General features: G+C 39.4%; 1 protein-coding gene across 2 annotated transcripts; it reads left to right on the top strand.

Moving 5' to 3' along the window:
• Window positions 1-41,459: 41,459 nt before the first annotated feature.
• Window positions 41,460-66,558, top strand: SLC35B3 (solute carrier family 35 member B3). 2 transcript variants are annotated; one of them, XM_086608441.1, is made up of 10 exons: window positions 41,460-41,621; window positions 46,091-46,369; window positions 47,762-47,883; window positions 49,780-49,934; window positions 51,500-51,607; window positions 56,163-56,260; window positions 59,210-59,302; window positions 59,712-59,823; window positions 64,123-64,192; window positions 65,297-66,558. In XM_086608441.1, exons 1-10 carry the CDS (start codon window positions 41,460-41,462, stop codon window positions 65,445-65,447), a joined length of 1,350 nt encoding a protein of 449 aa, XP_086464567.1. In that variant the 3' UTR covers window positions 65,448-66,558. The 2 variants fall into 2 exon arrangements, with proteins under 2 accessions (XP_086464567.1, XP_086464568.1); XM_086608442.1 differs by lacking the exons at window positions 41,460-41,621; window positions 59,210-59,302 and having other exon boundaries at window positions 46,133-46,369.
• The last annotated feature ends 5,531 nt before the right edge of the window (window positions 66,559-72,089 follow it).

Here is a 72,089-nt window from a genome sequence, read left to right as displayed (position 1 = left end):
AGACAGTGGGATCGAGTGCACCCTGCAAGTTTGCAGACAACACCAAGTTGTGTGGTGTTGTGGAAATGCTGGAGGGAAGGGATGCCATCCAGAGGGACCTTGACAGGCTGGAGAGGTGGGCCTGTGAGAACCTCATGAAGTTCAACAAGGCCAAGTGGAGGTCCTGCATGTGGGTCGGGGCAATCCCAAGCACAAGTACAGGCTGGGCAGAGAATGGATTGAGAGCAGCCCTGAGGAAAAGGACTTGGGAGTGCTGGTGGATGAGAAGCTCAACATGAGCTGCAATGTGCGCTGGCAGCACAGAAAGCCAACCATGTCCTGGGCTGCATCAAAAGCAGTGTGGCCAGCAGGTCAAGGGAGGTGATTCTGCCCCTCTACTCTGCTCTCGTGAGACCCCACCTGGAATACTGTTCAGCTCTGGAGTCCCCAACACGAAGCACATGGAGCTGCTGGAGCAGGTCCAGAGGAGGGCCACAAAGATGATCCAAGGGCTGGAACACCTCTGCTATGAAGATAGGCTGAGAGAGTTGGGGCTGTTCAGCCTGGAGAAGAGAAGGCTCCGGTGATCTTATAGCAGCCTTCCAGTACTTAAAGGGGGCCTACAGGAAAGCTGGAGAGGGACTTTTTACAAGGGTGTGTAGTGATAGGACAAGGGGCAATGGCTTTAAACTGAAAGAGGGGAGATTTCGATCAGATATAAGGAAGAAATTCTTCACTCAGAGGGTGGTGAGGCACTGGAAGGTTGCCCAGAGAAGATGTAGATGCCCCATCCCTGTAAGTGTTCAAGGCCAGGTTGGATGAGGCTTTGGGCAACCTGGTGTAGTGGAGGGTGTCTCTGCCCATGGCAGGGGGGTTGGAACTAGATGATCTTTGAGGTCCCTTCCAACTCTAACCACTCTATGATTCTATGATTTTTTTTGTATTACAGAAAAAGAGAGAATCTTTTGTTGATAATAGTTTTTTCTAAAATCACTACTGAAATGTTCAGCTGCTCATACATTTCTCCCTCATAAAAGCACTAGAACTCACCTCTCTATGAAACTTCTGTCACTCCTCCACTTCATTTCCCTTGTTTTAAAATAATCTTTGCTAGAAATAAGAAAAAATATTCCTTGCTCCACAAAACACTGACAAGTAATTTTTATCCACATCTTCCAGAAAAAAATAATCTTATTTTTAGTAGAAATTTAAACCCACTAAAAATTGCAATGTTTAATTTTCAAGCTTTTTCTTTTTCATATAGAACGTTTTTCATTAAAATCAAAACTCAGCGGAAAATCCAGTTTTCCACACAGCAATACTGTTCCACCCTGGTTAGTCCAGGTCTAGTAGAGGACTACTCACTCAGATAAAACCAACTACATTGCTTCCAAATCCAAGCTGTTTCCATAAGCTAGTGTAGTGCTTCTCCTCAGAACTGCTAGTGATGCAGTGTTAGTACATTTAAGCTGGTGCATAGCAAAACTATTAACTCCGTTTTTCTTCTATTCGGGATATTTCAGCTCCTTAGAGTTCCAGCCAGTGGAGAACTGAATATAATAATCTGTATGTCAGACAGGCACAGATCATCTTCAGTACGTTCAGTACAACACAGACTTTTTTAAAAAACAAATGATGTTAAAGTAATGAAAATTTAACGGCAGCAAACAAAACTCTGGAAACTTATGGCTGGGGAAGTATGATGATTTCACTGTTCAATTTCAGAACACCCTTCACAACGCCTCTTCCCAACCAGTGTGAATTTTCCTTTATAACTTCCTTGTTTGATCCACTCTTTCACATTCAGATAAGTCCTCGAACAGTGCCACCCACGCAGATATTACATGCTTTTTCTTATGAGTAAAGTCAATCCCACTCAAATGCACGTATGCAGATGACTTTTTTTCTCTCTCTCCTCACCACAACCACACACCTGCTGGGGAAAAGCAAAAAAGAAAGACCAATGTGCTCAGGAGAAACATTTAGAGGAGTCACACTTGACTTTTCCCAAATACTGTAAATGAAGACTCCTGCTTCCCAGATTAGGCAGACTGGATAAAATCTTGGAGCAAAGTCTTCTCTTTGTCACTCTTATTGCCTATTTAATCAGTAGAACGTAGAAGAGTTGCCCAGAGTTACCCAAGAGAAATCTGTACCAAATTTGCCCTACAATCTCCATCCTGTAGAAAGTTAATTCTGTACTGTATGTGTAGCTCCAGGACAAGCCGATAGTTCAGTTACGTCTGCTCCAGTGAACACCAAAAAACAGTTTCCCACGCTCTCTAAATCATCTGTCTTTTGAGGTAAAAGTTTCCATGGTCAGTCTTTGCCCAAAGTTGAAATATTTAAATATTAGACTCAATTCCCTTCAGATATTTATTATTTGTGGGAAAGTAAGATAATAAGCATTCCAAATAGGTAAGAGAAAATCTGTCAATGTTTTTGACCACAGCTAAAATGACTAAAGCTAAGAATGTTTAAACCAACTGCACGAAGGTGGAATTTACACATGCGTGAGTATTTCCAGCTCAATCACAACAATTTGCAAGGAACACAAAGAATTCCAAGCCATAAGGAAGACTGCAAAAGAAAACAAACAAACAAACCAACAAAATGTCAAAACTGTTGTAGTTCTCTAGTTAAATAACTACACACAATTTTTTCATGGACACAAAGTATAATAATGGGTTTTTATTCTATTCCTATTAAATTTTATGGCAAAATTTCCATTCACTTTAACATGAGATAGCGTTAAGGAAGAAATAGAAGATGGACCCATGAAAACAAAACAGAATTCAGTCTTTCTAAAAGCAGGTTCCACTCCTGGCTCTACAACAAATTATCTGTGCAATCTGTAAGTAAAGCACTCAGAGCTGGATTCATCCTGCTGGTGTACAATCTGGAGTTGAGGTTTGTAAGGGTTCCCCTTCTACGTACATACAAGGGTCAGGAGGAAGAAGCTGAATTGTGGAAGAAACAGAGATCCGTGTTTCTCTGCAAAGTGTGAAAGAACTGTAAGTGATTTCCCATGTTCCTCCCATCTCCATTCATTTGGAGATCCAACACAGCTGGGCTTCATTCCCTGTACAAAGTACTTCCTGGGGCTCTTCGGGTTATCCGAAAGAAGTAAAGGTAATCCCTGTGGCAGAATGGGCATGGACCACATAGCTTCTAACTTCCCTGTCCCTGTGTCCCATCTGTTAAGGAGGGGATACCAAATTACCTTGCAATTGTACTGCAATGGAGAATTCACAAAATTAAGCTTAACTACAGATAAATAAAGGAATGGTCAAATTTTGAAAACTTGACATAGGAAACATAATAGGCTCCAGAAGTAATTCAGCTGTTTTTGAACATCTTGCCCCAATATGCTTGGTTTTCCTCTGTAAAACATAAATCTACCTTATCATGTGATACAATGGCATAATATATGATACAGAGTTCTTTCCTTTTTTTTTTTCCCTTTCTTGACATTGTCATTTTTAACACAAGCATATTTACATTGCATTTCATAAATACATAACATATTGTATGAAAACAAAATCTCTTGAGAAGGTATTTTCAAGGTTTTTAATCAAAAGAATCCAAACCTGAAAAACCTCACATACCTATTTGAGTTCCCATCAGTGGAGTGTCTTGAATGAATACAATCAGGCTTGCACATGATTCTCTACAGTTTACTGGCCTAGAAGAATTGAGATGAAAGACAAGAGGAAACAAAAAGTTGGAGCATTTAAAAAAGTACAAATAAAGCAGAAAAAACAACAGATGACAATAGAGGGAACATCAGAAATGGTAAACATCCACTCCACTGCAGCGAAGGAGCTTTCCAGCAAAATCTGACCAAAGACCTTTTTTCTAAGTTTTTGCTTTTATTTTTAGACCCTGTTAAAACGTTTCTAAAATATGCAGCAATGACTTTGAAAAGCAGTAATTGTGATATTAAATTTTATTGAAATTTCCTGGGCACTGATTTGTGTACAGGCTCTTATACCAAGTTCCCACGAAGCCGTAAAACGTTTAAAATACTGTCTGTGCAAATGCAAAATTTATGAATTCACACATCTCTGGTTGATTTATGTGAAATAATAATGCACTATTTAATGCTTAAACATGGCTAGGAGCAATGCTAGGCTATCAAGATGTACAATGAAATAATAGATTTATAAGACGGATAACCTTCCTGCCTAGAGAAGCTTGTTTAAAGGTGTTGTACAGATATATTAAACTATATGTAATTTTATACTAACTTCATGCTGTAGGCCTATACTGCAAGCAGTAAAAGATTACTGCCCAGTATTTGCAATAATAAAATGATCTGGCTATTCAACATAAGGTATCAGAGGAACGAAAAAAAAAATTCTTTATGATTTCAAACTTTTTACTCCTCTCTTTTGATTTAATTTAAACATTTAACCGCTACCTTTGCATTTCGCAGCTCACTGTCATCAACTCTCATCTGATTTATCAAAATTGCTTTTGTTTCGCCCTCCAAGGGCGAGATTCTCTCTTTCTCCCTGACACTAAATAACAACACGTTCAATGGTTTTCACATTGAAATAAAAGGGACTTTATGTGGAACATAGAGCTTCTTTTAGGAACAGATGCTGAGGTAGAAATTACCACTATGACCTTGTTGTGAGTGGCGGCTTCCATCAGCTATGTGTTCCTGGCAAGGCATGCAAAGGTAGCAGCATCTAGCCCTTACGTAGACAAGCAGCAAGCTGTATTGCGTAGGGACCCACTGGAGGTGTTCAAGGCCAGGTTGGATGAGGCTTTGGGCAAGCTGGTGTAGTGGAGGGTGTCCCTGCCCATGGCAGGGGGATTGGAACTAGATTTTCTTTAAGGTCCCTTCCAACCCAAACCGTTCTATGATTCTATATTAGTGATATCACATAAGGACTCACAATATTGACTGACAGTAGCTGGAGTACAGGTAAAGGGCAATGTGAAAAACATATTCACATGTTTATCACATATTTATCACATATTTAAGAACCTGTATTACTAATTCAGTGAAAGGTATCCTCTCACATATTCACATGCTGGAGCAGCACCCATGGACTATCCTCTCATGTTCACGTTTCTTTTTTTCAGAAGAGTACATAGTTTGTTAGTCTGTTTTTTTAAAAAAAAAATTAGTACTAAACAAAAGTATTGAGGTTTTTAAATAAAAGGCCCTTTTACACAACTTTAACAGCATAAGGGTATTTTCACAGAAATTTGGAATAGGACTCTCTCCTTGAAAAGAAACACATTGGAATCAAACAACAAACAAATCTTCCTATGGTTTGGTTTTGGTTTTTTTTTTCTTTCTTCAGTCTTAGTCCTGCTTATAAATTGTTCTTGACTAGATTCGTTTTTTCAACAGTCTGTATACTATCAAGATGTTGGGCTCACATTTTCTGAATTTTAGTGTGTGGATTTCTCATGAACCATTCACAAAAGCAACCAGAACTCAGGCCAGGTCATAGAGACCTTACTCATGCTACGGAGTTTTCAGTTATTCAAGTGAGTGGCTTTGCTTAAGTCACCCAATGAAGAAAGATTAAATGGAGTGCAAGCACACCTGATGGGCAATTTCATTTAGTAGACACAAAAATGACCGCATTTTTCTTAGTGTATGTCTTACCAAGATTACCACAGACTGAATCTTGCTCCTGTTTAATACTCTCGGGCCATGAGAGAGCTCAGAGCCCACGCTGAAAGCGTTCCAGTGACTATAGGTTTTGATATGCAACAACTGGCTAATAAACATTAAGGAAAAGTAAACTGGTTGTCATGGTTTAGCCCCAGGCAGCAACTAAGCACCACGCAGCTGCTCGCTCACTCCTCCCCGCCCAGTGGATGGAGAGGAGAAAAATATAACAAAAAGCTCCAGGGTGACACAAGGACAGGGAGGGATCACTCACCAACCACGTCCATGGGCAAAACGGACTCGACTTGGGGAAAAATCAATTTAACTTGTTACCAATCACATCAGAGAGGATAATGAAAACAAAGCAGATCTTGAAAACACCTTCCTCCAACCCTCCCTTCTTCCCGGCTCTACCTCCTCCCCTACAGCGGTGCCGGGTGACTTGGAATGGGGGTTGTGGTCATTTCGTCACACGTTGTTTCTGCCACTCCTTCCTCCTCAGGGGGAGGACTCCTCATGCTCCTCCCCTGCTCCAGCATGGGGTCCCTTCCCACGGAAGACAGTTCTCCACAACTTCTCAGACATGAGTCCTTCCCACAGGCTGCAGCTCTTCACAATCTGCTGCAGTGTGGGTCCCTCCCATGGGGTACAGTCCTTCACCAACAGACTGGTCCAGCACCGTCTTTTGCCACAGAGTAGCGGCCTTCTTTAGGCACAGCCACCTGTTCCAGCATGGGGTCCTCCACAGCTGCAGGTCTTCATAGGCTGCTCCACCATTAACCTCCACAGGCTGCAGCGGGGCAGCCTGTCGTCTCACCACCGGCTGCAGGGGAATCTCTGGTCTGGCGCGCTTCCTCCTCCTCCTTCTTCACTGGCCTTGGTGTCTGCAGAGTTGCTTCTCTCACATCTCACTCCTCTCTCTGCTGCAGCCATGCTGGGCTCCACCAGCCCAACGAATTCTGGCAGCCCCAGCGGGACAAACTCCGTCCAGTGGGCACTCTGGGAGCAGGGGAGCTTCAGAGTGCTCCAAACCACTCCAAGCTGCAGCCAACGTGCCCCCACCAGGCAAGGACAGAGGGGTGGACAGCCCTATGGACAGCCACTCATGCCTTCCCCCTCTCTCCACTGCAGGTGCCACGCGGCATAGGTTTCTTTGCCCCTACTTAAATATGTTATTCACAGAGGCACTGATTGGCTCAGCCCTGGCCAGAGATGGGTCCAACTTGGAGACGAGGAAGCTTCTAGCAGCTTCTCAGAGGAGCCATCCCTGAGCCTCTCACCTGCTGCCAAAACCCTGCCACGCAAAACCAACACACTGGTCCAAGTTCAGTATAAGATGTAAGCAGCTAGCACAAAACCTGGAGAGAATAAAGGAGCTCCAGTATAAAATTGAAATACCTTCCCACTCAACCCATTAATTAGCTAAACCCAGTAAAGCCATCCTGTTTGGCTTTGAAGTCCCCAGACAACCGTAGTTCTCCTTCTGCAGATAGATAAGTCAGTCTGAGGAAGACAACATTCATGTTATACCTGAGCCCAGCTGAGATGCATGAATCAGTAGTTCTCCAGTAATCAACTTCAGAGGATTTCCAGAAAGTAAGGACAGGATGAATCTTTTCTAATTTTAAACATTCACAATGCAGATGGCTTCTCATAAGACAACTAATGGTATTTCTAGGTTCGAGCTATCTCGTATTTAAGACAGCCAAAGTGAATCATATCCTAGAGATGCCCATTTCTTTACGTTGACTAAGGGCAGAAACTACAGAGTCAGGTTCAGAGTTCTGCACTGTAGTCTAAAGACAATGAATTCCACCCTGAGCTCATAAGAAAAACAATTTAGACTTTAGTCAATATTTTCATTCAGTCTTGATGTAAATTAATAAAGAATAAAGAAGCTATATGATAAGTTTGTCTCTGTTTCTCCAAGGAGAGAGGGAAGCAAACCAGAACCCATTGAAGAGATTTCCCCTGACTCAGTGGCTCTACTGGACACCTGAACTGAGGGACACTATTGCACACTCCCATTCTCCTCTGAGCTTGCAAACTGCTACCTCCCACATGAAAGAGGAAGAAAGCTTCTCTATTCTCTGGTGCCAGCAAGCAGGACACAATTGATTCTGGCTTATATTAAATTGTTCTTTGATGATGTTCCACATTTTCAAAGTATCCTAGAGACTTCCAACTAAACCTTTTAAACACCCTAATGAGACAGGGGAATTGCTGTTCTGCCTCCTTGTAAATGAAGGAACTGAAAGACGGATATCACAGTCTATGCATTTAAAACCATTTTCTAAATTGAGTAATTCAGTATCTGGATTCTCATTTTGGGACTCCCAAAGCATAACTTTGAAAGGTAATCAGTACCCACTGCTCCTGAGCTCAACAGGAGCTGAGATCATTCACCTCCTGTGAAAATCATACTGAAGACCTTTCAAGGCAGGCACATAAGAAGCAGACCACACGAAAAACTAGGCCCTTTTGAACATATTTTCCTGAATTAGTGGCTTATAAAATAAAAAATACAAAAATCTGCTAGCCACTCTAACATTAATTAACAGCACAGAAAGAGAAGCATATACTATGTTTGAGCATGTAAATCACATATCTGCATGTTGCATAACTACTTTGGCATGTTGGTTTCAGATTTCCATTGTTAATCACAGTTCCTTATTTTAAACAGAAAAGCAAAACTCACACAACCATAAATACTCTGGTTTACTTGCTCCCTTTTTTCTTCCGTATTTAATTCATTCTCAGCAGTGGCGGCATATAACAAACATTCTATGAGGGAAGAGGTTTGTTTGTGCTAATGACACTTTTAATAGCCATTTAAACTCAGGTGAAGTAGAGTGTAGACCGTTTTATATCATCTAGGTGTTGAGCCTTCTTTCTAACCAGTAAAACTGCTTTTGCAAAGTTTAGAAAGAAATTAAGTCCAAACTCTGTAATATTTTTACTTCCACAAACGTTAGCCACAGCTGGAGAATGTTTCCTGCATTTCCAGAACCTGAGTAAATATTATTTTAATCCAGTGTGGTACTGAGTATTACGGCTATACGTGCTGCAAAGGGCACAAACAAGACGGTGAAGGAAGGTGATGGTTACAGAGGCTTCACCAGTCATGGTGTCTCATCAGGTCAAAATTTATTCCACAGCTTTCCACTTGGGAAAAAAGCAACTTGAAAAAGAGAGGAAAAATAACACCCACTGTGAACATAGCTACTCTCACCATGTTTAATTTCTGTGCGAATCCAGCCACTTTCAGCTTCTCCAGTAAATACTGACAACTTAGACTCTCAATCCTCCATTACCTAAATTTGCTAAAAATGTCAGATAAAAGAGTTGCAACTAGAGTTCTATAACCAGCAAGGAGAAATACAAACTAACCATATATTAACATATGTGTATTTAACCAAATACAATTACAGGCATTTAGAGCAAATTCTCTCCTCCATTAACTAGAGATTTGCCACCAAGATTTGACGCAGGATACACAATGAAACTTGCCTTAGGTAACCACAGGAGGACCAAAAAAAATCCACTAGCTTCATCCAAGGTCATTTTTAACTAAGTTATAGCAAAATTACTGTGAAAACTTCAAAGTAGATAATAAAAATTATTCCATGTGGGCATACTCTCTGAGGAAGAGAAGAATTATATAATACCAAATAATAAACTCTCATACAATACACCACAAATAGAGGGACTTCTACATCCTATCATGCTCTCCACTTTCATAATATCCAGCTAATACAATAAAAGATTAGTTCACCATTAAAAGTACACAACTCATCTGCAAGTCTACTGTGGATGCTCTCAATGAACAACCAAACCCATTGTAAAATACCATAAATGTAATAGAAGAGTAAAATGTGAATTTAATATACCATTAGAAGATGAGAAGCATTTCAACTTACATGCTGAAAAATACCCTGAAAAATCCAATATAACATGGAAATAACTATACCTCAATTCAATCAGTTTTCTCCCAATCACTTATAAAATTGTAACACTTTTTAGGGAAAGACTGCCTAGTTCTGTGAGAAAGAAATACTAGAAAGGAATGTTTGTTAAATATGTAAATCTCCAGGAAAATAAATAACTACAAATAAGATTAATCATGAAATATCGCAACTTTAATTCCAATGTGATATGAGCTGAAATGCAACATATGTCAGTGAAGGGACAGACAGAGACCAACCCAAGGTCATCATTCTGGGTCTAAACAAATACCATCGTTGGAAGAGTCCAATGAGGTGTGCTGTTGTAGCCAGTACCTTTATTCAAGCAAAGCTCCCCAAGATTTTCTTAAAGAAAGGAACACTGAGCAAGTGTTACATGCTGACACTGTTAATATACAAATATTCTAAACATTTTAAGTTGTTCTAGGAGACACTATGTAAATATTTCAGCACACAGTTGAACATATGCCATATTAACACCATGAGAAGTAACTGTAGCTATACAGTATATATTGGATTTATTTAGACAAATATATTTATCACTTCTTGCTTTATCTTTTCCCCCAAATTGTATTCCTGCATCAGGACCACATCGCCACATCAAATGCTAAGAAAAATCAAAAACCCCAAAATACATCCACACTCAAAAACCTAATTCTGATCTCTACTAGTCTCATGTAAATCCAAAGTTTTATTGTCAGTTTGAGCCATTTTTAGTTAAGTCCCCTAAAACTGTTTTTATTCCCATACGCACGATGAAAAAAATTAGCTGAACTTTCTAAGAAAATGCTCCATTAGGCTATGACTAAGCATGTAAAGTTTCAGAGCCCAGGAGGGATTTTCTGCAAAATTACAAGCAATTGAACATTTCCACTACAATTAATCGTGTGCCCTAGGAAATGTACATCTCAGACAATTAAATTTCCTCCTGCTTATGCTCACTACAGCATTTTCAATTGGTCATAACCTTTCCTTGACTCCATTTTCTTCAAGTGGATGGTCCTCCTAAGAGTGTTTCTATGTCACTTCATAACGTTATGTCTATCAGTATGTTCAACATTTTTATAACTAGGTGCTTAAAGCACCTTCTACACCTTAAAGCACCTTCTACAGTCATGTTAAGAACCTAAGAGTAATTTATCCCCCTGAACGACAGACATTACAGCTCTAGTTGACTCCAGTAAACACACATTGGAGATCTAGTCAGTACAACTAAAAAAATAAACTTCTCTTAAGATAAATTTGATAGTATTGGTCCACTATGAACAATATCTGATGCCGAATGACAAAACCTCAGACAAAAGCCTAATTATGCATGGAATTTGGGATGTTTTGATGTAATGAATGCCATGGCAGAATTTTATCAGTCAACAACCTGCTCTATCTGCTTTTGGTTCAGAGCCATTGAACCTATGAAACAGTAGATCAGTCAAACTATACATTTGAGTGTTGATCACCTCTTATCATTACCTGCAGTTTTAACTTAGCTGAGGCAAACTACTAAACAGAAGCTTGAAAACAAAATTAAAAACAAAGACACCTTGACATAACACACTGATGCATTCCAGTGTCATTCCAAACCTAAAGCCTTGCTGTCCTGAGGGCACAACGTACAAGGGCTTCTGCAACTCATCTCAGACCGAAGTGGCATCCTGACAAGCGAATAATCTCAGGAACACAATGAAAACTCAACAAGTAAAGACCAGTTCAAGCTTTGTTTTTTTTTTTTTTTTTTAACAGCGTTACCTTGTATTTAGGCACTAGCATTACTTAAGCTGCTGATTTAAAGCTAGAAAGCTTGTAAATACTCCATCATGGCATGTTTCACTTCCCAGGGCCAGAACCACTTTGCAGGAAGTCTTGAGGTGCTGGGAAAAGAGTAAGGAAACAATACTGTATCCCTCTGCCTACCTGCATGTCACATCCTTCCCCAACATGGGAAAAATGGACCTGTGAATTAATTTTCCCTCCACCCATCTACTTGCACAGAAGGAGCTCCAGCAATCTCAGGCAGCTGATGGAAACCTGAGAATCATACCTAGTGGTGTCCTGCCTGCCAATCTCGTTACAACTGCAGGAACGGGATGGAGTTCCTGTGCCAAAAACTAAGCGAAGTAAATGAGATTCAGTATCTTTTAAAAACAATGTTGTGTGCTGAGGAGAAATATAAATCTAGCCCTTTCCAGTGATGAAACCCAGTATCTGCAATTATCTACAAGGAGGTTTCTATGCAGTGAAGAGGAATTACTCATTTCTGGCAGCAAGATTCCCATGCTTAAAGCCCCTAACCGCATCAGTCTTTCCCGACCACTTTCCATTCTCTGCAATTTGGAAATCCTCTGGATGTGTGGACTAGATGTGTAACAAAAAATGCATTAGTATGCACCCTGGATGAGTCAACCTATCATATTCACCTTTTTTTTCGTTCTCTGCGCTTATTAAAGACACTACTACTCAAAATGGTATTATTTAGTGGTGCATAACCAATGTAGATGTAAGCTCTTAACATGTAAAGTAATCAAGTTAACAAGCAATATCAAGCAACTTTTTTTACTTTTTTTTTTTCTGGTAGTAAATGCAGAACACAATAAGCTGAAGGTGATTTACAAGGTGTTAATAAACCCTAAGGTAAATAAATATCTTTATGATTCTGAAGAGGTCCTGAGATGGCCAGGCAGTCTTAGATCTGTAGCTAGTTGCAATGCAGGAATGAAAACAAAAGCAGAAAAGTTTTTAAGTGCGGTCAAAGTGGCTGATACAGTGAGATGGTTCCCTCTTCTGGCCAAGCTGGAAGAGACTAACTCTGATTTTACTTTTTTAATTGAAATCGGATAATCTGTAGAATTAAAAATAAAAACATCAGCCTAATTTTACCTTACAATAAATTCATCTAAACATTTTTACAATACGTTTTCAGAAATTAGTCCAGAGATGAGGTAATTTTCAGAAAATTCTTTAGCGAAGGTCATATATCTGGTCTGTGGAACTTAATATGAATATTACCTTACTGATAAGGAAATATTCACATAGGTCTCAGAAATATGTGTCCAACTGACTGTTCTTGTAATGAATATGCATTCTTCAAAGAAAGAAACAGCAAAAACCAGCTAAAGCGAAAGATTAATAGCATATTTCAAAAGAAAAAAGTCATTCCCTTGTTGACCTTGACTAATCTTGCAATTTCCAACAATGCTTCCACCCAAACACCTGCTGGTATCTATGGCAATGCAACTCAATAAAGATAATTTTAAGGGAAAAAAAAAAAGGCGCCAAACCAGAATATCTCCTTTCTACATACTGCACCTGAGAACTGAACTACACCACTAACAGTGCCAGTGCTCACTCAAGAACATATATTGTCTTTTCGCCACAAGGTAAATACAAAACTAATTTAATATATGAATCTGTACCAAGAAATCAGGAAATACCAAGCTGAACTAAAGAACAACTCCTAGGGCAATCAGTAAAAAATATTTAAATTAATAATATAATTTTATAGTTGAACACATAATTGTCTGGTTTTATATGGTCAGAGGCTATTTTGGACCTCATCCAAGGAAATAAGAGCAGCAAAATAAGCGATGTAGAAACCAGAGGAGATGCAGGAACTATTGATAGTCATTTGTTATAAATACCAAAGAAAGAAACTAATCTGAGAACAACTACGATGTCTGACAACAGGGTTAAAGCTGCTGAGAGACCATTCAGTGCACAACTGGTAACAACAGTTAACCACACAAATGCACAAGGACATCTACACGTATCTAGCAAAGAGTGGGCAAAAAACAACAAAGAAACAGCTGAAAAGTTGCAACAAAAACAATTCCGAGTTAACTCCCATCAAATGTAGGGGAAATGACGAGACTTCCACAGAACTCCAAGTTTTATTCTCATTCTAAAGCTCTAACAGATAATGTAGAATTTGAGGATGATGCTAACAGTCAGGTTTGTCTACTGACATGCACACAGAAGTAAGGATGGGCAGAAAACAGTGCATTTGGATGCTTCACGTCAGTTTGTTATAAGCAGACTAAGTTCAGCCATTTGCCTAGTTTGAACACCACCTACTTGTCTCTGGGCACCATTTCTCCCCACATTCATCCCTCTTTTTCAAACTGCACCCTGGAGAAATCCCCCAAAATCCAATTTTTTTTTTTTTTTTAATCCCAATTACTGTAATACATTCCTGACAAAAGCCAACATTAAATTCTGGAGCTGAAACAATGCGCTGTCCAAACTGATACTTTTCCGGACATCATATTGCCTCTCCTAGGAGACTTGCAGCTGCTCATTCACTGGAAGTCCTATCAGCCCTACCTACTACAATAAAAAAACAACCTGCTACAATAAAAAATAACACAGAACTGTGCAGCACACGTCACTCAAGCCAAAATTACCTGGTTAATGATGACGAATAGGGGAAGGACATGATAAAATATTTATTCTCTTGTGCTTTAGGACTTATGCTCTGTTAGATTTTGGTATGAACTCACAGCACCAAAGTTCTTCATAAAAGGACCCTTTCCCCCTCCCCCAAGTTGATGTGGCCAAATAATTCTGAATTCCTTTAACACCTTTCCTTTTCCTTCACTCGCCTTGCTTCATTATTATTCAGACATCAAGACTACTACCTCTGATTCACATCCTGGTTTTTTTAGCTCAGGAAAATCGTAGCGAGTCAATCAAAGCTAGTGTTAAAACAGTAGCAAACAACAGAGTTAAAAGCAAATAGAGCATACCATTTTGGCGCTGCAGCAGCCCACGGAGAACTGGGAAGCAAGCCATGGCTGGAGAAAATGAAAGTTTTGAACAAGCTGTAATCTTGTGTGCACACAGCAGGAAAAAATTAAGTTGCCACTTAAATAGTTCCATAAAAAACTGTGGTAAAAAAGAGCAAGTCTTGCTTAGAATAAAGACCCACATCCACAGTAGCAGATAAGAGCACGGCCAAGGCACAGGACTGAGTACTAACCTATGATCATCTATAACACAGAATCTTTAGAATCATACAATGGTTTGGGTTGGAAGGGACCTCAAAGATCATCTAGTTCCAACCCCCTGCCATGGGCAGGGACACCCTCCACTACACCAGGTTGCCCAAAGCCTCATCCAACCTGGCCTTGAACACTTCCAGGGATGGGGCATCTACAACTTCTCTGGGCAACCTGTTCCAGTGCCTCACCAACCTCTGAGTGAAGAATTTCTTCCTTATATCTAATCTAAATCTCCCCTCTTTCAGTTTAAAGCCATTGCCCCTTGTCCTGTCACTACATGTCCTTGTAAAAAGTCCCTCTCCAGCTTTCCTGTAGGCTCCCTTTAAGTTCTGAAGGCTGAAAAAAAAAACAAACAATGGCAGACTGCCCCATGCAGCGCCTCACTTGGATGTGTCTGCAGTCTTGGAAGCTTGACTACCCTACGTTCTCCTACAAATGGACCTTGAGCTTGTTTGGAGGTTCTAGCAGGGGAGCGCAGCTACCGTATACCCTTGACCGATGAACGGTACCGTCTCTATCGGGGAAGGTCGTCCTCTTCAACCGAGCGCGCAGCTTCAGGAGGGACGCACATGGAGCAGTGAGGGAGGAAGGGGACACCTGCCTAGCCAGCCAGATCAGCCAAATCACCCTGGCGATCAATGGGGTGACAGATGTCGCAGCCAGATCACCCTCACATCCAAAATCCCTCATATCCAGCTGCTGCATGCTGCCCACTATGGCTCATGCCACACCAAGTAGCACTCTGCCAGACGATGCCCAGGCTTGGTCTGAGAACCAACACAGGACGGGGTTGTTCTCAGTACAGGCCAGGAAGGGACAAGAATGAGCTTAGCTTTTTAGCTTTATGGACACAAACTATTAATTTGCCTTCGTAATTCTCCCTTCTCTGCTTACTTTGCTCAGGCAACTTTTACATGCAGCTCAGAAGTGTAAAACAAGTATTTAGTGGCTAACACACACCAAAGACTGCTAGGATAGATGAGCTACTACACTAGGCATTAATATGTTCACCATCCTTAATAATGTACCTCAAAAACAATGAGTATTTTCCAGCTAGGCAGGCATCAGCCAGGTGGGGAAAGGTGCTCTGTTGCTCCTTGTAATGGCTGGTCCTTGATGTTGTTGAGATACCATCTGCCAGCTCCATTATTTTCCTTCTATTTTCCCATATTAGTGGTTTTCCTCTTGAATCCCTGAGGACTTCTAACTAAAATCAGTTCACCTACCTTATCTCTCTCAGCAATTTTACCTTTCCCATCGTGTTCAGCTCTCATTTAGGCACTTTCTCACAACTCATTTTCTCTAGAGTCTGAGCTAAAGTTACACTGCCTTATCACGCTGAACCTTGGAGGAAGGTAATCCCTAAGAGGAGGGTTACACTTTCACGTCAAGAGAATGGGCCTTTTCTCAATTATTGGCAATACAAACACAGCAAATGAGCCCTGAATATTGTAATTTCAATATGGGACCAGGACACCTTGGTATGTGTGAAGGCCACAGGCACTGGCTCTTACAACATCACAGAGGGACAAGTTCAAATTTGCTTGTATAGAACAAACTTCCTTGCCTTGAATCTCTCCCCTCTAGCACAGGCTATGTCTGTCTACACAATAAATAAAATAAAATCAAAAAAAAAAAAAAGAAAATGCTTCCTACCACAGCGGGATGTACCCAATATCCAAGCATCTTGTTTTCCAAAATAAGTTCTCAGAAAAGAAACAATTTCACAAAGCACACTGATCTTAAAAGAGCTGAATTTTCTGACAAGTGTTCAGTTGTAGTTTTTCTAAACAGGTCTGCCAGAGCACTCACAGAGGTGCTAGGAGTGCTAATTTATTAATGTTTATATTAGCAAATTATTTAAAGATCCGTAGTTAGAACTAAGTTTCTTGAATATTATAGTACTGTCACTCTCAATATGAAAGTAGCTTATACATCACATTGTTTTTCCCTTGGAAAAAATCAAGTCAGGAGAAAAAAACCATTCCACTGGCTTCCCATAACCAATTTTGTCTGGAAGTTCAAGGCAATCAGTAATTTGATGAAAATACAATCATTTTCATTGAAAAGTTATGAAATATTCAGAAACATTAGAAAGAAAATATATTTTGCAGGTGAAATTTATGTTATGGGCCAAAATGAGACTTAAATGATGCTTATTTTTATCTTTCTCTTGCATTGAAATACAGTGAATTTTAATGGTTAGAATGATCTAACATTAAAAGGTTTTCCTTAAACATATCCTATTATACAGCACCAAGATTTTCTTACAATGGCAAGCTTTTCAAAATACAACTTTTGAATAAATCTGTAAATAAAATGCTACTTTAGTTTTTGTGCATGCTTGACTTCATCACTTGTTATATAAAAGAATGACAGATGAAATTTTTACAGAGCACAGAGAATTAGAATGTTTTGAATATTAAAACAAGCTTTTGTAAATTTCATTTGTCTCAGATGATTTGCTTACTGAATCTTAGAACTTTCCCAGTACATTAATAATGCTAACATTACTAGATCACATACAAACTTTCCCCACACTCAGTGTCTAGTTGAAGAAAGAGGAATTAAGAAAAAATTTCTGCCAACTTCAATGATGATAAGCAGTACATCAAACTAAGGCATTTACTTGACAAAAATAAAGGCAAGAAAGTGATGGTTAGCAAAATTAAGTATGAGCAAACTGAACCACAAATTTCTAAATCCCTAAATGTATAAGGAACATTATATAAATTCCTATCAGCTGTTTTATACCCTTCTGTACCTAGTTTCTGGGATTTTCTTGGTGCAGGAAAAATAGTCAACCAGAATATATTAATGTCAATATTGCCATTTCCCCAAATAAACAGAGAATTTTATTACCACAACTTAAATAAGAACAACAAATCCAAAAGATAAGATTTAACACTTGAGCAATCTGAAATTTTTACATGCTACCCTCAAAATTTTGCAAATTTTTAAACAAGTAACCGTTTTTACTGTGTGAGGATTTAGCATTGTTTGAAGCAGATTTCATGGGCAGAAGGCTGAAAACTTCAGTTACATGAGTAGAAAATTTCTGGGAAAGATAAAAACTTGGTATTTAGATCCACCTCTTTAACCTAAAAAAAGCATCTTCTTAAGAAAAGGCTCTATCAATCAATATTTACTCTGAAATATGTTACTAATAATTCTGTTAAATAGCCATGATGCTAGTTGTCCCTTATACATTTGTCAGTTTCTCATAGCTTTAAAGGAAAAAATTAAACCATACCTTCAAAAAAACACCAAAACAAACTAGACCCTCAGATAACATTAACAAGTTTGCCCCTGACTTTTAAATGACAGCAGTTCATCTTTCTGTCAAGTTCATGGATGTTATAGTTAGGTATAATTCAACTTCTAATTCCTGATGATATCAATGTAAACTATAATTTGATTCCATCAGTTTAATTTCTTTAGACACACATGTAAATTAAGTATTATGCATACTATTGCCTTTCAGTTTCGCTTTCTAAACTTAATGTAATATAACACATTCCTTATTAGTAGCAACCATGGAGAAAACATAATTAAAAAAAAAACAAACAAACTCGGAGTTGGGTAAGATACAGAGATCAACTACCACACATCTTAGTTTTTTTCCTTTTTCCAAAGGGAGTCTAACGTAACTCTACATAGCACCAACTCACAAGGTTGCATGTTGAACAAAGACCAGAAAAAGCAGTTCAGATGCACGCATCGAAACTTAGAAAATTAAAAGAGGTAAACCTAAGCAAGGTGAAGATCTGTTGAGATACCACCTATAGGCTCATAGAGGATTCACTACAATTTGCCCAGCTTTAAATCTATGCCTTTAGATGGTGGCTTAATAAAAGTCAACAGCAAATTACAGACCCACCTTGAGCGTCACTCAGTTTGCGGTCAACGGGCGTCCATGCCAGATGCACCGTTAGGTGGAAGGAAGGTGCAATGTTTAAGCTGTGACAGTGCTGCGCGGTGTTCCCTCACCTACTCTGCAACGACTGACAGATGTATTTCTACAGACAGCTTCTCAGACAGGCCTGCATTTACAAGGGATGATGCCAAGCACTTTTCTTTTGTATTTCTGAGGGTCTTTATGCTGAGAGGTGACTCCTGACATTTTGGCATATTGATGTGAAAAGCACGGATGTATTTTCCTGCAGTTTTGCATAAGACATATGGGAACCAGGACGCACCTGTCACAAGTTGCCAACCGTAATATGTAGCTTGTAAGAAAACATAACCTCTGGGAATATCCAAATGATATTAATATAGTGTGGCTAGACAGACAGAGGCCATAGTCAGGCCTGGCATGTAAGGGCACAACTGCCATTGACTTTGGATGGTGTAACACTTCTTTACACCATAGCTGTACAAGGTTCCAATGACTATCAATCTAAAAAAATTCATGTTTGAGTTAATCACAGGCATAACAGTAAAGACATATATATATAACCTTCATTTCTTTCAGGGTTATTATGAAAACATTTGAAGTAGAGTGAAGCAGAAATCACCTTTAAGCCATGAATGGCTTTTCCTGAATATCTTCACTCAGAACATATATGTTATTTCAGTGCCTAAATGATGGGTTCAACTACCCACAACAGTTCTTTCTACACTGTAATTTCTCTAAAAGTAAATAAAAATAAAAATGTCATATATAGAGACATATCTGGAAATAGAAGTAGTAAATTTTCTGCAAAAATAATTCGTTAGAAAATGATTCTTCAGCCACAAGTTGAAGAATAGATAGCAACTGCTGAAACACTAGAAGACATACAAACTTCTGAAGTTATAATGGATAATATTTTAAATCTGAAGAGAGATGACAATGAAAAAAGTTCCGCATAAAACCGGAGAAGTATTTCCAGAAATCGATGAAATTTAAATAATTGGTCTCTTCCTAGAAATCCTCATGAAACAGCAGTATATCTATCAGTACTTCCAACATGTTTTCCCACAACACTTGCATCTTATTCAACTTATGAGCATCTGCAACACACAGAGAGCTCAACAAGATGTCTTGTCTAACACACCTGACAAAAAAGGCTTAAGTTTCATTCGGATCATCAGTTCATTCACAGTAATTTCTTGCCTGCAATGTCCTAATAACGTTGAAAGAACTTACTTTTTAGTCATTCTAATAGCTATGATTCTGACCCAACAGCAAACCAAACACAAAGAGAGGCTAGAAGCATAAAGTAATTACTCCCTCATCTACACTAACAGCCTCAAATGACCAAATCTAAAACCTGCATAAATCCTTTGAAAATCTAAATTATCAATATGCTAATGGAAGACAACTTGCAGCATGTTTCTCACACTTATCCCTGAGACACTCCTGACTCCTCTCCTCTAGTCAAACCCTGGCACGTTCCTAACAGCCAACTCACGGAACTTCTGGCATAGGCAGTGCCTTGGAATAGTTCATTCCATTCATTTGTTAATCATTTGCATTGAAACAGCAGACAAGCAGCATGTTTTAATTCCTGTACAAACTCACAGGAAAAACCAAGTTCATACTGCTGAAAATCTTGTAAACCTCTGTCCCACAATACTTAACATAATATAAATACGTGATATCAGATCTGATCTTGCATTCCAAAAAGTGCTTCAATGAACCACAATTTCCACCATACTGCGCAGAAGCAGCAACATGTGTCATAAAACCCAAGTCTATCATATCCAACAAGCACAGGTAAGTGACATACAACTTAATTTCAGACTAAAAAGCACAGTTACTGAGTGATGTGCATCTTGCAATGCTGCAATCACTTTTATTATCAAACCCGTGTAATCACTAGACAGCCCTGGGAAACGCTATTGACTAAAGAAACTGACAACTTAATATTCAAAATGAGAGGTCTCACTAGATACCCTAGGACCATGCTGGCATTTTTGATATCACTAAAATCTCTGTCACTGAACTCTCTGTTCCTGACAACAGGGATCAAATAATTAAAAAAAAACAAAAACAAAAACAAACAAAAAAAACCACCAAAAACCACATTGTATATTTGTCACATTATACAATTGTAGGTTAACAGCCAGGTCCTGCTGTAAAGCAGCTTAATTCTGTGATCTTCCTAAAATAGGTGACTTCAGATCACTTGAAGCAACACAGCATAAAAGAATCATATTGAGTAGTTTGTATTTTAAACCCTTGAGTTTGATCTTAAGATACTTAACGTCACGAATTATGGAACAGAATATGCACTCCTGAAAATTGATATCAAATTAAAAATAGGTGAAATTTCATTAAAGAAAAAAGAATGTAACCAACAGGTTTAGAATTCCTTGGGATATTGTGCTATAGACAGAAATAGAGAAAAGAATGGTACTGGTTTTGTTTAGTTTTTAAAGGTTGGCTTTCTGTAGGTTTTGAGTCTTTTTCGATTTATGTACACAGGAAACTAACAGAAATTCATCATTCTCCTCCATTTTTGTCTTTTTTTTTTTTCTTGTGATGATCTATGGTACTGCCTAGATGATTATACTTTACCATCTGGTTAACCTTATCAGCAAGACACTAGAAAACAAATCCTGTGCACTACAATTTTATCTACACTTCAGTTATTCTGATCACAAGCAGTTACCCAAAACTATGAAAAATTGTTATGGAGACTTGAAATGTGCTGCATAAACCACTTGTGACTGAATTCAACTACAGACGCCTGCACTTTTCAAGGAAAAAAATTATCCCCCAAAACTCCACTCATGATCATGGTTTTCATGAGTGAGAATATGCTACATTAGATACTAGACAAATAGGTAATACTGGTTGGTACCAGGGTATGGGGAGAGCAGAGCTCAGAGCACCCAGAAGCAGGTGAAAGTTTTTCAAGCAAAAAACCCCAAATATTCCAGTCTTGGTAACTTATTTGGGATCTAGGAAAAATAACCATTTTGCATTTGAATCTTCAGGGTAAAATAGACATGTTTATCCTACAGAATAACAGTTACATTGAAAGTCTCACACAATGGTTATCCATATACCTATGAGAGAGAAAAACATATTTATACCACAAGAAATAAGGAAACCCAAATATCTCATACACTACATGACAGACTCATGCTGATAACCATAAGTAATCTCCTAATAAGAATGCTACTTCATTAGAGGGATGTATTTCTGAGTTAGTTTATGAAAATTGATCCTCCTCAGTTTTTGAGACACTAGGGTCTCCTAAATGGGCCACTGAAACTTTAAAACAAATATAGGCCATGCTAGAAAGCAAAGTGTAAGCCCTCAGCTATATTGACTGGTTCTTCTAATCTCTTAGGGAGAAAAATTTGCTAGAGCAGATTTTTTTTTTTTTGTTGGCTTTCTCAAAAAAAAGTTCAATGATTTGTTTTTCCTAAACAGCAGCCAGGAAATTCTCTTATCTAATTATTGCTCCACTGTCTGCAAAGGCAGAAGCCTTTATGAAGTAAGGGCAAAACTCCTACGTAGAGTTAGTAAAAGAATATCTCTCCAAGACGGATCAAAAAAAAACTTGCTCAGCTTTTGTCTTCCAACTTCCTCTGTCAGAAATACCACAGTCTTACTGTCTATTGCAAGGCTGCTTCTATCTCTCATCATTAGAAAGAAATGAAGAAAATGAGAGACAAAGTACAAAGAGGTGAACTGTGACTACCTACAAGGGTCATCCAATATTCAGCAGGTATTATTCCAAGTAGATTGTCCATCCCTAACTTTTTGATGCATCAGTATTTAAAAACAGAATTCAAATTGACCACGGTTTTAGTCCTATTGAGTCCCACGTATGATACGAGGTCATAAACAACAAAGAGGTTTGCTCTGTAAATGAATGCAAACTGTTCTACTTGTACATGGCATTTCAATAGTTAAGCAGAGCTGCTTTTGGGTTTCTGCCATGGCCTTTACCCACTACTAAAGTGATAAACAAGACAAATGAGTAAACCACAAGGAAGTAGGGAGAAATTATCACAGGAAGGCAGCATAGAATCAACAAAAACTGCCTTATGCTCCATGCCAGAGCATGGTTAGGTGTGTGGAAACCTTGGATCTCAGTGCTCTAGAAAACACGTGGTATACTGAATCCCACTGGCTAAAGAAAGGCTGCTATGAATTATAGTCCCCAGAAGTCCCCAGAAATTCTCTAATTTATGCCAGAAGCTGCCATAATCCCTCTCTTGATGGAGCTTTCCATATTTCACCTCTTAGGAGAGTAGCATCAAGTAGGAATACACATCTTTTACAGCAGGACTTCAATACAGTGGCCAGCCCACACTGTTATTTTTTGAAAGAATGAAGCCAGCATCTTCTGATAAACACCTCACTTTAAAAGAATTTAAACATTTTTGTTTAGAAAACAAAACAGTCAAAGGCCCCTGTATTTATCGTTACTCAAATGAGAGGGCAGTAACTCAACATAGCCTTACTCTTAATATACAGATTTTCGAGAATAACTATAACCCTGTTACAGTTTATACTCCACCAGTCTCAAAAATTACCTTAGAGGACGACCACATCCTGCTAACACTGAACTTAGTGTTCTGCATTCCGAAGGAATTCCATCACTCTTAACCACTGGTACAATCTCTCTCTTCCTCATACCTACAGAATGCCAAGAGCTTTGAAATGCATTACTATGCAAATATCTTGGGTGCCTTTACTACACATTTATATTGCAGAGTAATCAATAAATTATTATTTCAATATTTATTGGAATCTCAGAATAAGAAAGAAGACAGATTACACAAATCCATCTTAGTTGATTAATGGGTACTCCAGCAAAAGGCATACACTGATGGAGTGGGTCAGTATGCAGACTATATTACTGAATATTTCAGCTCGGTTGTAAATATAGTATCTGTTTCTCTTAGGGACTGTCACACTGAGTGCAGTATAAAAGGCAATAAATTTCAACAGATTAATTAACTCTTTGGTTACTGGGGCTGTGTGTCACCTATCCTGGCACCTAATAAAAAATCCTTTAATGCCAAGACATAAAGAAGGGCCTCTTTGGAAATGAGTTATTAACAGCATTTCGTGAATAGATGGAGAAATTGTAGCCCAGCCATTTAAGTGTCATAAAGTGCAGCAAAGGCTGCTGGAGGCCTCTGAGGGACGCCAGGCAATACCATAACAATCAAATCTGAGATGGAAGAGGGATTGAGCTGTCCACTCAGAATTTTTATATTGTCAAAGAGCAGCGAGGAAATAATGTGATCAAGAAGTGAATTAACCTTGTGTGTGAAAGAAAGGAGATGATCTGATGGAAAAGGCAGTAAAGTAAAAATCACTCCATAATGCCTACATTGCAGGCTGGTCATGAGGGGCCCCTAATGTCTGCAGGCTGTCAGGGAACAGATCCAGCCCTCTAAGTACCATAAACCCATTACCTACATTAGTCTATAATTGGAATACATTTATTCATACTTTTAAGTTCTTAGGGTCCTGGTGCTGGCTAACCGGACAGCATTAATTTCTATCAATGTCCTCTGTTTCCATCCTTGTGATAGAACATGGACAGTTTCTGGGGCAATTAATCCTCAAAAAGGGATGGAAGACTTATGTTCTACTTGTACATTTATACGTATGTCTATATCACACCATACTGTTTAATCTGGTTTTCTTGGTATCAATTCCCTATGAAGCTATGCTGGCATTTTAGTAAATAACAAGCTGCAGAAATTTGCACTGTTAGAATTGACACAACCAGATGGGAGGACTACACCAAGGAGGAAGTAATCCATACCAAGTCTAACAAGGTTGCTTTGACCTAATTGCCTTTAGTAACACGCTCGCCAAGCAGTGGAAGTCATACAGTATACTTCTGTCACGTGTAAGTAAGCAATTTTATTTTTTCTCCTTACACAAGGCAAAAATTTTCCTTGCACCACACTTTATGGAAGTGATAGGCACAGCCTAGGAGTAGATTGTCTACTGGGCACAAGCCTCTTACATATACAGCATTCACAATCAGATGTGGTGAGGCACTGGAACAGGTTGCCCAGAGAAGTTGTAGATGCCCCATCCCTGGAAGTGTTCAAGGCCAGGTTGGATGAGGCTTTGAGCAACCTGGTGTAGTGGAGGGTGTCCCTGCCCATGGCAGGGGGGTTGGAACTAGATGATCTTTGAGGTCCCTTCCAACCCAAACCGTTCTATGATTCTACGTGACACTAGTGAGGCCTAGTATAAAAAAAATCATGCATGGACACTTGATGTTTTGTATGTTTAATAGTATTTTCTATTATTAATTAAGTCTGCCTTCCTCATAAAAAAAAATGTCACTATTATCTCAAAGCAGAACATACAACAGTGCAATGAGAGCTAAAGACGATCTAAGCTAAAGACCATGGTTGCAGCATCACTGTATGAACCAAGCACAAAAAGGCGTCCTTTAAAGAGCATCTAACAAATCCTTATCCTGACTACTAGAAATAACTAGAATTACAAAACCAATATGCAATTTTAATAAAGATTTTAAAATGTACTATGGCAGTACAAATATTCTTACTTCAGTGAGGAAAATTTAGTTATCACCCATTCCAGTATACTTTAGTCCATCTAGCAATCAAAATCAGGTTAAGAAATGCAAGCATGCAAGTTCTCCTTGTTGCCAACAGAATTTGCCAAAAAGAGTATGTTACCTAGCCAGCCACTGCCCTGAGAGGACGGGCACAGGACTTCTGGTATGTCATCTCTCTTAACAGTCATGTTCAGCCCCCATCCTGGGGTACGATACCACTTGCTCTTGGCTTACAAATCTCCCCAATCCAGCTCCCAGCACATCTGACTCTCAGAATCTGAACCCAGTTTTAGTTTAACCAAGAAGGTTTGTTAAGAACTACTGTTGTATCTAATTATTAGAGGGCCTAGAGTAAGTACTATTGCAGCTCTTGCAGTTGACCCTTTCTGCTAACAGATACCGAGAAAAAAAAAAAATCACAACTGACATTTCTGTAAATGCTACTTCCTAGACCAACTTTTGTGAAACAGTGTCCTTGTATTTACACAGAGGATTTACTAACAGTAGAAAGGGATATAAAATTAATCAATTAATTTCATAAACAGAAAATATTTACTACTCGTGGTGAATGTATGCTCTTTCTCAAATTCTACTCCAGGTCAACAACAGCAGTTGAGTGAGTTTGGAAAGCTTTGGACGTGCTTATAACAAAGAGGTTGCATTATGAATATAACCATTGAGTTACCCTTCTCTGCTCCTTCAAGATTGTCCACACTCTCTTATATGTTCATGACAAACATACAGCAAAACATCTTGTGTCAGTCAATATTATATCCACTTTTAGTTACTACCAGAAAATATACAAAAGCTGCCTCTAGGAGCATCCCTAATATTTCTGTCCCTTTTGTTCAACCAGTGAAATATCCAAAGCACCTAAGTGAACAAGCAATGCTGGAGAATACATTCAAAACTGAAATTAGGTTAGTCACTTCCCAACTCTGAAGAACAACAAATAATGTATCTAAATGTATTACCCAAGAAAACATGGAATCAAACTGCGAAGCACTGAGCAGATTTAAAAAGCACTTTCACCTAAAAAAAAAGTATTTGCACAAAACAGTTGAATGAAAAAGTCTTTCTCCAGGCCTGCAGAGCAGGAGTGAGTGCCAAGCAAGGCTCAAGTACAGTAAAATTAAATCTAGCAGAAGTCCAGGTACAGACTGCCAAGCATTGTGTGCAGCAGGGACACAGAAACTATCCGTCCTGCTCCCAGACTTCCAGTTCAGTATCAGGTGAAAACACCTCATCATTTTTAGTAACCTCACGCTGATAATCCAATTGCTTGAAATGAAAAATAGTTTTGCCAAAGAATATTCAATTCAGGCAGTATTTGCTGAGCCTGATGGCGTTTGAGCACATGGCCACAAAAAAGAGCAAGATCAAAGATCAATTTTTCAGACTCTCTTTCAGATCGGTGAGAAACAGACACCTTGTTCCTCAACAAACATTATAAAAAATGACACCTATATGAAAAGCTTGTTTAGCAGTTTGGTTGCATTTTTGTCACTTAAAACTTACAATTTAATCCATAAGTTTCATCTGCTGTTTATGAAACTGGCACTTCAATCTACAAACTACTAGGAGGAAAATTTACTTAACCCATAGTACTGTTCAAATTCTTGATAAGAGAAGTTTTCCTAATCCTGATTAACTCTTAAATTTCATTCAACTCAAATCAGGTTGGATGAAACCTTTTCCATGACTATTCTACATGCCTAAAGATTTCTAAAAAATAATTTTCACAGAACAGAAACATACATATATGATTAAATTAAAAAGTGACGAATGCATTGAGCCAGCTAAATTTTGAGAACAAAGACAAATCTGCCCGTCTTCAACAAAAAAAAAAAAAAGGAATCAGCCTACATTTTAGATAGATTGCAAAACAAAGTCAAACTCTCCTCAAAGCTGAAGCATTCTGGGACAATGATCACTGGGCTGTGAAAGGAATTAATGAGCTCTAACAGTACAAGTACTACTGCCCACTGTGTTATAAATGCCTCGCTCACTTCTTCAGTTTTCTCACCTATAAACAGGAGCTAGAATAAAACCAGCATGATGTTGGAAGAGTACTTGTGAGAGCTTACGTCATCTTCAGAAATTATCAAACACTGTACTAGGTCAAGGTATTACAGACAAATTGCTGGACTAAAAGACTACATTTCCATGCAGATGACTTTTCACTTCAGGAAATAAGCAAACAGAATGGTTTTCATTCTTTCATAATGAATAATGTTATAACCAGACAGCGTAAGTCACAAAACATCACCATTCATTGCTTAAGGTCATGTCTACCACCACACTCAATCACTTTATACTCAGCTCCTACTCAGTTTAGTTTTGTAGTCATGGAATTTAAACATCTACATGGACATTCCAGCATGTAAAACACTGAACATGAAGAGACTGAAGAATCCCAGAGAAAATTACACAAAAGAACTTTGTTTCAATCTGAAAAAAAAAAATATATAATCTGTTGTTTTTGGAAGAGTCACTGAAATATGTCCAGATACCTCAGCCAAAAGCAATGATTCTGGTTAGTGAGTCCTGGAACAATTGTGCTGGTGAGCGGAACTACCAAAGAGCTCCTAATAGGGAGATCAAAACTAGCAGAGTTCCAGGTATTTCCCATAAGGAATGGCCTTTAAGATAGCTGAAGCATAATATCTTACAAGCAAAGGACCATGAAATGAATATTTTCATACAATCAGGTGCTCTTCTAATACAACTGTAGTGTAGCATGTTTTCAGAATGGCCGATTGTGATTAACGCTCACACAAACAAATACAACACTAACCATGCTCACCAGTCAAGGCGTTTGCCACAGTCAATATCCTAAGAAGAACTGTTATTCGTTTTAGTAAATCTACAAAATTTATTTTTCCCTTTAATTTCTTTTTCTCTCTTGCAGTACATATGAAAAAAAGAGTTGATTAATCTTTAAAATTAAATGCATTGGGCATACAGGAACTAAAGGCCACTAGTTTCTATCTAAACAAAAATTGTTCAACACTACCTTTAATCCGTCACAGTGAATCCTGCTGGTTCTTGCTCACAGAAGGATTTTCTGCCACCAGCTTTTGTGCCCCAAGTAATTTTCATCTTTCTTACACACCATTAATAATGCCACTGCTCTAGATATCACTAAACAATATAATTAATGGAGCCCAACTACACAGCAACCTAGCCATGTTGCAATGTGATTTGGGTCTATAAAGAACATGCTGAAGGCCTTGGCAGAATTGGCCAGATTACCCCAAATAATAACTCTGTGTAGGTTCAGAAAAAGGAAAAAAAAAACCACACTAAAAAAACCCACAAAACCACACCACCTTCAACATAACCAAGCAATTCGAGTACAACTATAATAAACTGAGAATAATGAGCATGTTATAGTACTACTTAACTGATTTGTAAATATCAGTTTAAACTGCTTAGCAAAGGAAAAAAGCTTGCAAGATGGACCATGGGGAAAAAAAAAAAAAAGACTTTAGATTATTGGCCCAAGTTCAGCAGCAGAGTTAGCAATTTATGGACTTGATTATACCTTCACAATGAACAATAACCCAGTAACTACTGCAGTAGAAAGGTACTAAATTTTTATGATATGGGGTAATCAGGTTGGCTACCAAAGACATAGTAGACATGCTGCAAAGAAGAAACAATTCACATTAAAATAGCCAAGTAACAAATTCCTTTCTTGAAAAGGAATTTTTCTTTACATGATGTCTTTAGCAGACTGTAGGCTGTTTCTTTAAATGAATGCATATGACACACTTAATTTTCAGGCACACTTGGGTATAGAAAAAGGCACTGCACTGTACATCATGTTCAGAAATAAATAGAGCTGTCATACCTGGATTCATATTGACATTTACATCAGATTCTTAATCTGTATAGATTTGACATATAGGAAAAAGTCAGTCACCCCACATATAAATGATGCTTACATATTCATAATCAAAATGTTCTTGGTTGTTTACTCAGTAAAGCAAAACTAGTTTCTTTATACATCTCTACTACGGTAGTAAATAGTCTGACATTTCAGCATATTTGGAGACAGTATGCTATTTTATTGCAATTACTATTTCCAGCGAAAAATTAAGGGGCAATAATTGTGGTGATTTAAAAAAAAAAAAAAAGGTATTCATTTTTATAGAAGGTGGAAAAAAATTGTATTCTTTGCTTCATGGTGTAATGGTTACTCACAGACTGTGGAATTAGCAATTTCATGCTAAATCAGTAAACTTTTCCCTTCTATTTAGTGCATGAGTTGTTAATAAAAATGAAATAAAAAATGAAGTACCTATGATGACTCAATAAGCACTCAAAGGAATGTAAAGCTTTTTTAATTACTTAATGCCTACAGGAGTAACTCAGGTGCTATAAAAATGATGCAAAAGAAATTATTAAATAGAACATTCAGAATTTAATATAAATAATATCTAAATGTTTTTATGACTCTACTATAGTTTTTCCAATTTCTTGCTATCTTCAAGAACTTAAAACAGCTTTTATACTGTCCTGTCCTGAATGCTTATGTAGTGAGTTGAGTTCAAAGTTGGGCACCATCCCTGTGTAGTGAGACGTTGCATGCATCCATAGGGATTTCCAGTGAGGCAATAAATCATGTATGACATGAGCCACTTTTTAGGACACTGAAGATAACTTTCCAGATATCAATTTATCTTCCTCAGTTGCATTAATTATGCCATAAATATTTTTCTGTTCAAGCATTTCAGATAGACTCTGGATATATGGTATCTTACACTATTTTAAAAAGCCAATACACAATGTTTTAGAAGGAGAAAAAAAAATTACCAATATACTTAATCCTAATAAAAAGAAATCAGCATAACACCAATAATGCTGATAAAGCTCAACCTTCAAAGAGACAACTGTGCTCTTTGCCTGAAGGTATACATACAAATTTTATCCTTCTAGTTATTTACCAAAATGTATGGAGAGGTTGATTTCTGTTTGGTTGGTTTTTAAAATCACATACTCATAAGCTAAGAGCTTTAATACGTTTGTCGGCACACTGAAGGATCTAACCATACTTCTTAACTGGGTATTTCCTGAAGCAGTAAAATTCCCAGTGTAAACCACACCCCAGAGGCTCAGATATCTGTAAGTCAAGGGCAGGTTTTAAGCAGCACACTAGGTAATGTTTGTTCAGGTTTACTAAGTTGTGAAACACTATGTAAGCTAATGCTATGCAGGAAAGCAAAAGAGAAAACACAAACTAAAGGGAAACTGCTGAAATAGTAATAACAACTCCAGAGCTCAAGTGAAAAATACCAACATGACACAGTACAAAAAGCCTAACAAAAAACCTGAAAAGTCAGGAGACACGCTTGACAGACTAAGAACCATCCTGTTCTGAGGAACAATGGAGACCGACACTTCCATACCTTCTGGAAAGCTCATCAGATGTCTGCACTGAAAGTGGTGAGATATTAATGCTTCACCTTGTGGCATGTTAGCCCTCGTTATTCACCACGCATGTCAGCAGTTGACAATTATACTGGAAAGTTCTACATGATATGCCTGCACTCTCTCTGTGCACAGTAGAAGATGCCTAAATAAAAAGTGACCTCACAGAAAGGGTATTATATCAAAGTGACTGTACATCAGAGGAATTCATAGAATCATAGAATGGTTTGGGTTGGAAGGGACCTCAAAGATCACCCAGTTCCAACCCCCCTGCCATGGGCAGGGAAACCCTCCACTACACCAGATTACTCAAAGCCTCATCCAGCCTGGCTTTGAACATTCCAGGGATGTGTTCCTTCCACAACTTCTCTGGGCAACCTGTTCCAGTGCTTCACCACCTTCAGAGTGAAAAATTTCTTCAATTTCTTCAATGGCTGCAGTAAGATCACCCTGGAGCCTTCTCTTCTCCAGGCTGAACAGCCCCAGCTCTCTCAGCCTGTCTTCATAGGAGCATAAGCTTTAAAAAAAAAAAAATTACAATGTTTCCCTAAGTTATTCCACATTATAAACTCCCCTGGTCAGAGAGGTTTATTTCCTGCAAGTTTATACAAACTTGAACACAATTCAAGCCCTATCTTGCTTGAAGAATCTAGATGCCAGAGTAGTAATAATAAAAAAGATTCAAGCACAATTAGAAGATTTTCTTACTAACAGGGAAAAGAAGATACTTATTATGCAAATATGCACAATTTTTTTAAAAAAATGGTATAAAAGGACAATATTATGGAAATAAAATACTTAGATGTCTTTTCTGACATACATTCTTCATATATTGAAATATCTATATAATGAACATTTTATACTTCTATCAGTATTACAGTTAAGCTCGTAAAATGGTGGGGTGGGTGGGTATTGGGCTTGGAGGATTGGTTTGTTTTAAATCAAAACCTGTGTCTTCAGTCACAATTTTCTCAAGGTAGCAATCTCCAATAGTACTGCTGATTATTTTTTCCAATGCACAGGGTTTCACCTAGTCATAAAACACAGGCAGCTGTTTGCTACTGGATGGGAAAGAGATGGTTCTTCAGGAGTCTATAGTCGTCAGCAGCTGCACAACGATCGTGTGCACATCTGAAAGCGTGCAGCACACTGCTACCTCACAAGAGTACCACCAACAGGCTTGGCCAGACCATTAGCACAAGAAATCAGAGGTCCTGCTCACTGTAGTGGAAAGTGGGCCATGCCAGTAAATGTGCACTGACAAGGCAACACTGAAAAGCATCAACTAACTCTGCTTACTGTCTCTGCACATCATAGTGACACTGAAATCATACAGACAAAATCAAAAGCCGATACAGCATTTGGGAGATTAAGTACAACTTTCTTGAAGTAAATCAAGATGTCTTTCTTGAGGGGTAAAATAAAAAAGACAACTGTCTCCTCTGCTGTTTTCGCCCCTCCTCTTCTGCACCACTCCAAAACTTGAACAATTCATGTTTCTAAAGGTATTTTACTCATTTTCATTGTCTTCATGCCATTTTAGTATAAAAAGAGCAGGTAAGATCTTGAATACTAGCGTCTCAGAGTAAGAAAAATACTTGGAAGCAAAGCAACCCTCTTGCAGGCCCAGCAGCACTTGTCCAGATCTCTGATTACATAATAACCATCAGCCCACACATATTTTCCTATGGCCTGTTAACATATGGCAAGCGATGGAGAGGTGGCATACAAGGAAAGATATGCTCAATACATCACTCTTATCTCATCAGTTCCACACTGTGGGAAACCAGAGAGGAGACATCTCCTGTAACAAAAAACAATACTGATGGCACCAAATGCTACAAACCGAACCAGAACGCAACTTTACAGCAAAGAAGATGCCAAAGGGGAAGCTGGTGGTTACAGAAGTCTCTGCCTTTGACAGCTCTGATCACCTGCCTGTTGCAGAAATTGAACTACACTTCTCACCAACAGGACCAGAGGAAGCTGAATCTTCTTCACATGTCAGTTCAATAGAGACTCCATCCAATGACAGGTAGAGAACATCTTTGACGATGACTCTCCAGCTACTCTAGCAAATTCTCTGTAGTTTCCAAAATATATTTTCATGCATGGAAGATATACCTTTATGTTGATTTGGGATAGGGAGAAATAGGCTTAGTCGTAGACACTTTCAGTGGATATTCTTTGCCATAGTGTGCCAGATGGATCCATTCTCAGGTAACTGCAAGGTAGAGACTAGGATAGCTTAATAGAACTTTTAGTAAAAATGGTTTGGCACACGGATGACAAGTTCTCAACCCTTCTAAAACAAGAGGAAAAGTTAACATCAGAGGAAGATCTGCATTCCCTTCTCACCTCAGCCACTGAAGTCCATATAAACCTGGATATATCATTGTATCTTGTAGCATAGCAGTTCTGATGCCCACAAAGCAGTGACAAAACTGCTTCACAGCAGTGCTGTTTTATGAATTCATGTTTGCAAGATATGTCTCATAAGACACTATAAAATATCATAAAAACACCCATGAGTACAAAACAAGTGATGTGAGAACTAATTTCAAAACCTTCCCATGCACAACATGTTAGTTTCTTCAGATGACATTATGTTAAGGAGATTTTCACAATCTTTCTTGCCTTCAGAAAATTTGGGAATACGTATAAAATCCATTATTTACCGTGCCAGGTCTTTAGTAATAAATACAGTATATTGCTTTTAACTGCAATTGTGGCTAATTCCCAGCTGACTTTATTTTTCTAGCACATCAGCAAAGTATATATCTTTGACTCCAGTTATTAACTAATATTATTAACTAATTCAGCAGAAGAAAACACTGAAATGTAAAAATTACTTCAACCCTCTTTTAAGACGAATTAAGATGTAATGATGAATGAACTTCAGAAACTCAGGAATTCTTATTCAAATCTATTTCAACACAATATAAAATATTTTGATGCTTATCTAAAACTACCATTTTCCAGTCGAGCTTGTCCAAACCTATTCTATCCCTAAAGCCACCGATCAGAAGATAAAATAGACCCTGTATTCTCCTTTCCTTCTTCTGACAGATATCACTCCTTCCTTTCCAGTACCCACCTGACACCAACAAAACTGCTTGTTTTGTCTTCCAGGAACATGCCTTGCTTGCCAAACACCTACCTTCCAAGTTCATGTATCTGAAAATACAATATAAGATCTCCACTTACCCGCTCCATGACTTTTACAGCACTCTTCAGTCCCATATATATCCAAGTTGAGAATCCGTTACAGCTCCCTACAGCAGCTCCTTAGCTGAACATTCCAGAGGCCAAGAACTTAGATGGCTTCAACGCAGGATAGACGAAGTGATGGAGGAGATGTTTACTAGTGGCCACTAAACAATCTAGACACAACCTCAACACAAGTTATTAGCACAAGCCAGGGGGCTATGCTAGGAGGAGGACTTCTTAATGTATCCCCAGCTTCCATGCTCCTCCCAAGAGTCCAGCAGAGACCCAGCTTCCATGCTCCTCCCAAGACTCCAGCAGAGACCCAGCTTCCATGCTCCTCCCAAGACTCCAGCAGAGAAAGTTACCAAACAGACCTTTTATCTGACCCACTATTTGTTCTTAGGTTAGCTCTCAAGCCCAGATGTCCCTCAACATTTCATCAAAGCACACATCGCGTATCTTGAGGATGTGTAAAAAGCCACATCCTTACTCAGAAAAACTCCCAAATCTTACAGAGATTTGAGAAAGAACATCCATCACATCTTCACTTCTCAGGAGCAGAGTCTGAATTGAAACTTTGCACAGCCATGACGCACCCTATTATTTACAGTCTAGAAGGCCCTAAACTATTACAAAAATCATGCAATAGGACAGTGAGCAATTTTTATGTAGAAAACATTCTATCAATCAACCTGCCTCACTAGCACTTACTTTGCCATTGTCTCCAGTGTAACAAAAGACCTGCAGGCACAAGTGAGACAGCTTTTACCACATGCTCTGGAGTGTCACCAGCGTAACGCTGACAATTGCGGGTCACACACCTCTTCAGAACTGCTTATGAATAAAAAGAAGTTACTCTAAAGAAGGCTGCTTGTAACCTAAACTGACTGGTAAAGTTACTTTAACCCCCTCAGATCACAAAGTACAAAATAATTTTAACGCATCCTGGCTTAAGCACAATTTTTCTGATATCCATCAGTTATGACTACAAAATTCCCAGTGATGTTATTCCAAATAAGTGGTAGAATACACATCGCACACCCACTGTCTCTGAAAAAACTACCTACTGTTTGCATTTCCAAGTACCAGCGTGTATATGCACCAGTGACAGGACAGAAATAATGAAGTTCTATCTAGACAGTTACCAACACTTGATAGATTATCTGTCTGGTCATATGCTCCATGTTTTAAGTGCAATTTAAAAATTTAAAAATCAGTATTACAGTACTTTGTAATGTCAGAGGCAGAACCTTAAATTAACTTTATGATTCTAGATACAACAGCTTTCCCTTGAATATGAAGTGATGCATCACACATTTCAAACTGGGTATTCTATAATCATAGAGCTTTTTGTTACTGTTAAAACAGCAATTTAGTTTCTGAGGCAGTAAAATGCAGTAGTACAAGGGATACATTAGAAAAGGTTTTAAAAATTAGGCTAAGAAAAATGATTGCAGCTGGAATTAAAGTACAGAAAATTGTAGGAAAAGATTCAGAAAATGTTTATTAGAGTAGCCTAAATAACATGTACATTTTCAGGTAAAATGCATGCTTTTTTTAACTCCACTGATATTGTGATACTTAACTAGCCATTCCCAGTTTGGATGGGCACTTAATTTAAAAAATAGACCTAGCAAAAAGCCAATCAAGTCTTTCTTCTACACGTGCCTTATTTATTTTGTTCTCATGCCACACCATCCCAGAGTAACAGCAATAAAAACCTGCACAAAGCTGGCAAGAAAATCTTACTTTGAAACACACAGTATTAAATTTTCAGCAACACCATTATATTTGTCAGCAGGAGAAGAGAACTATGGCTTTCCCCCCCTCTTCCCCACGCTACAAAGATAAACAGCCTCTCTTCTTTTTTTCAATCAAGTTTCTAGGTTCACCTAACTCCCACAAACTCAGTGGATGACAAGATACGACAGCCAAAACACACCTTCATCTAACCAAAATACTTTCTTTTGCATAATACTTAGTTGTCTTGAACGCAAACTCTAAAGTACAATCCCTAGGAAAAAAAGGAGGCTTTGCATGTAATTCCCCATCATTTTTTTGGTAAAGACATAAACCAGTAAATTACATTGGGTTTAGTTGTATCAAAACTCACAAACTGCATCCTCATTTGTTTATAGCATGTTTTAGTCAACACAGCAGATTCTAAAATTGTTTATACAAAGCTAAAAAACACACAGCTCCGAGAGGTGAGTTCAAGCTTTTGAAAGTGGTATTAATTTGCCTTTCAATGCTGAAACATAACAAACATCCCTCGTTGTTATGCTTCATTAACTTCATTTTATTTATCAGCCAGGTGAAAATGTTTGCGGATACTTGTGTCACTAATGGTATACCTATTTACATGTTTCATGGGGAAACATACCTGTATCAAGTAATTTTTGTACGCATAGGAAATATTTTTTACTCCCTTAAATTCTTAATAGGAACACACACTATGCCACAAATATGCTACTGTCCATAATCCACTAGCAAAAAGCAAGATGTGCATCTGTTAAAAATCACAGAATCACACAGAATCACAGAATGTTAGGGATTGGAAGGGACTTCAAAGGATCATCTAGTGCAATCCCCCTGCCTGAGCAGGACCACCTAGATCAGATCACACAAGAACGCGCCCAGGTGGGTTTTGAACATCTCCAGAGAAGGAGACTCCACAACCTCTCTGGGCAGCCTGTTCCAGTGTTCTGTTACCCTTACTGGGAAGTTCTTCCTCATGTTTAAGCAGAACCTCCTATGTTCCAGCTTATATCCATTTCCCCTTGTCCTATCATTGGATGCCAGTGAGAAGAGCCTGGCTCCATCCTCATGACAGTCACCCTTTCCATATTTATAAACATTAATGAGGTCCCCCCTCAATCTCCTCTTCTCCAAGCTAAAGAGACCCAGCTCCCTCAGCCTTTCCTCATAAGGGAGATGCTCCACTCCTTTATTCCATATCTGTGTTCCCTTCCACAAACAAGAAATACATAACACCTTTCTTATGGTTAATTCCCAACCTACTGTATAGGGCATGGATACAGGCGTACCAGTTTACAGGTGCAGAATTAAAAATGCTCATATTCAAAGAGCTGGAAAACAATCTAGGCTAGACAACAAAACCTAATAGGAAGCTGGCATTTCTAAGTTAGACTGTGTTGAACGAAAGTTCTTGTCAATAAAACTACAGCCAACAGCATTATTGTGTATCTTCACTTATGTATTCCAGAAGAAAGACATAGGATTAAGTTTGCGCACAGAGTAAACTTGTCTATTGGTACTTTGAGTTGGTCAAGAAGGACAAGTACAGACAGGTAGCATAAGAACTTTGAGATCTTTAATACTTCCACTGCCTCTGCTTGTGATGTACAATATCTGTTTTCTAGATAAAGAGAGAAGTTAAGTCCCCAGAGCCTGAATCCAGTACCTTTCATAAGCCCTAACTTCATTTTTAAAAACGATAAAAGAAAATGTAATTTGCTTTCAAGCTTTACCAGTAATCCATACGTGTTCATATTGCAGACTGCAAAAACATCTGTGAGATCAATAATAAACATCCTACTCATCGTTCATTCTTCTGCTTTATTTAAGGAGAACATTTCTCAGCATACACCCTGTTCCACACTTTCTCCACTTTGCGTGATGGAATATGGATAACAGAAATAGAAGAATGCATTGCAAATGGCAAAATGTATGTTCTTTACAAATAGGCAGAAGACCTTCTGAGACGAAATCAAGGAGTCTAACTTCTACATTTCTGAACAAAAAAAACATTACAATAAGACAGGAACAAGACTGCAAAGTCTCAGATATTAAGAAATATCAGAATCACATTTGCTAATGTCTCTCCTCAACGCTCTTCCTAGTCAAGAGCCTCATGCCCCCGGGGTTCCTTGTTCCAGTTCTAGGTTAATTAAGTCGATCCCATTTAGTGGTAGGGATTGATTTTTCCTCCTATCTGCCTGCTTCCACTGAGCCAGCCAGGCACGCTCTACTTCAAATCTTGCCTATGTATTTTAACTTGTGTTCAAACTTCACAAATCTAGGAGCTTTGCACTCCCTCTTCATACCTATTTCCCACCTAGCAGTAGCTGGAAAAAAAGTAACATTGTGGACAAGTAATCACTCCATTTATATCTGAAACAGTAAAGTTCATTACAGATGACATATCTAGAGAATTTACTTAAAGGAAGCCAGAAAATCCTATCTGACCACGTGCAAGCTTGAATTTATTTATTTGAGTTACTGAGGTAGTTACTTCTACCATGGAGATAGTGAAAAGCACCATCCTTTTTGTTGCAAAAAACCACAATTGTTCACTAAAAGTGAAATTCCTCAACCCAGATAGAGGAAACCTAAGCCAAAAAGCACTAGAACATCTCAAGAAGATGGCTGCAGTATTTTCCTCAACAATCACTAATCCGCTTTTTCAGAAACAGCTATTTGCCGAATCATAGCATGGCATAGGCTGGAAGGGACCTCAGAGATCATCTAATCCAACCTCCCTGTCATGGGCAGGGACGCCTCAACTAGATCAGGCTACTCAAGGCTCCATCCAACCTGGCCTTGAACACCTCCAGGGAGGGGGCATCCACAACTTCTCTGGGCAATCTATTCCAAAGTCTCACCACCCTCGTACTGAAAAATTTCTTCCTAAAATCTAATCTCAATCTGTTCTCCTTCAACTTAAAACCATTTCCCCGTTTGGAGGTTCAAAATATTATTTTTTTAAGTCAACCTCAAGCACACGCTTTCTTTTTGGCATTTGTCACTTCATAAATATTCTTAAAAATATGAATTAAAATGCTGATGCACTTTTGCTGCTATCCGTAACACATACTGATTTACTACGCTGGCATTGGAAAAGGTGTAAGAAAACTTTTAAAACACTAGAAACATAAAAGCTCAAATTTCCCAAACACTATAGGACAAGAGACGCATATTTATGTATAATTTCAAATACTTCTGCACATTGTTACTAGAACAGCACTTCCATTTTATAGCCTTATATGATTAATAACTAGCTTTTATGTATTTTCAAGTTACATCTCATTCATTGTGTTGGGTTTGTGCGGCAGGGTTTGGGTAGTGGGTGAGGGGTTACAGGGACGACTCCTCTGAGAAGCTGCTAGAAGCTTCCCCAGCTCCAAGTGACACCCATCTTTGGCCAGGGCCCAGCCAATCAGCACCTCTGTGAATAACACAGAATAACAAGAAAGAACAAAGAAACCTGGGTCGTGGGAGACCTGCAGCGGGCACAGGGGAAAGGTACGGGCGGCTGTCTGCACTGGGATGCCTCCCGCACCCGGCAGTGGGGTGGCAGTGGCCACATCTTGGAGCACTACGAAGCTCTTTGGTCAGGCCCAGCACAGCTGCAGCAGAGAGAGGAGCGAGATGTGAAAGAAATAACTCTGCAGACACCAGTGTCAGCAAAGGAGGAGGGGGAGGAGATGCATCGGAGCAGAGATTCCCCTGCAGCCTGTGGTGAGATGGCAGGCTGTCCTGCTGCAGCCCATGGAGGTTAATGGTGAAGCAATTTGTGAACACCTGCAGCTGTGGGGGACCCCACACCAGAGCAGGTGACTGTGACTCTGCAGGAAGCCCATGCTAGAGCAGTCTGTTGGTGAAGGACTGCACCCTGAGGGAGGGACCCACAAAGCAGCAGCTCACAAAGAACTGCAGCCCATGGGAAGGACTCATGTTGTGGAGAACTGTCTCCTGTGGAAAGGGACCCCACAGTGGAGCAGCGAACGAGCATGAGGAGTCCTTCTCCTGAGGACGAAGGAGCAGCAGAAACAACATGTGACAAAGTGACCGTAACACCCATTCCCTGCACTGCTGAGAGGGAGGAGATAGAGAAACAGGGAGCAAAGCCGAGCCCAGGAAGAAGGGAAGGGTTGGAGGAGGGTGTTTTTAAGATCCGGCTTTGTTTCTCGTTATCCTCGCTGATGTGACTGGTAGCAAATTAAATTGATTTTTCCCCAAGTCAAGTCTGTTTTGCCCATGACCATAACTGGAGAGTGATCCCTCCCTGTCCTTGTCTCAAGCCTTTTTTGTATTTTCTCCTCCCCATCCCATCGCAGCCGGGGAGCAAGCGGCTGCATGGTGCTTAGTCACCAGCTGGGCTAAACCCCAACATTCATACATTTTTCCCAAAAATGCTGTTAGATACCTTTCTTCTAAGCTTTTTACCTGATTCTTTTGGCCATTATGCTCTCCATGCATTTCGCTTGTTATTGCTCTCGTCTGCCTTTTTTCTTGTCATTAGTAAATATTGTTTTCTTCCTGCAGCCTTAAAGGAGAAGATCGCAAGGCGGCCTCCTCGTGGAGTAAAACGCATTTTTGCCGTTTTTACGAAGGCTCCACGTGCGTGACTCACTCCTCGCATTAGAACCGCAGAGTATCAGCCAAACCTTGGAACAAAACTTCAAGGATCCCGAACTATTTCGATCCCACCGTGATGTGAAACGCAATCGCCTTTTCACGAGGCTTTTCCAGCCTGTCCCGCTCGCTGAGACCGCACCACGACTACGGCCGCCCGGGCTGGGAGGTCACATCCCCAACCCCGCCCTCGCCATGCGGCCGCTTCCCGCTCCCTCCGAAGGGAAGCGGGCAGGAGAGGAGCCCCTCAGCGGCGCATCCCGAGCGGAGGGACCCTCGCTCCTGCTGCCCGGGAGTGCTTCCCCACACCGGGGAGACTCGCGCCCAGATTGATTTCCGGTGGGGGCGAGCGCGGAGCGGAATTAACCCCTATGCGCCACCCGCCTCGAGGGACGGGACGGGACGGGACGGGAGGGGGCGGGACGGGGCGGGGCGGGACGCGGCGCGGCGCGTCCTATCCCATCCCGTCCTGTCCCGTCCCGTCGCGTCCTGTCCCGCCAAGCCCCGCCCCGTCCCATACCGTCCCGTCGCGTCCCATCGCGTCCCGTCCCGTCCTGTCCCGCCAAACCCCGCCCCGTCCCATCCCGTCCCGTCGCGTCCCATCGCGTCCCGTCCCGTCCCGTCCCGCCAAGCCCCGCCCCGTCCCATCCCGTCCCGTCGCGTCCCGTCCCGCCAAGCCCCGCCCCGTCCCATCCCGTCGCGTCCCGTCCCGCCAAGCCCCGCCCCGTCCCGTCCCATCCCGTCACGTCCCGTCCCGCCAAGCCCCGCCCCGCCCCGTCCCATCCCGTCCCGCCAAGCCCCGTCCCGTCCTGTCCCGTCCCGTCGCGTCCTGTCCCGCCAAGCCCCGCCCCGTCCCGTCGCGTCCCATCGCGTCCCGTCCCGTCCTGTCCCGCCAAACCCCGCCCCGTCCCATCCCGTCCCGTCGCGTCCCATCGCGTCCCGTCCCGTCCTGTCCCGCCAAGCCCCGCCCCGTCCCATCCCGTCCCGTCGCGTCCCGTCCCGCCAAGACCCGCCCCGCCCCGTCCCATCCCGTCCCGCCAAGCCCCGTCCCGTCCCGTCCCGTCGCGTCGCGTCGCATCGCATCCCGTCCCGTCCCGCCAAGCCCCGCCCCGCCCCGCCCCGTCCCATCCCGTCCCGTCCCGTCGCGTCGCATCCCGTCCCGTCCCGTCCCGTCCCGCCAAGCCCCGCCCCGCCCCGCCCACTCCCGCTCACTCCCCGCCCCTCCACCACTCCGGCGCCGCGGTGGGCGGTTCTTAATGAGGAGGCCCCGCCCCCAGGGCGCTGAGGCGGGAGCTGAAGGGCGCCCACACCCGCCTCAGGCAGAGCAGCGGAACGCCGAGCGAGCGGCTCTCTCTCGATGCGCTCGATACTCGCGCCTACCCCTGGCGTCCCCGCCGCCACTTCCGGCGGCGCGGCTGGCCGGAGCGAGTCAGCCACGGGAGCGGGGCGGGCGCAGGGGCGCTCGGTGGAGGAGGGCGGTCGGCCGCGGCCGCCGAGCCCCTCCTCCCCCACCAAGCAGGTACGGGGGCGGGGCTGTTCCTCCCCCGCTCACCGGGGGCGAGCGGGGAGGAGGCGGGGTCGCTTCCTGGGGGGCGTCAATCGGCGACGGGGGGCTATGGTCGCCACGGTGAGGAGCGCGGCGGGCCGGGGCCCGGCGGGGGCTGGTTCTGGCGGGCGGGCGGGTTTCGGCTGGCCGGAGGAGGCGATGTCCCGCGGCGCTGGGCCCTCGGGAGAGACGCTCCCTTCCTCGGCGGGAGGGGTGGGGAATGGCGGCCTGTCGCGGCTCGGGAGCCTCAGTACCGGCCCCGCCCGGGGCAGCGGACAGGTGCTCGGGCAGAGCCACGTCTCTCCTGGCCGCGGGGTGTGGTGCGCGCCAGCTCCCGGCAGAGGGCTAGGCGCAGGGAGCGGGCGGGAAGGAAGCTTCAGGGGTTACGCTGGTCCCTGTCCCGCTTCCCTCTTCCTCCGGAGCAGTAGCCAGGAACCGCCGAGCAAAGGATCTGCTCGGGTGTCTGACAGATGTGCCTCTGCGTCCCCGTAACCCCCAGTATCCCTGTTACCGTGCCAGCTGCCAATTCCAGGCGTTTGGGGAATTGGCTCCAAATGAAATGGATCTTGGCCAGGGCCAGCGTGGAACTTGCCTTGTATGGCTCATAAAAGCGATTTTTCCGAGGGTGCCGAGGTGCTATTTCCTGCCGTACTGATGTCTTTACGGGATGTTCTTCAGGGTTAAATAAAAAAGTTCCAGCACTTTCGTAATGTTTCTTCCATGGCTGATACAAGTCATAAACTTTTTGGAGGTGAAGGAAATTTTGCTTTTCTAGTTACTTATTCATTCGCTTCTTTTTCATGTAATAGTCACTCTATTTTGCTTGTGTGCTAGGTTAAAATCTTGCTCTGCATGGGACTTTTTTTCAAAGGGGAAGGAACAAAAATTCTTTGATCTAAAGAATGTGCTGTTTATGTTTTTACACACAGGAAAAAAAGGGAATATGCTGTTTTACACACGTCAGGACAGCTTTTAAGCCACTTGACTTTTCATAAAACAGATTTTTGCTGCGTGTTTGTTCAAGAGGTAAATCAGTTGCTTGAGGGATTTTGATGAGAGGAGGATCAATGGCGTTTTTGGTAGAAAAATACGGTTTGAGAAGTCACAGTGGACTTCAGAAGGGTTCTGTCACTGTTAATGAAATTACGTGGTGGAGAGTGTTGTGAATGGATACATGCATTTACAGTTTCTTCAGTTATTAAATAATGTCCTCGAAGTGTTTCTTGAACATGGTGATTTTTTTGTTTCCTGTAGAATGTAATAGAGAAAAAAACTTAGCATGCGTTATCTTACAGATGGCCTTGGATGTGACTAGAGCATCAGAGTTGTCTCTTGCTACTTTAGTGGTAGGTTCAGTAATCTGCAAGAAATTAAACAGACAGATTGTAAAAACTGATGGCGTTCCTGAAGAAATATTTTGAATATAAATAGTTGAAAATTGGAAGAAATTGTGTTAATTGTGCTGTGTTTTAACGCTGTTAGGCAGCTAAGCACAACTCAGCCACACGCTCACTTTCCGCCTACCCCCAGAGGGTGGAGGAAAAGGAAAGGAAGAGTAAAGCAAGAAAAGTTACAGGTTGAGATAAAAATCGTTTAAGAAGTGGAGAAAATGTGGGGAAAGAGAGACAGAAAACAAAACAGGTGATGTGAAGGCAATCATTCTTCTGACAGGTAGACCGATGCTCAGGAAGTTCCTGAGCAAAAGATGGCTAACCTCCATAAACCCCCTCCTCTTGCTTTTTGTTGCTGAGCATGACATTTTATAGCATGGAGGATCTCAGGTTAGTTGGTGTCGTCTGGTTGTGCCCCCTGCCACCGTCTTGCACACCCTGCAGTCTGTTTACGAGGAGGGAGGGCAGAGGGAGAAACAGAAGAGGCCTTGATGCCATGCAAGCTTTGTTCAGCAACAGCTAAAACATTAGTGTGTTATCAGCACTGTTGTGGTCACAGATCTAAAACACAGCATCATACCAGCTGCTATGAAGAAAATTAACTGTCCCCGCCAGATCCGACACATAAATACACTGTTACTGTTTCTTCTTCCCTCCACTTCTACTTCTTCTGATCCTAACACAGGCATTACACAAATAATGTCTAAATTAACAGACAGAGTCAAAAATGTTGGTACAAAATGATGCACTGTACAGTTCACTCCAGTTTTGGATTCTTGAAGCATGCATGACACTACATGGCCATGTCTTCTGCTGGGCATCTGTGTTTCGACACGAGCGAAAAATGAGGCTTAGATAACTTCTGCAGCCCTTGTTTCTGCTGAAAAAGCGTGACATGAACAAAGGCTGTGTGCCTGTCAAGAGGAAGTGTACACTGCACAGGAAAGACCTGAACAAGCACTAATGAAAATACAAGTTCAGCTAAGATGTCAGTGATGGATAAGTTTCTAAATATATTCTCTTTCCTTTGTGGTGATTTTCTTTTTGGGCTTGAATCTGGGAGTCCTAACCTTGCATGCAGTTCTTCTGGGGAGAAGTGTAAGTCATATACTGGTTTAGTGACCAAGTAAGGATCGCTGAGTATCTTCTACAGCCACCCTTACTCTGCTTTCCACAGTGGTGGAAAGCTGTAAACACAGGACTGAAGGGGCCTGCTCAGTCATCACGTCCAGTCTTAACAGCTCTACATACTGCTTTTGTAAACTTCACCCTAAAACCAGTTCCATTGTTCCTTCTTTCAGTTTCAGGCTGCTCTAGAACACACAAAGTCTAGGGATGAGAAAGTAGTTTCTAGTAAAGTTTGTTCACGATCGTATTGTGCCCATTTGCTCTCCTGCTTCTGTCCTTAAAATTAGAATGACTTCTCCTCCTTAGTGGCAATCCCTGTGATGCTTTTATTGAGAGCGAGTCTGTTTTCTTCTCATCAGGGTTTTGCTGGGCTTCTCACCAGAGTTTTGCTGTTTTAACGCTTTCATCTTGGTTCAGCTCATGATGGGCAAGCTGTTCCTCCATCCTGACAACCTTTTTGCAGTTGTTCTGTGAGTCCATCTTGGAGGGCGATCAGAACTCTGCATGATATTAATGTACCTGAAGGCTCACTAGTGCCTCATTGCTGACATTACTGAAAAGAGTCTACTTAAGCTTCTTTTTCCATTTTTTCTGGCTACCTCAGTTTGGGATGAACTAACAATCCACAAGGGTGAACTTGCTATCTCTTGCTTTTGTTTTTCAGCTGAAGAGCTCTGAATTTAGACACAAATAGTTACTCTAGTCCCTGAACTACTGTTGTAGTCTCCAAGCTATTCTTTCAGATCTTCAATAAGAATCTTATTCCAGCCTGACAGTAGGTTGTATCATAAAAGGAAACCTAACCACAATGCAAGTTTTATACTAAACTTTAATTTTTCAGCTCAACTTGTAATTTCTTATATTGTAGAATAAATTACTGATGTCCACACAGATTACGTTTACTAAATTTATTGCATGATCTAGCTTTTATATACTAGCACGTTTTCCATTTGAAAACAGTGGGAAAAGCATTTTCCATACATGTGTGATAAGGAGAAGTATTTTTGAGCTGGGGAAAACAGACCACTAAATAGTTGAGACAAACAGAATTTAATTACTGACTGCTCACTGAACTAGATGCCGACCAAATCTTGGGACAACTGCCTGACCAGTGTGTTTATCTGGAGGCTGAAAAGAAAAAAGCCTCAAACATCATACTCTCAGCTGAGCTAGAGAAAAGAATTATTTTCCTGTCAATCTATTAAACTGCTAAATTCCTTCTCCAGGCTTCAGTTATCCAATTTTGTTTTCTTTTACATGTGGAAACGGTTGCATGTGGTTAATATTAAAAGAGATTGCCATACCATAGACCTCATCCAATAACAAATCTAATTTGTGGGACTGGCTTCTTAATCCTCTTGTTTCCATCTCCATGTTCTTTTCCTCAGAAGTGCGTGAGAAACAGTGACTAAATGTGAGAATGAGAGGATGACTTCTTCCCGTTAGTGCTTGTAACCAATCAAAGGCTAAAATCAGTAGTTTTTAGCAAGGTTTCCCGTGCAGTGGACTAGTCTGGTGTATTTTGCGCTGAACATGAAATACCAGTTCTTTCGTTGTGATTTGATCACTTCTCTCCCAGGCAGTCACTCCTAGGAATACTGGTATAAAAGGGTTAGTTTGACCTGTTGTGAAATTGAAGCTGGTTTTCTGTCGCTGGTGTTTTGGGCTGGGTCGATTTGTTTTATAGAGCATATGAATGCTACTTCCCACAGGATGCAAAAGTGCTTTCATAAAGTGTGGTTGACCTCTGATACTAACTGATGTTGACTTTGGACTTCAGAAAGGATCCATAAAATTTGTGAATAAAACCAACCCAGCAAAACTCTTAAACCTTCGTCTTTTCCATATAAACGTCACATTTGTTGACTGTGATTATTGGAAAGCTGTATGCTCTGTCTTATCTGACTTCAACATTTCCTTCAGCTTTCAGACAGAGGACACACAGAAAGAGAAGAGCAGAAAGAAGATAACAACAGCACCGAATGCAGCGAACTGGGAATCATGGATCTGAAGTTCGCTTCATCAAGAAAATACGTTTCCATCAGTGTGCCTTCCAAATCTCAAACTATGTCTCCTCATATCAAATCAGTAGATGATGTTGTAGTTCTTGGCATGAATCTCAGCAAATTTAACAAACCCACTCAATTTTTCATCTGTGTTTCTGGAGTTTTTATGTTTTATCTAATCTACGGATATTTACAGGTAAATACTATCAACTTGTGTCTTAGGCCAGTTCCTCCTACCCCTTTTCTTTTTCACTAGCAAAATAATATAGTATGTATTTTAATGTGTAGAGACGTTTAAAATAGATATTGATTGCAAAGTCAAGCTTTCAGAATTCAAGAGCAGTAGGTAATTGTATAATGTAAGATTCCATGATAGTTCATATACCTACAAGGTTTGGTTCAGCTGGACTTTCCTAACTTGATCTTTTACTTCCGTGTGCAGGAGATATATCTTTCAGTATTGTTTTGAATGTGTATTTTTCACAGAATCACAGAATGTTAGGGATTGTTAGGGATGTTAGGGATTTACAGCAGTATTTTTCACGTGTGATTTCAAAGTCTTCTGAGAACAAACAAATTGTAGAACTGCACAGACTGACATGTAAGTCCCAGGGGCGTTGAAACCTTTAGATCTCCGTAAGTGCCGTACAGTGGTAGTTGTTCCCTCTCCCCTCCCATCAGGACAAAGTTGAAACATATGCTGTGGTTGATTGTTAAGCAGAAGCATAATGTTTATGCCGTTTTAGTTAAACATTTCCCTTCCTGCTAACCTTTTCTCTTTTATCTTGAGCAGCGACATTTCTGTTCCTCGTTTTAATTTTTTTCAAGTTCAGTGAGCCTTCTCAGTAAAGCAGTGATTTAAAAAGCTGATAATTAAAAATCTTCATGTTTCCAATGCAGTTTTCAAAAACAGCTGAGAATTTTATTAAAATAAAGTTATGTCCAAAGAGTTAGACAAATTTAACAGTAATCGAAAGCAGAATCTCGACAAGGAAAATATTAGGTAGCCTTTTGTTTTGAAAACTGACACGTCTATATAATTCTTCATGCAGTGCATGTATTTTTCTGTAACAAATTGCTCGGGTTTTAAATGTTCCTACAACTTGCAAATTTCCAAGCTCATACATGCTATTTAATATAGGCACTCAAAATATTAGGTGCACATTCGTAGGAGATGAAAATTACCAGTAAATATGCCTGTTAGAGAAAGTTTATATTTAAGTTATTGTGAGCTAATTATAAATTCTAGATAAAAACATTTTACTGAAGTAAATGAACTGAAAAGCAGAAAGGAAACCATCTACAATTTGAGATAAATATTAATGGTTCAAATATATTCCCTTGATGAATTGATCCGTTAATTTCAGTGGATTTACACCAGCAGTAAATTTTCTAATCACATTTTGGAGACCATAAATTGTCTTTTTCAATACTTTGCAAGTTACATATGACAGGTAAATTCCAGTTAATAACCAGCAGCCACAAAGGCTAGATTTGTATGTACATGAAGAAGAAAACTCTGTTGGTTTTGTTTTGATTTAATATTTTGGTGTATGTATGTGACCTTGGTGGGTTTTTGTTTTTATAGGAATTGATATTTTCAGTGGAAGGTTTTAAACCTTTTGGTTGGTACCTCACTTTAGTGCAATTTGGATTTTATTCCATTTTTGGATTAATAGAATTGCAGTTGATTCAGGACAAAAGGAGAAGGTATGTGTTTTTCCAAGCATTTTACCCACTGTCCATCCAATTAGAAGAATTTGATATTTATGGTAAATTTAACTTCTGTTGTTTGAATGTGAATACTGTGAGGCATGGGTAGCAATTCCATAGTTAAAATAATGTGAATTTACTGGGTGATGTTAGAAAATGTTTTATAAGCACCCGCTTAGATATTTCAGACCTGCAAGTAGTCTTGTTTACTGTCACTTTGTCCCGTTTACCTTAAGGTACAGACTGACTCGTGTATGTACGTGTTGGTTGGGGTTGTCACATCTAGAATAAGGCCAGCTGCACTTCACAGCGTTTGACGCCATCTGTCACCGAATACCTTTTCCTCAAACCTTGGCACCTCCTCACAAAGAGGTTCCTCTAGCATGCTGTGCATCTTGGAGAGTGTCAGAGCTCTGCTCTCTGCTGTGTGGCCGTGCAGGTTTGCTTCAAAGGATGTGCTTATTTTTGCATTTGGCATTTAACATGGCACTCGCAACACCCTGCCACAAAATTATTCTGTGTTTTTGCCGCAGTTGACCGCGGAGATTCTTGCTGTCTTGAATCCTATGGATATGGGATAGATTGTTCTGACTCAGTGTAGCCATCCTATGGCTTCCTCTCCAACTACAGCCTCTGCAGGCTATATATGGAGACCCTTGGGTAGAGGCTGTCATGGTGTTCATCAATTGTAAAATTGCTTTAAGTCATTATATCCTGATTGAGCATAACTGGTTTTCCTTGCCTGTAGTCAACCTTGGCTGATTTTGTGTATACTGATTTTAGGTAATATATTCTTTTATAGCCAAACAACATAACTTTTATTTTTTTTTATTATTATTATTTTAAACACTGACAGCTTATACTTCAAGTTATCTGACTTTTTGAGATGCATCAGATATATTGTTATTGTAACTCGTATTTAGGTTTTGATTACCTAATAGTTGCTAATGCTTACAGAGCATGACCCTGTAAGTAAGTTATGTTGGAAATGCAGATCTTAAATGTATGTTATATTTTATTTTTATAACCTAACCGTCTTCCTGTAGGCATTAAAAAAACTATTTCCTAATTTTTATGCTGAATTCTCTGATTCTTAAATTTTAATTTTTTCTTGCCTGCCTCAGAGTATGCCTGCATCCCATAATGAGTTATGGATAAGACAGGGTTACAGCAAGACGTCTCCTTATGTTGCTTAATGTGGCTCTCGAGTTTGCATAAAAAATAGCTGAACATATGTATGACAATAACTGTAAAAAATCACTTCACAAATTGAGCACAGTGATTGCTAAACATTGCTGTTGGATCATCTGTTGTCAGGTGATAATTTCATCAAATTGCAAACAATACATCTGAAAATGTTCGACAAGCTCCTCTGTTCATGATATCTGAATCACTTCTCTCTTAGTTCTGTTGAGTTTTATAAAACAGCGGTACTTTTTTAAACCTTCTTCATGTGAAAATGTCAATGTTCATGTGAAAACTTCACAAAAAAAATTGATGCAGTGGCCATGATAGGACTAGATGTCTTAGAATCAGGATGTCTTGGTATACCAGCCTTCTGTGTTTCCTTTGATAACCTGAAGCCTTTGTCTGGATTCTTCTGTAAATAATACACTTTCTCAGAGGAGGTTTGAGAATTACTGCTTGAATACTTCATGAGCCATGAAGTTTTTATTGTCTTGTATTTGAATGCTGTTTATTGGCAGTAATTGAAAGAAAGGAAATTTGAAATCAGTCATTTATGTGCATTATTAAATTTCTGTTATGGAACGAAATTCAAGGAGAAAGATGGTCAAGTTGTGTTACAAACATGTTCCTTTATCTAAATTTTCTGAGCTAAATCTCCTCTAGATGAGTCTGTAATACCAAGATTCATATGTTTATATTTTGTAGAATTCCTGGCAAAACCTACATGATAATAGCCTTTTTAACAGTGGGAACTATGGGTTTGTCAAATACCTCTTTAGGATATCTGAATTACCCTACTCAAGTCATCTTCAAGTGCTGTAAGCTGATTCCAGTTATGATAGGTGGAGTTTTTATACAAGGTAAGTGCTAGTCTTGCTATTAGATTATTTTTTATTGTTGTTTCTTTGAGAGGCAGTCATGTACGGAATTCTGTACTCTGTTAAATCCCAGTGAGGTTCCTGGATAGAGAGGAACAGGTAACATTTTTCCTATAGGAGGAAAAATCCGAATTTCTGAAGCATATTCTCAGAGTATGTACAAATACAATTAGATGAGCAGAAAAGGCGGGAAAAAAGAAGTAGTACAACGTCATTTTTGGAAAACGTCATTTTTATGCAGGCTTTCCTAATTTTATGTAACGTAACTTTGTTTTCTAAACCAAATCACTTCATGCATTAAACATTTTCAATAATGAAGTAGAAAACTTTAAATGGAAAAAAAAAAAAAATATCCAGCCATGACTTGTGAGGAAATCCCTTACTCTTGTTTGAAAAGCTTGATTCCTAAATTGCTAGTTAAAATTCTTAAATTTTGATGAAACATTTAATCAGAAATACACTGACTTTACATGTCTTTGGCTAGTCCTAAAGTTGTCATATTCCAAGAACAGAAAAAGGAATCTGGAGAACAACAGATGAAGGCTATAGTTATGTGAAAAAACATAACTTCAATATTTCTGGATTTAGAAGGCTTAAGTATATTATAAAAGTTTCTGTTTGTTCAGTACACAAGGGTTCTTTAGGTCAGTAAAGCTCTGTGTGGGCAAGGGTTAGGGAACAGAATCTGAAATTATTTTTTTCTATTTCTGGGGCTAATTGTGGCCTTCTAGTTGCCATCGAAAGCTGGGCTTTCAGAGAAGGTTACAAGTTTGCACATGCACGCACAGTGTTTGCCTTTTATTAGGAGTTGTTTTACTGCAGAGACTGGTCTTCCCTTAAAGCTTTGTGAAACTGTATTGTGTTGTAGTAGCAGCGTATTCTCAGAAGCTGTGATTTTATTTTTTTTTTTTAATTACTATTGTAAAAACATTTTCAGTTCAAAAAAGTTCCCTTGGAAGATTACATTGAAAGTACAGCTTCTGGGAAAAGCATATGTTATTTCAAACAAAATACACTAACTCCTGCCTTTGATTTCCCTGCTCTGTTTCTTTCTCCACTCCCCTCCACATCCCATTTCTCCCAACCCAAGGGACAATGTAGGCTTCTAAAAGTACCCAAATTATCTGTTACAGTTTGGGAATGACTTCTCTCTAATCGATAAAGACAACCAAAATGTCTTACATCAGGGAAGAATCGGGGAAAAATCTTAAGAAAGCGTCTAAGCTGTGCAGAAGTTGCTGAGATGGTGCTTTGTCAGGGAGGATGCACTTTATCCATAGAGAATGTGCTTTGTCAAATTGGGAGTAAAACTAAAGCTAACCACAAGAATCAGATGGTACCTGTTAAGGTCTTTCTCCATGATAGGAACTGCTGTTGTAGAAGAAACTAATTCCAGTCATGAAAGGCCCAAGCATTAAGTCTTCTGCCTAAGTGAAAGAATGACATTGGAACAGTTTTTCCTTTGCCTTCTAGTCTGCTATACAGGATAAACATGAAATTCTGGAACTGTTAACAGTCCATTCATGTTGTTTGTGTTGCTTTTGTAGGAAAACGTTATAATATTGCAGACGTGTCTGCTGCCCTGTGTATGAGTCTTGGATTAATATGGTTTACTTTAGCTGACAGCACAGTTGCACCAAACTTCAACTTGACAGGTAAAGATATATTGTATTTTAGAGTTTAACAAAATGCCCTTTTTTTTCCTACAGTAAGCATTCCGTAGAAGTTCTGAGAGTTCTTGGTGGAGTGCCTTCAGGTATCACACAGACAATGCAGGTTTCGTAGTCGCTTTACATTAGCAGAACTTGATCTGTGGCAGAAGAGGCCTCTATTCTGTTAGTTTTTAGATTCTTAAAATTTCTGGCAATTTCGCCCTTTAGGTTGAAATGTCTTGTGCTTGTTCTCAAGAAATACTTAGTTCCCGGTAGATCCGTTAAAATAAATATGATACAATTCAGTTTGACCATTTTAAAACTTCAAAAGATTAGTTGTCTTTTCTAGTTAAACCTTTAAGACTTTTTCCATTTCATAACCATTTACTTTATATTAATTGACAGTCTCACTCAGATTTGCTGCAGTTTTTAGTTGGTGTGCCCACGTTCTAACTTTTCTGTGCTGTCTAAAATCAGAACCAAAGAAAAGATTTTAATCTGTTAGAGTTCAAAGACTTGTTACTTGAAAACTTTTGAATATTCAACTTTTAGTGTATTCTTCTTTTGAAATTCCGAGATGAGTTACGACAGGCGTTCAGTGTGAAACCTTAATTTCTTAATAGTGGAGGCACTGATTTAGAAGTTTTGTTCTAAAAGTAATAAATTCTCAGTTTTAAAGAAAAGACTTTTTGTCCTCACAAAATATCGTTTCATTTAGTGTTAGTGATCAATTTGTGATGTTGTCTAAGCTATATGTATCTTTTGCCTTGCTCATAAATTAATTCTCATGCCTTTTAATGTAATTTTAGTGCTACTGGTAGTGGAAGAAGTTACAAAATCTGTGAATTATATAACCTGCTGTGCATTTAATGTTTTTATGTGTTGTGTAACTGGGTGTCTACTTGAAAAAAAAATATTTTGAGTACAGTATGACGTTGGTATACATGTAATTATATTTTGGTGTTTCTGATGTATAGATATGTTACTATTACAGCTATTTTTGGCTATAGCCTCTAAGTGCATTCACATGTTAATGTATTCCTTTTGTAAAATTTGAATTGTTTTAAATTTGTGCTGTGACTTAATTCTGGCAAGATTTGAAAAGTTCATTCTTCAACTGATAGTACAGGGTAAAGTGCAGCAAATGTAGCAAAGCCCTGACACCCTCAAAGATGTGCAAAACACAGCACAAAACCTTTAAATGTCTTCGGAGAATAAACAGGGTTGTCTTTCATTATTAATTTATTTTGAACACTTCAAACAAGTCCGTGTATATATAAGCTTAGAGCACTACCATTTGGAGGAGGTTAGTTCTGTGAAAACAGAGTATAGAACTAGATTCAAAAGCCTGGATCTCTCCTTAGGAAAGTGATTCGAAATTCTCCTGCTTACCTTCTGAGAAGGTTCTTTCTGTATTTCTCTGTTCACTCTTACCTGTTTTATTTTATTCCCATGTCACTTAATTTAGCTGGAGGAAGCTTTTTCATGACAGGAAAGGTGGAGTTTTTCCTTTTCTTGGATGAATTATGGAGATAGATGATCCCTTCCATCAAGAAATGTACTGATTTTTGGTGTCGCAGAAATAAGTAGCTGCCAAAGTGTAAAACCAGTGATAAGAGTCACTGAAAACTTTGCACGCTCTGCAAAATCTCATATTCTTTTGAATAATTACACTTTTCTTGATGTAAATCACAGAATAAGAACTGAAAGCAGAGGCACAATTTAATTTTGAATCTTCACAGAGTATCTTCAAAGAAATAACAAAGTATTTAAGGATACTAAAACTTTGAAAAACATAAACAGCAGATTAAATTACTGTTTTCTAAATTTGCAGTTTTATGTTACTGCCAGCTTACTGCCCCCTGAATTCCCAAGTTAGTTCCAGTGATTTATGCACGTTTATGTAGAACTATTTCCATGCAGGCTAGTATGATTCCAGCATGATTTCACAGAACTTCTACTGACTTGTTAAGAATAAGCTGTCTGCGTTTCACAGTGCTAAGAGAGCAAAACTATGCCGTGAAATAAAACAAAACACATAATCTTTGTTGTCTGATGCAAATACTAAAAATGGAGCATGCGCAGACGTAAAATATTATCTGGATGAACAATTTTACAAGTCCTTTTTTTTTTGTCCTTTTTTCTTTTTTTTTTTTTCTTTTTTCTTTTTTTTTTTCCTGCTGTTGAAATCTAATCTCAGTATTGCTGGGCCAAAAAAGAAATCAACACAGATTTTGTTTACACATGAAAGAAGTCAGCCAAGAAAACAGAAACTGTCTTCTGCCAGAACAGGTACATATTTGTAACTAAGGAAGAAGTATACTTTTCAAGACAGAGTTGGTGCTCAGAGCTCAAAGCATCTCCTAGCATTATCAAATTGGAGAGGTAGTGGTAATATCCTAAGTAGTTGTGAATAATAGATACAGGACTTCCAAAAGAGAAACCAGAAGAGAAGGGTGTGCAGAATGAGGCAATCTTGAAGCATTGGTGCTCTGGGAACTTCCACTGTTCTGGCATTATAGGTGTAAGTGGAAATTAACTATTTTCAGTGAAGACACAGCAAAAATATCAGTTGCATGAAAATTCCTCTACCCTAGACTGTTTGTATAGGTGCAGTTTAGTCTTTTGCAGACTGAAGTGTGTTGTCCTTAGCTTCACTGTTGTTATGATGATATTACTTAGTTAGCTACCTCTACTGTATCTTCTAATCCTGTGTATGGCAGGCTTCTAAAATGTGGAGTATTAAAGAGGTCTTAATGGGCAGGTAAACTCCAAAGAACTCACTAGTCTAACACATTTCCATGGTGGGAATTTTAAGTGTGAGAATGTATTGTTGAACTTAAGTAAATATCTAATAGCTTATAAATGTATAATGTGTAGTGTTAATATTTTAATGACCTCAAGCATCACATTGGTAGTGTAAAATACAGTGTAAGGTAGTGTTTCAGTCAAGTCTGTTGATGCAAGACCTCCAGGTTCAATTTCTTTCAGAACTAATTTAAGACCAGTTCTTCCAATCATTTTTACTCATGCTTTACATACTACGTAACGCTACTGGTCTTGTTGTTTTGCTGCTGCTGCTCAGCAGGTGCAGCACTATCACAATGAGTGGAACAGTTCTTCTCTCCATACCCCAATCTGTGCATGTACATAATATTAAAATGTGTCTTATCCCTACATTTCCCCTTTCTACGTGCACTTGCACTTCAGATTCCAGGTAGCTTTCTAATCTCAGTCCAGTACTGAACCCATGTATTTGTCCATGACCTGGAGGTGTTGGTACACCTTTGGACCAGAGCTGGATCCGTGGAGTTAATATCTCTATACTGTGGTCTTTAGCATAACCAATATTTTTCAGGTTGTCATGTCATTTCCATTGACTCCTACCTTTTCCAATGCCTGATAACTTTGAATAATGAAGAGCGTTTTTCTGTTTCATCAGTTGCGTTAAGTCTAGCCTGGGAAAGGAAATGGTTCCCAAACTAAAACCACTGGTTTGGAAGTTCCCATATATCCAGAAGCTGGCCAAAGAGATGCCACCTCAAACTTCATTGGTCTTAAAAATGTTCAGTCTTTCAATTCTGAAAATCCCAGGAGCTGGGATTTTTTTTTCTGTCAGGAATTTATACTCCACTTGGTCACTCAGAATGCCTGTGTTGAGACCTCTGAGAGTAAGAATAATATTAAGAAAATATAACACTGCTTGTTTCTAGTCTTCCACTTCTCATTCTTCCCTGACATGGTGTTTGAAGGAACCAAGACTAGAGCAGACCGTAAATGTGATTTTGATGACTGATATCTTCTGTAATGTTGTATACTTAGGAAAAGTGGTATTTCAACCTGTGTGCATCATTAATTTCTAACTCTTGCAACATTAAATACAACAGTTGCTGCAGTCATGAAAGAATCAAAGTTTGGATGTTGGGAAATGAATTGTGACTGGCATGATAAAGAGTTATTAATTTTTGTTATTGGAAAGCTGATTACATTATTGACTCTGTAGTGACTTTCTTGTGATCAAATATGGTAACCTAAAACCAGGGGGTTTGTACCGTAACTATAGTTCTTTAAAATTAGTATTTCAACAATGAAAGATTTCCACTGTGAATTCTCTTGCATTTGTTTTGTCATTACAGATAATGTTTGCCCTTGTCAGGAAAAATAAGCTAGAATTAACTACTCAGAAGAGTATGTTCTCTGATTGTTTATCTTCATTAAAATACCTCACTAAATGCAATGGACATTTTTTCACTCTTGTTACTACAAAAACTACAGCTAGATTCTTTGTAGCATTGTCCAGATGTTCCTATCAAGCTTAGAAACACACAGTTCTCAGGGCATAACTGATGGAGAAAGTGGGGGTGGACCCTGCTTTATACCAGTATAATGATTAGTTTTGCTGACATTTAGAATATTGTATAGAGGGAAGTCTATTTTTCTGTTCCTGACACCTTTTAATTTTTTTCAGGATAAGTACAGAGTGTTTTTCATCACCACTCTGCTTTGCTGATAAATATTCTGAACAGGTTTTTGTTTGTTTGTTTTTTTCTTATATTAGGTGTGGTCCTAATATCCCTTGCCCTCTGCGCAGATGCAGTTATAGGAAATGTACAGGAAAAAGCTATGAAGTTGCACAATGGTTCTAATTCAGAAATGGTAAATACCAGATTTGCAATTTTAAAAGAACATATTCTGTCATAGACAAGGCGTACAATGACAAAACACGAAACTTAATCTGTTTTTCTCTTGCACATGTAAAGAAGGGCTCTTGATGTGCTATTCTTGGGGTTTTCTGTTTGCTTGTTGTTTGTTTGTGGGCTTTTGGTGGCTTTCTGTTTGTTTGGGTTTTTAACCTTTCAGGGATGCTACTTTCTGTGTGCAACTTCAAATGTATGTTGCAGCTACAAAAACATTCATTTCTAGCAAAAATGTCTTTGTCTACCCTACAGGCCTGAAATCAACGGAGTGTTTTCTGTATGATCATGCACTTATCTCTGAAAAATACATACTGTTCTTCTGGTATAGATAAGCATGTCTTACATGGAATAGGTTGCTTTTCTTTGCTAGCCTTCTGATTCTGGAGTGTGCTAGCATTTGAGAGGCAGCCTTGGTTTAGGCTTTTGTAATCAGAAATACTCTGACTTTTGGAATGGGTGAATATGTGTCTTCCTGACTCAGTGAAATACATGATCCTGAAGAATTCTTGCTCAGAACTTTATATATACTTAATTGGAACGCAGATTATCTGTTTTTATGGTCTGACTTCTTTTTAGACAAAAGTTACAGTTGAATTTAGCATCTTTTTCTCTAAAATTGAGTAAATACGAGAAAATCTTTTATTACAACATACATTATTTGAATATGCCACAAGTTAAAAATTAGTGAAATTTCATTTGCACATTTGACATATATTTGACATTTAACTAGAAATTCTAGTTTCTCATTTGTGAGAATAGCTTCATAAATGGAGAGAAAATTAAGTTAGAAGGAATCTTCATTTATGGCTGAAAGCTATTTAGGTTGACTCAAGAAGTTTGAGCTGCAAGTTTCTGGGAAGTGGAAGAATATACCTGAAAAGTGTCACTGTATTCTTGTTTTTTGTTATTGTTCTTAGTAGTCACTGTTGACTGCTGCCAGAAGCAGAGATCTTAGCTAGGTGGACCTCACCTGACCCAGCACAGCCTTCTATAGCTGTAATCGCTGAAATCTGAAACAAAGTACAATCAATCTGTAGCTGTTTTCTTGCCCACTTTGAATCTTTCCAGTAGTCATCTGACAGTTGTTAAGTGCCTTAGCTGTGATGCTCCTGTTATCTCCAGCACTTTGCTTTTTATTCTGCATTAGTCTGACAAATCATAGAATCATGGAATGGTTTGGGTTGGAAGGGACCTCAAAGATCATCCAGCTCCAACCACCCTGCCATGGGCAGGGACACCCTCCACTACACCAGGTTGCTTAATGTTGGTCTTTATAATGTATACTCATGCTACTTGTAGAGAATCAGTATAGTCATTATGGATATAAAGGTTTTGTTTGTTTGGGGCCTAGAGATTATGCTCCAGCATTTGTTTGGAGAATTGAGTGCAGAATTACAAGCAGAATTTCAGAAGTAGTTTTTCTAGACCTGAGACTGTGGGTGAAAATTTAAGAGGTCTTGTGAATCGAAGATCGTGTTTAATGGACAGTGATCCTGAAATAAAATTGAATAGTAAAGGAACCTGTCATCCACAGGATCTTTGTTTCGTTGTTGAATTCGGAACTTGCCCTGGATTAAGCAGTTATGAAAAGAGGAAAAAATGTCTTGTGGCTGAAATAGTAACCACTGCTCTGGAAAGTTATGCTTGATTTTGCCTTGTGTGTGATTCTAAGGAAGTGGCTTATATCGCACTGCATAACAAGGAACCAGCCATGTGGTGCTCATTCCTGGTTGTGGAAAGTGAGGTCTTTGGGTAGTTTGGGAGAAAAGCTGGATGTAGAGGCAAATGATGAACTAGAGACTAACTTGTGTGTGTGTAAACACTGCAAAGTAAGAGCTCTGAAGATCAGGTCATTGTTTATTAAGAGATTGAAAACAGTTCTGCTCTTGAAATGTATATTCATCCTCCTTTATTGTAGAGCAGTGATAAGTGTTTGATAAGTGTTTTGTTGTCTCCTGGCATTATTGTCAATTGTTAATAGGTTTATTTTTGCAAATAATTGAGACAGTGTGAAAAGACAGCGATTGATGAAACCTGTGTCAAAAGAAGTAGGCCTGCAACTGACACCGAGCTTTGAAAGTGTAGGAAATCAGTAAAACAGAATAGTTCTGTTCACTGTCTCCCTTTTCACAAGAACAGACTACTAAATGTTGCCCAAACAGCTGAATGTCTCTCACTGCATGGCAGGATGTACGGATGGGCAGTTCTGCCTTCTCCTTGTTGCCTCTACATGGGAAAAGATGGGGTGAAGATTCTTTTGTCGCTTTTGTATGAAGCTGTGAGTTAAGTAAGGACACAGACAAAATGAAGAGCTGAATGTTTGCTGAGTAGAGTCTGTTCTGAGTATTGAACTAGGCCACAGCTGGCCATACCTTAAAGTCTTGTATTCTATAACCATAATGCAGGTGAGCCATGTACGTGAGCCAAAGTGACACAGATGAAACTTATGTGACCCTTCTTCTGGCAGTTCACAGGGATGACGTGCTACCCTTTGCACAATTAACATAATATGGGTCTGTGCTGTGCAGGATCAGTAGCGGAAAGTGAAATGCGTTCAACAAATTGCTCACACTATTTAATTATGTAATTGTGTGAAGTTTTATTTAGCCTGCGAAATCCTGGATTTGAAGGATTTACTACAGTCAGCGTTGACCTCAGGATATTATTAACTGACTAGCTTTCAAAACTCTTTTATGTAGTTGTGGATAGGCAGAACATCTCTTACACTCATTACTCACTTTTCACTGTACATCAGCTATTACAGAAATCCTAGTAAAAATATCTTCAAACACTGCAAATTCAACTCTGAGAAGTCGGACGTATTAATAGGGCCAAACATTTGAACGCATTTAATTTTGTCCTTTTGTATAGTATCACCTGGTAATTATTTTCTCTTAAACTATTCTAGGTTTTGTATTCCTATTCAATAGGTTTTGTGTATATTTTATTTGGATTAACATGCACTAGTGGATTAAGCCCTGCAGTAACATTTTGCTCAAAGGTAGGTGTAAAGATTTCCTTTTTTCTATGAACAACCTCATTGGAAAACACATTGCTCTGTATGGTTTAGGAAATCTCACCACTTCTCTGAAGTTATATTTTCATCATATAAACTGGCTGACTTGTATAATTCATACATTAAGCAAGTTGTCACAGTCTTTGATGTATAAGATAGAGTAATGTTTTGAAAAACAAAACAAAATCAGAAGACTAGACTTAAGAGCTTATAATTTCATTATTACTTTTCCATTATGTAACTAAAATTAAATATGGATCTTTGCATGAATGTATTCTTGAACAGCTTATTATTGTTCGAACAATTCATTAAAGTCTGTATTTTTATGTCATTTTGCAGCACCTCAGGGTTTGTTTTACATTTTCCTAACAGGCTTTTTTTGTTGTTGTTGCAGCATCCAGTTCAGACTTACGGTTACGCATTCCTTTTCTCCCTGACTGGGTATTTTGGCATATCCTTTGTTCTAGCATTGATTAAAATCTTTGGTGCCCTTCTCGCTGTAACAGGTATGAACAAATGACATCTTTACTGTATAAAAGCATGAAGTAATCCTCTTCTGTTATTTAGGACAGAACTTTTGAGAATTGTTCTCACTCTGTTTTTTTTTCTGTTCTTTGTGCTGACTGACTGTGGTTTGTGTAGCATGGATCTTCTCTAGTAGTATGTGTTTGAGAGCTTCCAGGTCCTTTCGGTGCCACAGCTTCAACTTCGAAGAGCCCGTAGCACTGTTCTAAACAGCAATTGCAATGGAAATGTGTAGCAAGGTGTAAGGAGAAGACAGGTATTGTTTGGAACATGGGAGGAAAAGTAAGGATATTCCAGTAAGGCATAGTAGGCAGTGTCATAGTGTCTAAGCACAGAATTTCTGGAGATATCCAGCAAATGGTATTGCTAGAAAAACTATGAAGAACTCCCCTGAAGCTTCTGAATGTCTGTACGCCCTCCGTGGAATGCTGCTTTAGCAATGTTAAATGTACACTCCAGACTCGGTTCAGAATAAGTTCAGGTGGAACAAATTCTGGCTTTTGTGATTATCTCCTCAGTTCTTTTTATGAAACTGAAGAGAATAAAGGGTGTGTATTAGTTTTGGAAGTCAGGATTTGAAATAAACCTACTTCTCGTGTGCTGTGTAACAGCTGCTGGATTATGTCTGAATTGCAACTTGTGTATTCATGGGGCAGGTACAAGCCTATTGTTAATGACAGAAGCAGACTCTATGTAGTCTTCCAGTTCTTCTTCTGGACTTCTGATGTAATTGTCCAACAAAAAAAGGAAACAGTTATGCCTTTGTGTCACATGCTTAGTACAGCATATGACTGTATCAGCCATGGCAGAAGAAAACAAATGTAAAGAACTCTGATCAATAATATATTGGAAGTATTTGGGCCACTCACTGGTGTGTCTGCTAGCCGCTCATGAATGTGGAACAACATAAGTCCCTAAAGTATGTCAGAAGTTACTGGAATCCTCTCCAGGCTAAGAAGGTCACCAAATGCCATCTTGTCTGCTCCTATGATAGTTCATGCACAAATAAAAAGTTTCTCCAATGTGTTGTTCTCACCTAATAACGACAGTAATTTCCTAGCTGTAAATGCAAGTCAAACCTGTCTGCACTGGCGTGCCTCAGGTATGTATCCAGATTGATGAGGAAAAGGAGGACATGAAGCAAGAGGCAGTCACAGCCGTGTTAGGTTTCCGATCTTTATAGATACTCTGACTTGACTCTTATCCCACAGGCAACTGGACATATTCTTCATGATGAGTTATCAGTCATCTGGAAAAATCCCATGGAGAGATTGAAATCCTACTAGCTGAGATTGGCCCTCTATGAATGAGGAAGCCACTGAGCATAATGAGTCTCAGCACTGCACTGGGAAGTAATGTCATCTGGTTGTGCTTGTCTTTAGTAATGCAGTGGCTGACATGTGCCTTAGAAACAGTGAAAAGCGTTAAAAATAAATGTATTCTGTGTGGAAGGACAACTGTATGGCTTCAGAGAAGGAAGCGTGTTCAGAGCCTATTGACACTTTACCTGAGATCCTTAATGGAAGGATGAGTATAGAATTAAGATTAAACCAAAAGAATCACTAGTAAGCGCGATGCGACAGAAACTGCAGCCGAGAAGTTATTTGTACTGGTTTATTGTGGCTTGCATCTGTATTTGTGAGGCCTTGGCATGTATTAGTGTGCGATGTTAGCCGAGTGTGGCAAAGCGAGCTACAGCCAAATGCCAAATCTGCATGGCAAGTGAATCCTTGTAACTGCATTATTACGAGTTTGTCAGTCACGTGACAGAAGTGTTGATATAGCAGAATATCCTTGACTGCTGGATTAAGGAGAAATGATCCTGCTGTTTGTGTTAACAGCAGTTAATTGTAATTTTAACACTTTTTTTGTGTGTCTAACAACACTAAAGGAAAAGTCTTGACACTCGATCATTTTTCATCCTCTTCCTGTACACCTGTTTTCAGGCTGTGCCTAGAATTATTGCTCTTCACTATATGCAGCTGCTATAGAACATAAAACTGTTTGTCTGTGAAAATTGTTGTGTCCAAATTTAAAATGTAACGTGAGCGTATTTTTCAAAAATCAGTCATTGCCTATTTAGCTTCTGCTATCATTTCTGTGGTTGTTACAGTAGTCTATCAGAATCAGTTACACCAGCCTCATTCCTTCCTCAGGTTACCTTTTCTTAAAATTACAAATATTAGTCGTAAGAGCCTGAGGGGAAGGTGCAACAAGCTGCCACGGAGCCACTTTCATCTCTTCTCTCTGTCCCTAACAGCTGGTTTCTGCCAGGTGATGCTCTACTTCATTCGCAGTAGTGGAGAGGGAAATGCAGACAGTTTTTTCTGACCTGAGGATCGCATGCTTGGCTTTCCTATTAATTATTTCCTTTGCAGCACTTCTGTTTCGCGCTTGTTTTTAGCAAAGTTCAGTACGTCTCCTGGCTGGAATTTGGCCCAGATGAGAGGGTTGGTTCATGTATTAAAATAGCTCTTTGGAAAAAAAAGAAAAAAAGTCTCACTGCACTAAAAAATGTTTAAAAATGCTGTGGAATAGCAAACCTTTCCTAGGTTTTCTTATGCCTGACCTTGACAATCCTAACGCTTGAGCCCTTTCCGTCTTGCCTGTAGCAATGTGAAACTGTTTATTGTGCCGTGGAAGAACACCGCATTCATTACTGTCCCTCCCACCCCCCATCCGCCCTCCCCCTTCTTAGGGGGGAGTGGGGTGAAAGAGTTTAATGAAAATTGTATTTCTATTAGCAGAATGAGAAATTATCAGACTTAATTGGGAAAAAGAAGAAAAGGCACTTAATTTAGAAGGAAATGGTTACATAAATATTTTAATTAATAACTGATTTGAAAGAACAGAAATAATCGTAATTAGAAAAACTGAAGTAATTTAACCGTTTTTTAAATTATTCATCTGTAAACTGTTTTCTAATTAAAACTCAATTTTCTTTTTCATTCTCCTTTAATTTTTCATGTAATAGAAAACCATTTTATTTGATGCACATAAATTTCTTAAAACATAAAGAAAATAGTTACTGAAAAGTTGAGATTGGGGCAGATGAAGCAGTGGTGAAGGCTGTTACTTCCGCTACAAAACATGCTTTTAAGTAAATACCTGTTTGTGGGGGAGGATTGAGGAGAAGAAAACGTGCTGGTTCCTTTTGTCAGTACGTTACAGTAAGACTAATGTGGAGGTAGTTCTGCAAGTAAGGCTTTCCAGTAGGGTATAGTAAAAAGTGCTTCATGGTAAGCAAAATCATTTCTGTTAATAAAAACCATAGTTTTCGTTAGGCGCAGACAATTGTTCTGGGGTCTTTCTTAAGTGAGCAGCCCACACTATCATTTAACACCACCTCAGGCCCTTCACCTCCATGGCTAAACTTGTATGCCTGGCTGCATTGTTAACTTTCTTAAAAAACTTTTTCTATAACTTTTACTCACTTTTAAATTTTGTTTCAGTGATAAACTGTGCAGGTTTCCCAGTACACAATTTGCTGGCAACACTGCGTTCTTGTTCATAGCAGATAATGTTGAAATTGTTTGAATAGTTGATGGAGCTATAGTTGCTTTGAGAGTAACCCAAACAGACAATGTGCTTCCATTTTGGTAACAGAATTGTGTTCTCAACTCTGCTTACTACCTTGATTTCTAGTGATAAGGTCACATATTGAAGAAGGTCTTGTAATGGTTTCCATGAAAACTTCCTAATGCTGATCATTGAAGTCAGACATCCTCGGTCTTTTAGGTTCCTAATCAAAATTGTATTTCTCTGCGCTGTAAGGTAAATCTTCAGCAACTTCAAAAGAATGGCAAGATGCTGATCTCATTCCGCTTGCAAATAAAGCCCAAAACACCACTGAACTGTCATCACATGAGGTGGAAGTGACAAGAGATCTGGTGTATCCAAATCGTGACACCAGTTCTTTCTGCTTTGACAGATCGGTTGATACCGTCAGTAACTTGCAAGGATTGTCTGTTGCTTTCAGACAATTTTGAATTGATTAGCATGAAGTTATTAAATAGCAAGTCTTGTTCTGGAGGTTTCTCTGCTGCAGATGCTGGGACTGGAGCTGGTACCAGTGTCTCAGTGTGCTTGTTTCAAACAGTGTATGGTTCTAGCGCTGTTTTGCGCTGGACCGGGGCATCTGCAAGCCTGTCTTTGCGCCAGTGATCGTCGTTTCAGCCAGATACTCGGTTTTGTAATGAGGTTATCTGCTAATGTTGAAGACTATGTTATGTTCTTTTGCTGTAACTGAATTCTTAAAGAAGATTTGTTTTCCTCTGCAGTAACAACAGGAAGAAAAGCAATGACCATTGTGCTTTCTTTTTTGTTCTTTGCAAAGCCATTCACATTCCAGTAAGTATTTATCATTTTAACTGGGTTTGTAGTTATTTTATTAAAAGTTGAGTTCTTGATCATGGAAATAAAACAACAGTAATTAATCATGTTCAGGCTTTAATGCTTTTCATTTTGTGTCTTTTGCAAATGTTGGCAATGTGCCGTAAATGGGGAGTGGCTTGTTGATGCTAATCATGCTAGAGAAAATAGTTTCTGTTTTTCTAAAGGTCTGGAAGACAAGCTATTCCATGCGTTGGGATTTTAAGAAAAGTCTTATATAGTATTTAGTGCTTATGATACTTAATAAATTGTTTCAGTACTTTCTCTGTGGAGGAAGATTTGGCTAAAGGAAGGCATTTTCTCCGTTACAATATTGTTTCCTCTTTTATGAGCTCAGGTTTGAGTTCTTAGCTAGCACTGTTGATTAACTGTAAGATTCTATTATCTTGATATATTAAATTACAATATTTTTCAGCTTGGGTTTCTTCCCTTTTCTTAATTTCAAGGAAGAGTTTACATTGAAAAATGCAGCTAAGTTGCTCCATCGATCCTAATTGCTTCTGATTTGAAACAAAATAGTATTCAATTTTATCGCTATGTATAAATGTACTTGATATTTAGGAACAAAGCTTACAGCCAAATACCCAAATGGAATTTACTCCAGCTAAAAATCTTGAGACTTAAAATAATGGAGAGCTGAAACAAAAACGTGCTTACACTGGGAAGTATTGATATAAGGCACTGAGTGAGAAAACATTTTGGACTAGAAATAGAGAATATCGCTCTCATAACTGTAGGAAGTAAAAACATGTTAAAAACCCTCATGACTGCTTTATTCATGGAAAGAATAGCTACTGTTTAGTTGTTATTTAACTATAAATGCACCTTAATAAGCGAATTTCCAGCCAGCACAGGAAAAGGAAAAGTGGAAGGATAGTAATAATAAAGATTCAAGCAAATTATTTCTCAGAGTCCACTAATTTGAGCAGGTTTTTTTCCTTAAAATCTTCTCTCCTTAATGTAGGGGCTTTATTTTTATATAATCCACAAATTTCGGTATGTAATCGCTACAGGTGAAGTGCTAATGGTAACTTTTTTTCCTCTCCTCTCCCTCCTCTTTAGGTACGTGTGGTCAGGCTTACTGGTTGTCCTTGGTATATTTCTTAATGTTTACAGTAAGAATATGGATAAAATCAAACTGCCTTCACTGCATGGTCTTTGGAAAAAAAGCGTGGAAGAAAGAAAAACAAGGACGTTGTCACAAACTGTATAGACGATGGTTTATGCCTTGTTTAGGCTATGACTTGCTATTTTATTGGAACAGTCTTCAACTGATTCACTTTCCAAAGGGAACATTATCAAAACCAAAGGAGCTGAAGGCGTACTCTCTACTTGCAGGTTGCTAGAAATGCACATTTTTGTGAGCCCTTTCTTCAGAGCACTTGAATTCATCGTAAAAGGTGGTGTAGGCCCTTGTCAGATGGCCTTATCAAGCAATGAAGGACAGCAGCTCCTGGCAAACTGCTGGGAACCTGCACTCCAAGTGGGACACAGTAGAAGACTAATTTGGGCATTTTAATAATATTGGCCATGTGGCTGATCTGAGATTAGTGGTTCTTTGTCTTTGTTAATTGTCTAGGTGGAGTAATTTAAATGTAATACTGTATTAACATTTAATGGAACTAATCAGCAACTGGTTGACCAAATTGCAGTTTTAAAGGTGGAAGGTATGGAATATGGTATGTTGTCACTGTTTTTAATTTGAAATAAAAATGTTGGGGTTTTTTTAAGTTATTGCAGATCATCACAGAACTTGGTATTTATTGTAATAATTGAAATTTTTATGGGAATTTACGGTGTTACTCTTTTTGATTATTGCTTGCAAGTAACAGAAATGAGATTGAGTTTGTGCAGTCAGCACCCACGCTTTTACAAGGGGGAAATGGGCTTTTAGGCCTGAGCAGGGTGAGAACGCAGAATGAAAAAGTCGTGATTGAAACAGTGGAGTAAGAAGCTGTCGTTTGCTTATTCTGTGGTGAAATATAAAATTCTGAGTGGCCTCTGGCCCTCCGTATCATACTGATGTAAAGAGACATGGGAGTCCTCTAAATTAGTATCATCTAAAGCAAAACTCTCTGATTTTAATACTGGAGTAAAGAATAACAGCATCTGCTGGTGTATTTGGAATATATTGTGTCAGTCTGTGTGCTGCTGTGATGAGCTTAAGAGGATCAGGATACAGATTACAATTTTCTTTATTTAGTGCCAGGAGGACACGATGTACTACCAGTGTCTTTTTCATCGTGAATTTAGGAAGACTGAGTCCATTTATCTCTCTTACTTTCATATTCAACTTGCTTTTGAATCGCTTGCCATCTCTTTCATTTTAACAATAGCACTTTAAAAATACTGATCACCTTACAGTTCATTGTTCTCACGTGGTCATGGTTTTGTTGTTGTGTCCCTCAGACGCATCTTGGTGTGTGTTCTTTCAACATAGACAAAAGTCAATTGGATAATAGAATTGTATAGTCAGGAAGAACGTACAAAGAGTTGAAACATCTCACAGGATTGCCTTCTGCCGAAAATACTAGTTTATGAAATTATTCAAAATGTGCAAAATGTTTTTCAGACGTTTAGGAAGAATTGCTCTTCCAAGGAGCTTGTAATCAAAGCACGGACACAAAATGTGCCTTAAATTTTGCTTACCGATTTGGTAGCTAGCATATGCCGTATTAAACACGTTATAAAATAGAACATGGAATAACATAGCCATCTTAGCACGCTGGGACAAACAGGGGGAGTGGAGAGCGGTGCTAACGGAACTGCACCGTTTCCAGCACTCGGGCTACTCTAGTGTGTCAGCAAAGCCCGTGTACACCCAGTGTTGCCAAGTTGTGAGAATTTATTGCATGTGTCAGTTTTGTTTTCTAAATTCCCAGCTGCTGCATGATTGATTGTGTCCTGGATAAGGTAGAGAGGTGTGAATTTGACGAACAGATACACCTTGAAAGAGAAGGATGACCTGCCGTGGCTGTCCGTTTTCATGTTGCAGCTGAAGTTTTATGATGAGATACGAAAAAGGGTTACAACTTTGAATTTGATGCAAGAGTGCATTTGACCAAGTCAAGGGGATCAATACATATTTCTTTCCTCATAATATTTATCACCTCTTGTATTCTCTTGCATTCTTTTCACTAAATGAAGTTGCTCTTTCCAAGGAGGTTAAGTTACCTATCAAGCTTAAAAGAGGGGCAGGTTTTGACCCATTGAAAAGAAAGAAATTACGGAACGTTTCCTGCTCTGTTCACTACCTTGGTGGAAGTTGGTAATTGATATTTGAGCATCGTTTTGAAAATTTTTCAGTCTCAGTTTTGCCATCTGTAAACTGTCTGTTGCTAAACTTTATTGAACTTCAGGAAATCAAATTATATGAAAGCTACCACACATGCAGAAAGTCATGGTAAATATCATTCGTTTGGCATTTGTTTTGTATAAATAGATCAGAATTCACTCCCAAAGTTTCTGACTAGAATTCAAATGTAGTGTGTAGGTTGCCCAACTGTTTGTATAATCCAGTGTTGTCTCTATTTTCTCTCTTTGGAGAGCATGGTGTTCACAATAATTTACCTTTTAATTTATTGTATACAAGACTGAGTTAATGGAGCACACCTTAGGGGAAGTTTTGATTTTATTTTTTTATTAATTTTCTTAACGATAGAAGTGTATGTTTTCTTTTACAGATGTACTTTAAAAAATGATTTTTATAGACAAATGAATATGGTAGGTTTAGTGTCAATAGCATAAATTTAAGAGTCAGATTTTTATTTTCATAGGTGTCAGTCTAGTACTTGCTAATCAAGAATATGTGGGCGTGTTAACAAAAATGCACGCACAAGCAATAGCAGTTCATAATTTGCCACCTGTCATGGTCTGTGCAGTTTCTGCTTTCACTTAGACGTTAAGAAACCTTCATTTCAGTGAATTGCTGTTTTGTTTTGTTTTGTTTTGGGGTTTTTTTTAATAAGCTTTATAGCACACGCAATTAAGATAACCTTACAAACCTCCAAGTGGTCTTATTACAAAATTTTGTTTTCAGATCTTCTGTACTGTATATATGTTGGGTTTGTGTTGTCCATGAAGTATGAATAAGGGCTTGTCTACAAAGTAACTGTAAATTCTTTATTTTTTGTGTAAGAGCACTTATATTGGGGTGTTGGTTAACACTTTCTAGTGTTTCCATGTAGGCTGATCATAATAACCTTTGCATTTTATTCCCGTTGGCTCCTGGGCTCTTTACAGGAGGCATTATAAAACTACAGAAAAAAACATGCATTCTGTCACCGTAAAATTTATTATCTAAATATGACATGAATTAGTTGCTTCTTCTGCTACACAACTTTCTACAGAAAAAACGTAATACGAGAATTAGTTGTAATGGGATTGAAGTTCCCACTAAAATTTAAGGCTGCCCAAGGTCTCCATTGATGCTGGCAGTCTACCTCTGTGACACCCTCTACTTCTGCCCCCGTCAGAGGACTGAGGGAGCTCTGTTTTCCTAAATTAGTTTGCATTTGCAGTTGCTTTCACATTACGTTGTTGCATTTTTTATTTGGCACACTTGAATACCAAAGTAGTTGACTGTGCAGTGGATTTCCTCGGTATTTCAGTACGTCAGTGTCATCGAACTGCAAATTGTTCATATGTGTGAATACAAGTGTGGAAGAACGAATGCTAAGAAACCTCCCCTAAAACTACAGTGTTTCCTGATACTGATTAAACTGTGTTTCTTAATCTTGTTTTACCACTCGCGTGCTTTGAAGTTATCAAACATTTTAGGCTAAAACTTAGGCATACATCATTCCTACTTGTCTTCCTTGCTTTTGGTTGCCAACTCCCTTTTTAACATTCTCTGTTGATGCACTAGGGATTGTTTCAGGTTTCTATTCCGACACTTAAGGGCTCACATCCTACTATTACAGATTGCTCACATTCCGTATTTTCTGCCTCATATCAATTACGACTGTCTGGATGATTCTTTTAAATCCTTTTTTCTCCATGAAAAAATCCTTCCTTTTACACTTTCTGTTATTTTTGGAAAGGTCTTGATGAGTACATGTATGAGTTAACTCCTTGACCTCATTCCATCTTCTAAGAAAATCTCTCTTCTCCCTTGCTTGCCTTTGAGAACTAAAGGAAGAGGAAATAAATTATTGCAAGTGCTCTTTTTTCTTTAATAAGTGCCTTCGCTACTAACCTGGTTTGTCTTAATTGTTTCTTTTCTTTCTACCTCCCATGCTCCCAGACACAAACAAGCCCTTGTCTTATGTTTGACCACTGCTTGTTCAGTCATGGAAACTTTTTGAGTTGTTTACTGTTCTGGAAGGACGTGTAGAATTGCATGTATACTCTGGAGGGCAGGAAATAATAACTTCACAAGTTAAGGAAGTAATTAAATGGATTCATACTTTTTTTTTTCTAAAGGGATTTTAGATATGATTTAGGTAATAGCTCAGAATTTGTTAGTTGAAAGGTTTTTTTTCTTTCACATTTTACCTGTTTAAAAATTTTTATATTAATATTTAATATCAAACTCCTGACTATTCAGGCAGTTCATAGACATTAATTTTAGTCTTGCCTATGAGGCAGAAAAATCCTATCTCCATTTCACTGATGAAGCAGAGATGGTACCTTGCCCAAAGTTGCCTTAGTAAGTCTGTGGTGAGCAGGGAATAGATGTTAATACCCTCAGTTACTCTGTGCCCCAAGTCCAACGGAGCCCTTCTGTACCTGAAATAAAACAGTACCGTCGCACGCCTGGTTTTCTCTTACCCCGGTGTTAGAGATTTTAAGTTGGTTTTGTTCTACACTAACATAATTTAAGGTGAAATTAAGGCAGCCGTAGAATAGGCTTCCTGCATTTTGTTGGAAGCTTCTTTGCGTCGTGTGCATTGTTATCGTCTTGTTGGTTTGTTCTGTTTTCCATGAATGCTGCTATGGAAACAAGCCAGAGGGAGTAGCAGTCGTAGGAGAAGCATAAAGTTCTTCACTTCCAGGTGGCTGGTCCGAATTTAGTCCACCTTGCTACTGGTCAAAAGCTGCTGCCATTGGAAAACTGTGAGGAATTGAGCATAGTGATGTCATGCTGGATCTGTATCTTTTTGGTGTTCACTTTTGCTGTTCACTTTTTGCTGTTAACGGAAGCAAAGACACGCAATAAAGAGCATTTATGTGCAACCACTCAGCTTAGAATATAATGCTGACTTTACTCTTCTTTTCTATACCTGGATCAATTTCTGCTTTTTTGCTCTTTTCTCTTGAGGTGCGATAGTGATGTGTTGCTTCTCTACACTTTTGGATATCTAAATATTTTTTTCTTTGTTAGATTTCTCAGTTTTATGCTTCCTCTTCTCTTGGTCTGAAGTGTAAAGTTTTACCTTGTAATCTTCGTTACACCTGTAGTACTGCGTCCAGTTCTGGGCTCCTCAGGACAAGGGAGATACGGGGCTATAGGAGAGAGTCCAGCAAAGGGACATGAAGATGAGGGGATGGGAGCATCTCTCCTATGAGGAAAGGCTGCGAGAGCCAGGACCGTTCACCCTGGAGAAGAGGACTGGGGGGATCTCATCAGTGTGTACAAATACCTGAAGGGAGGGTGCAAAGAGGACAGAGCCAGGCCGTTTTCAGTGGTGCCCAGTGACGGGACCAGAGGCAGCAGCACAAACTGAAACACAGGAGGTTCCTCCTGAACATCAGGAAACAAATTTTTTACTGTGAGAGTGACTGAGCACTGGCACAAGTTGCCCAGGGAGGTGGTGGAGTCTGTATCCTTGGAGATACTCAGAAGCTGTCTGGACACAGCCGTGGGCAACCTGCTGTAGATGGCCCTGCTTGAGTGGTGGGGTTGGACCATATGACTTCCAGAGGTCCCCGGCGACTTCAGCCATTCTGTGATGTAATCTTACAATCTTTTTCCAGATTTTAATCCTTCCATTTTTCTCTCCTGTTTTCAAAGCATTAATAAACATACTTAAAACAAGTATCTCTGTTTGGGTTGGCTCCTCTGCTGAAGCTGAAGAAGCTGTGATGACAGTGCCCGATGGTGTGATTCTAGCTGAATAGTGAGTAGTCTGAGAGCACAATCCCCTTGAGAGAGATTCTTTTGTTTGGTAACTGCTGCTCAATGTAAAATGAGAGTATGTCAATCTCTTAGAGCAAATGCAAGAATCTGGTAGGTGAAGTTGATGCTGTCCACATAGAACTATTTGAATGTATTCATTAAGGAGTTGCTTTTGATTTTCTGCTTTTAGCTCTTGCCATGCTATTGAGTGTTTCAGTGCAGCATCTGATCTGCAGGTGTCTGTTAGAAGTGTTGCTGTACCGCTTGCTGCCTGTTAGTTGTCAGCATTTTGCTTGAGCATGGCTGGCTGTGGTAGGTGCCTTCCTACTTGTTCAAAACCCAGGTGTAAATTCCACTTAAATACAAGTTCTGTAGTATCAGGCATTTACACGAGCATATCTGTGCAAAAATCAGATGGCAGTCCTAGTTCCATATAAAACAAGCAAAGTTGCTATGTCTGGTTGAACACTTGAACCCCAACAGCACTGGGACATGCGTGCACACGCGCAATAAATGCCGCTGTTAACCATCATGCAGTCTGTCACAGGGTAATCTAATGCCACATTAAAGGGAAAATTGATCCAATAAATATCCCCTGGGCTTCTGTTAGTATGGTGCATCTGAATACTGAGTGTTGTAAATTTGGCTTCCGCTGCAAACTGTCTCCTGGAATGGACTTGGTGACACCACATTTGGGTGAACTACCTGGTCAGACGTGGGAGAGGGCTGCAGGACAGCGGGCTTTGGGTACGGGCTAAGGCTGGTGGGTTCTGTGCTGCCGGCATGTCTGCTTTG

This window comes from Tauraco erythrolophus, chromosome 3 (assembly GCF_009769465.1).
Source record: "Tauraco erythrolophus isolate bTauEry1 chromosome 3, bTauEry1.pri, whole genome shotgun sequence".
NCBI lineage: Eukaryota > Metazoa > Chordata > Aves > Musophagiformes > Musophagidae > Tauraco > Tauraco erythrolophus.
Note: the sequence above shows the minus strand (reverse complement) of the source record. Positions and strands in the feature narration are given on the sequence as shown.

Bases quoted from the DNA above. Each gene is read 5' to 3' on its own strand.
- SLC35B3 (XM_086608441.1), top strand. From the start codon at position 41,460: ATGCGCTCGATACTCGCGCCTACCCCTGGCGTCCCCGCCGCCACTTCC. The intron at 46,370-47,761 runs GTAAATACTATC...TTGTTTTTATAG, and splicing joins TAATCTACGGATATTTACAG to GAATTGATATTTTCAGTGGA. The intron at 47,884-49,779 runs GTATGTGTTTTT...TATATTTTGTAG, and splicing joins ATTCAGGACAAAAGGAGAAG to AATTCCTGGCAAAACCTACA.